This window comes from Tachysurus vachellii, chromosome 5 (genome assembly GCF_030014155.1).
Source record: "Tachysurus vachellii isolate PV-2020 chromosome 5, HZAU_Pvac_v1, whole genome shotgun sequence".
NCBI classification, from domain to species: domain Eukaryota; kingdom Metazoa; phylum Chordata; class Actinopteri; order Siluriformes; family Bagridae; genus Tachysurus; species Tachysurus vachellii.
This window is the reverse complement of record NC_083464.1, coordinates 25,885,223-25,956,826: the sequence shown is the minus strand read 5'-3', so window position 1 is coordinate 25,956,826 and position 71,604 is coordinate 25,885,223. Positions and strand designations below refer to the sequence as shown.

The window sequence follows — 71,604 nt, the reverse complement described above, 5'->3', positions numbered from 1 at the left end:
ACACACACACACACATATGCCTGATGATTCAGCTTCAGCTGGAGGTTTGTGGTAGGCGCTCTCTCACGATTGTCCTGGCAACAGAGAGACTACTGTGTTTCTATGATTCTGGTGTTTGTTGTTGTCATGACAACACAAATTTATCACTGCATAAAAGTAGTATAAGGCAAGAGGAAGTGAGATTGAACAGAGTGAAAGAGCATGTGTGTTTTTATGCAATAAAACATTGGGCATAGGAACAGAGAAAAAAAAAAGCAAGATGGTTGTTTGCATGTAAAGGAGAGTGTGAAACACAATGGGAAACAAACTGAATGCAGAAGAGACTAAGGATGAAAACCTGAATTACCTGTTAAACTGTGGGTTTGACAAAAAATAAAATGTGCATAGCAAAGAGTTAGTTTAAAGAGAAAAGTTAGTGGGAAAGGAGGAGGATGTATCCTCATTTAACCTAGCTCAACCCACTCACCCACCATTTCCTCCCCAGCACTCCCTGTTCCTTACATAACATAGGAATGAATCACTGGATCAGAATTTGACTCTAATTTGTGGCACAACTGAGCTTTGTGTAAGCTTGCACGGAGTGGAAAGACACTGTGTCTTGTGTCTTATGTGGAGATTCAAATGACTGCACAAATTAATTATTTTTTTGTTTACATTTAAATATTTACAGAAAAACTGTACATCTCTGATAGCATGTTTGGCTCAGTTTACACTTCCTGAAACAGTCCTAGTATTTGCATGCTTGATACAGCCAAGAGCGTCTTCTTAATCCCGGTCTGTCAGCTATAAGACTCGGATCTCGTAGGGGCACGTCTTCACAGCGATAAGCCAACTTGAAGCAACTTAATTTGTACCTACATTGATGATATATGATTATGAATATTTTAAACTTCTCTCTTTTTGCATGTGAATTTAGAATTAAAGCTATAATCCTTATTTATCTAAGTATTTGTGTATTCTATATATGTGCGTTCTCACATCGCCATATAACAGGATTTCCCCTCAACCACAGCTTATCACATGTCCTGATCACTTGTGGCTCCTCTCACCCTGATTTAGCAGCCATGTGTGAGTCTAGTTTATAAGAACCTCAGTGTCAAACCTTTGTTATGTCCAGGTTTGATCATAGTCTGTCTTTTACCTTGTATCTCTAGTTCAGTTTTATTGTTCTTTTTAGAGTGTTTTTTGTTTGGACTCTTTGTTTGCACTGTTCACAAATAAACCTGCACCTGCATTCACATGACAGATAGATTACACCATTTCTATGTTCATGCACACAAGTACACTCCATACGTGCACTTTGTTGGTGTACAAAGGCTAACATTCATTCATCGCTTTCATTTCATTCATCAGTGGTAATTAACAGTTTGCTAGCTTTCCTCCAGACCTGGAGACAACATCTGACCAAAGCCAAGGCTGACGGAACCAAAGCTGCAAGTTCTTGGGTGGAGAATAGTGGTGGTTGTTACAGCTTGGTTGTAGACAGCTTGGAAGGGGGATAGTCCAGTGGCAGCAGACAGGAGTGGGTTATGGGCATGCATGGCCCATACCAGGTTTGATTTCCATAAAGTGGTGGCTCAAGGTCTCGGTTTAGCATTTCGTTTTGGCTGTTGGACTGAGGGTGGCATCCGTACAACAGGATGATGGAGGCTCCCAAGAGCTGGCAGAACTCCATAAAACAAGTATATCTACTAATAGCGTATTCATGCCAGCAACACAGAATTACATCATCTGTTTATAAAGAGGGACGGCCTTTAATCCCTTGGGTTTGTGCCAAAAATCCCTGACTGATAGAAAGCCAATGTTACGCAATTGAGAATAGTTAGTCATCAAAGTGCTAAAAAAAATTTTATTCACTTTCAAATTCACCTGAAAATTGCATAAATTGCATAATCTTTATACAACTCATTAGTTATCATCAAATCTAGTCATTTTGATGTGGGTAAGGCTGGGAAAGATAAGGATATTGTAATATTTATACTTAAGCCTATCCCTGTCTGAGTTTTCTCCACAACCAGAGCACCATAGTGTATATCAACTCTGTAGCCCACCATTGTGAAGGCTATTGTTAAGGTGTAGAATTCCAAGCTTGATTATGTTTACCCGTATTGTTATCAATTATCTGCCTGTTTCTATGTACCTGTCTTTTGGATATCCACAGTAACCTGTTGTCAGTATACAAACTCATTGCTGGTTTTTGTTATGTTTATTTGTTAGGCTGAATTTTACATGAGTAATTGTTTGCTTAAGCCAAACAGAACCAAAATTTTACATTTGAAAGTCAGATTTGCTTTTTACTCGTTCATGTAGATTGAAAACCTGTGCCAAGCAAATTCCTGCCACAGCTCATTTGCATGAAGTCACAACTACAAAAATCCAGAAAGGTCAATTGCACAGATAACCGGGGACATGAAAATAATAATGAAAGCAAAGGTATAGGTGGAGGTTATTTTGACTTACTTCTATGCCAATAAAAATGTAGTGCAGTGTATCACTTGAATCAGTCAAAATTTAAAGACATAATACAATGACATAGACCTCAAGCACAGATGAAAAAAAAATGAGATGAAAAAAAAAACACAAAATGAAAACAGTGGAGAAGAGAGCACATCTCACAGGGAGATGATAGAAAAAACATGGGTTTAGAAAAAGATCAGATTTATAAGCCAGCTATTCCTGACATGCACTGAGGTATCTGCTTTGGCTTTGAGTAGGCAGACCTTACTCTCCTCTGTTTATGTGATGACATTGCTTTTGTTTCATGGTAGAAATCAATTTGTCTTGATTTATGGATTAGTTTTAATTTTCTTTCTCCTTTATATCACATGCTATTTGTGTTCACATAAGCTGGACATGTTGTATCTCTCTCTCTCTCTCTCTCTCTCTCTCTCTCTCTCTCTCTCTCTCTCTTTTAATTAGTTGGGCAAGTAGCCCAACAAATGTTATACTACTGTGTGAAATTGTAACAGGTCTACATGGCTATCTATCATCATCCTTTTATTAACTTTAGAAAACTAAATGCATAGAACTTGATTGTCGACATGTCATTATTAATCCTGAGAGCAAGCCCATACCTGCCAGGAGCAAATCCATTATGAAGACGTTGTGTGTGTACAGGTAACAAGGTTTGCTCTTCGTATTTGAGTAAGGCACGGCTAGGCCGCCTTGCTGTATGATGGCTATTTTAGACATGAGTTTGTGAATTTTCTTTGTTAATGTCTTTGTCTAGATCAAATGGTCTCCAAAACCATTCTGACCATTTTGGGTCAAAGAGCTAACCTCCAGACTTTCAGTTCACTGGCGGTGAGTATAGGATTCAATTATTAGCCATAGAAAAGCATAGTTCTGTGGCTTACTGGAATATTTTCATATAATATAAGCATTTGAGCATCTGTTCATGTTCTCAGAATAGCAGAGAGATCAAGTAAAGTAAAATAACAGGGAATGCAATAAGGAAAATGACTTACACAAAAAGGTTAAGGCCTCGTTTGTGCATGTGAACTGCAAGCAGTTATGTACACACCTTCGACCACACCTTTAGAAATCACAAGAGCCGTGTAAATGGAAACATTATAGATAAATTTGCATATTATCCAAAATATTACATTTGCTTCATTCTTTTTCCCTTTTTTTTCTTTGCACTTAGTAGTGTTTAATGGCATATGTGAAAGTAGACACTCAGGGATTTAAGATTGTCTAGTTTAAAAGTATTCCTCTTTTACTTATCCTACTAGGGGTAATACATGCTCAGAAAAGTTCAATTAAAAAGGATCTTTAACGTAAATGGTGATATTAAACCTATTTGCTCTCTGAATAAAGCATCTTTAACCATCTTCTTATGCATGGTTAACCAACCACTTAAAGTCCGTGTAAGGTTGTGCCAAAACAGGTAAAAACCATCAAAAACCAAAAGTGTACTGAATACCTTTATATCACACATAAAGTAATTCATTTGTTTACAATGACTGAAATGTCTTATAATGTGTGACAGGTAAACTGCTTTCATGCTCCTCTCTAAAGTATAGGATGCAACTACTAGAAATGCTAGAAAATGCAATGTTCAGGTCCATGGAAAGGTGATATTTGTATACGGCCCAGAAAAGCCATTTTAGTTTGCATATACCTGCTCAAACAGAGCTACATTTATGTTAAGGATTCATTCTCAAGCGGGAGCCTTTGAGGTATTAGGTATACAAAGCTATTGTGTGTAACACTGCAGTGCACAACCCCAAATCCAGAGAGAGCATTGCTCAAGAGGGCCAGGTTAGGTAAGACAACAAATGACTCATCTATTCATTGTGAGCAGACTACCCTTCTTTGAAGGCAGAAACTCACCAAGCAAAGGATTAACAACTAAACCTTTTACCCTTCATAACACAATGAAGCAAGAGAAAAGAAGACATCTGGTCATGAATGTTTGGAAACATCTCTTCAGAAGCCACTAAATGCAAAGAATGCAAACAATCAAGTGCAGGGGCTGGACTCTTACTGAACAGAAATATAGCCAGGTCTTTAAGTAATTAAACAATGACACAATATTTCATTGTTTTGCCTCTGTACCCCACCACAATGGATTTGAAATGAAGCAAGACTTTCAGCATTAATGCAAGGGGTTTATTAAAAAAAATGCATTACAGCGTCACAGTTAAGATGCACATGCAAGTGTACAGTATTTTATTTAACATATATGAACAAGGTCATGAACGTATTCACACACACATAAACCTTCCCTGCATGAAATATTTGCATATATACTCACTATATGCAAATACATGGTAGTGCTAATGCTTTATGCATTTTATCAATAGTCCTGAAATATACACTGGATGGCGTATATCATTTAATGGCGTATATAGTAACCAACAATTTTTAATAGAAAAACAAATAAAACTTTTATAGGGAAGGAAAAATAAACTATAAATGCACACGCTCTAGAGTGAGCAAAATGACAATGGCATGAGTCACACAGGAAAATCCCTCATTACTACTGTTGCTATAGTAACCTTCCTCTAGTGCCCTGTCCTGTTGTGTTGTATGGGTGGAGTATGATGTCAGTATAGTAAGAAAAGGGTGTCAAAACATTGACAGAAAAAAGAGTGAATTTGAATATATGAAATGTTTTGGATACTATCTGGAATATACAAATAAATGCTTAACATGAGCATAAAAAAGGCAAAGACTTTCCAGGCCTGTTCAGCAGGTTTAATTACAGTGGCTGTATATTATTGTTTAGAGTTCTCAGGGGAGAAAATGACAGTGAGTAGGTTTGACACTGTAAATTTAAAAGTTGTACCAGCTCCGATTGTCTTTCGTGTCATGAAGATATTGGATCTTCACTGAGATAAGGCCAACCATGTGAGGATCTTGAGACATCTAGAGATGTACCAGCTCCAGATGGACTCTGCTTTATGACATATTTGGACATTCTAAGAGTATATGCCAACTACATGTGGTCTTTTAGGACAACAACCTACTCATCAATACAACATTTGTCAGAATGTATATTTATAATCACACTCTCCAGTGTCACCCAAATGAGGATGTGTTCCTCTTTCAGTCTGGTTCCTCTCAAGGTTTCTTCCTTTACCATGTAATGGAGTTTGTCCACGCAACACTTGCCTCAGTCACCTCAGGCTTGCTCATTGAGGATAAATACAAACATGTTTAAATATAAGTCTAATATTAATCTTACTTTTTTGTATTATATTAATCTTTATATTAACTTTTTGTTTTAGGTTTATGTTCTGTAAAGCTGCTTTGAGACAACGTCCATTGTTAAAAGCGCTATACAAATACATTTGAATTTGAATTTGTTTTCATAGTTGTGTCTGAATTTTAGTATTTAAACATTATGCAGTTAAATGTTTTTCCCGGTCTCTCTCATCTGGAATTCAGAGCTGCTCAGTTGACCCATTGTCAGACCACATACTCACAAATTTTCTTTCTTTTCTAGCATTGTCCTCAGACACCTCCAACAATGCCTTCTCCAGATAAGACATAACGGAATGAAAACAGAATTAAAGTAAAACACAATATTAAGCAGAAACACTTTCACTAGTGCTCTCATTGTTGCATGCTATTGCTATGTAATGGCTTTAATAGATATTCTGCTTGTAGCTTGATATAATGATTTTAATTTGTATATGGTTGTGATTGTTCCAGCTTGTGTGGGTAGTTAATTTGTGTGGGTGGAAAATTTCTGAATGCAATTTTTCTCTATTGTTGCCAATTTAGATTAACAGCTTTTGAAAAGCATGATTGCTCATGTTAGTTATTTAACAGACAGCCTATTGAGTATATATTTTATAGCTTACTGTGAACCACTGGACTAAAGTTGACTTTCTGGCTCTTTTAAACCTTTTGTTTAGCTGAAAACAAGTTTATATTTGCATATAAGAAAGAGGTTAACACCCACTTAATTTATTTACTTGATACTATGAAATGAAAGCATTCATCCTCTTGACAAATATGAAACAAGGTTAAAGTTAAATTCTTGTGAGCACCCAGTAAGAACACTGTGTGAGTCAAATAAACACTAATCCAAAATGAATCATTTTGATTTTTATCTAATTTAAGCAGCAAAGTGAACAAAGAAGTTCTTTAATGAGAAAACGCCCCATTAACACAGTCTTTTGCTGACATCTGGTGCATCTGGTGACATTACTTAGACTTATTTATTACATAATAATCAAAGACATTAAAGATGGGCTACTGCATGAAGAACAACTAGACTGCAACAAGACCAGTTTCTGTTCCTTTGTGCAAAGAGGAACTGGAGCACTGCCAGAGCCTTACAAAATGACTTCCAGCAGGCTATAAGTGTGCATGTTTTTACCAAACTATCAGAACAGACTCCATGAGGGTGGCAAGAGTGAATGACATCCTCTGGTGCAGCGGTGTCCAATCTTATCCACAAAGGGTTGGTGTGGGTGCAGGTTTTCATTCCAACCAAGCAGAAGCCACACCTGATTCCACCTGTTTAATCAGTTGTTCTTGGCTTTTAGTAGACTCTGGTGTGGCTTCTGCTTGGTTGGAAAGAAAACCTGCACCCACACCGGCCCTTTCCGGATAACACCAGATTGGACACTGCTGCTCTAGTGGGACCTGTGCTCACATCCTAGTACTGGGCACCTCGATTAGTGATTGCCATAGAACACAAGAATTAGCAGGCACCCAGTTCTCTTCCGATGAGAGCAGGTTCCACTGAGGACATGTGACAGACATACATGTTCTACCCAGTGGTACTATTTCTGCTGTGAGGTACCAAAATGAAATCTTCAGAGCCATTGTCAGATCTTACAGTGCAGTGGGCCTTGTGTTTCTCCTGGTTAATGACAATACCTGCCGTGTAACAAAACATTACAAAAAGAGCAGTAGAAAAAGCATCACATTGTCTATACCGACTTGCATTTTTCCCATAGTACATCCTAGGGCCATCTCTAGTGACATGCCTGCACTTGACTATCCACATGATGTAAAAGTACCATTATTCATTCACCAGGTCAGCATAGGTACACTATGACTATGCAGCCCCTTATGCTGTAAACTGTGATGCACTGTGTGTTCAGCAGTGTTGGGCAGTAATGCGTTACCGTAACACAGTTACTTTTGACAGTAACTAATACTCTAACGCATTACTTTTTAAATAAAGTAACTCCGTTACCGTTACCATATGGTGCGGTTGTCCGTTACTTTTTAAATTAATTCATTTTGGCTGAAATGTAGCCTACAGACTAACCTGTTTACAGCAGCGACGCATTGTAGGATTGGTGGATACCAACCACTGTAAACACGAAGAAGACGCCTCAGTGTGGGCTTGTTTCCGTTTATTCAAGTATGTGCGGCAGTAATGGCGAGTCAAGGCAAGAGCAAGACAAGTTTCTCAAAGTGGAAATATGCTCATTATTTCACTTTAGTTGAGCATGAAGACAAAAAAAATTTTAGTCAAATGTAAGCTGTGTCTTTCTGGTTCAAAGGTCCTATCTACTGCGATAAACAGCAACTCCAATCTGGAGGTAGAAACTACATGCCTCGACGAAGCTAGAAGCTAACCCAGTGTCAGTGGACACACTCGAAGGGAGTCAAGCCCCTCCAGCCAAACAACAGCGACTAGATTTTAACCGGACTTTTAGCCAGGGACAGATCAACAAACAGTTCAATTCAATTCAATTCAAGTTTATTTGTATAGCACTTTTTACAATTGACATTGTCTCAAAGCAGCTTTACAGAACCCAATGGTACTATTAAAGATTAATAGAATGCAAAATTCAAGATTAATATTAGATAGATGAGCAAGTCTGAGGTGACTCAGGCAGCAGTGGCAAGGAAAAACTCCCTTAGGCGGTAAAGGAAGAATCCTTGAGAGGAACCAGACTCAAGGGGGAACCCATCCTCATATGGGTGACACTGGGGGGTGTGATTATAAAAATACAGTGAAACAGATGTTGTATAGATGCAAAAAACCACATGGAGTTCACATCTCCTTTTTAGTATCGCAGAGTCTGACTGGAGCTGGTAGATCTCTAGGTGCCTCAGGATTCTCAGAGTCCTCAGAGAGTCAGAGTCAGAGTCAGAGTCATCTCAGTGAAGGTCCAAAATCTTCATCGCACGGAAGACGATCGGAGCTGGTACAATTTCTATTTCTAGAGGTCATGAATGCATGAACTAGCTTTTCTGCATCAGATACAGATAGGATGTTTCTCAGCCCGGCAATATTTCTAAGGTGGAAGAAAGCTGTTTTTGTAGCGTGGGCGATATTATTTTCAAAAGACAAGTTGCTGTCTAATATAACACCCAGGTCTTTCACTGTCGAGCTACTGGTAGCAGTACATCCCTCTAAATGTAGGTTGAATTGTGAGAATTTCTGTGTACTGGTTTTTGGACTGATAAGTAGTATTTCTGTCTTATCAGAGTTTAATAACAGAAAATTACAGCACATCCAATATTTTATCTCTCTAAGGCATTGAGTTAATTTGGACAATTTAGTTATTTCATCTGGTTTTGATGAGATGTATAACTGTGTGTCGTCAGCATAGCAATGGAAATTAATCCTCCATCCATCCATCCATCTTCTACCGCTTATCCAGTGCCGGGTCGCAGGGGCAGCAGTCTGAGCAGGGACACCCAGACTTCCCTCTCCTCAGACACTTCCTCCAGCTCCTCCGGGGGAATACCGAGGCAGTATAATACTGGACATAGTCCGTGCAGCGTGTCCTAGATCTTCCCCGGGGCCTCCGCCCGGTTGGACATGCCCAGAACACCTCCCCAGGGAGGCGTCCAGAAGGCATCAAGAATAGATGCCCGAGCCACCTCAGCTGACTCCTCTCGATGTGGAGGAGCAGCGGCTCTACTCTGAGCTCCTCCCGAGTGACCGAGCTCCTCACCCTATCTCTAAGGGAGCGCCCAGCCACCCTGCGGAGGAAACTCATTTCGGCCGCCTGTATCCGGGATCTTGTCCTTTCAGTCATGACCCAAAGCTCATGACCATAGGTGAGGGTAGGAACGTAGATCGACTGGTAAATAGAGAGCTTCGTCTTGCGGCTCAGCTCTTTCTTCACCACAACAGACCGGTATATCGACCGCATCACTGCAGAAGATACACCGATCCGCCTGTCGATCTCCCGCTCCATCCTTCCCTCACTCGTGAACAACACCCCAAGATACTTAAACTCCTCCACTTGAGGCAGGAGCTTTCCACCAACCTGAAGGGAACAAGCCACCCTTTTCCGGCTGAGAACCATGGCCTCGGACTTGGAAGTGCTGATTCTCATCCCTGCCGCTTCACACTCGGCTGCAAACCGTCCCAGTGCATGCTGAAGGTCCTGATTTGAAGAAGCCAACAGGACAACATCATCTGCAAAAAGCAGAGACGAAATCCCGTGGTCCCCAAACCGGACTCCCTCCGGCCCCCGACTGCGCCTAGAAATCCTGTCCATATGAATAATGAATAATGAACAGGACCAGCGACAAAGGGCAGCCCTGCCGGAGTCCAACATGCACCAGGAACACTTCTGACTTACTGCCGGCAATGCGAACCAAACTCCTGCTCCGGTCATATAGGGACCGGACAACCCTTAGCAGAGGGCCCCCGGACCCCATACTCCCAGAGCAACCCCCACAGATCACCACGAGGGACACAGTCAAATGCCTACTCCCATGAACCCTCCAGCAACCTCGTGAGGGTATAGAGATGGTCCAGTGTTCCACGACCGGGACGAAACCTGCATTGTTCCTCCTGAATCCGAGGTTCGACTATCGGCTGAATTCTCCTCTCCAGTACCCTGGCATAGACTTTTCCGGGGAGGCTGAGGAGTGTGATCCCCCTGTAGTTGGAACACACCCTCCGGTTCCCCTTCTTAAACAGAGGGACCACCACCCCAGTCTGCCAGTCTAGAGGCACTGTCCCCAGCCGCCACGCGATGTTGCAGAGGCGTGTCAACCAAGACAGCCCCGCAACATCCAGAGACTTGAGGTACTCAGGGCGGATCTCATCCACCCCCAGTGCCTTGCCACTGAGGAGCTTCTCAACCACCTCAGTGAACTCAGCCTGTGGAATCGATGAGTCCTCAACTGAGCCCTCTGCCTCTGCTTCCTTAGTGGAAGACATGTTGGTGGGGTTGAGGAGATCCTCGAAGGATACTCCTTCCACCATCTGAGAATGTCCCCAGTTGAAGTCAGCAGATTCCCACTCTCACTGTAAACAGTGTGAGCAGGGCACTGCTTCCCCTTCCTGAGGCGCCGGACGGTTTGCCAGAATTTCTTCGAGGCCAACCGATAGTCCTTCTCCATGGCCTCACCGAACTCCTCCCAGACCCGATTTTATGCCTATGCAACCACCCGACTGCAACTGAAGCTCGCTTGGCCCTCCGGTACCTATCAGCTGCCTCCGGAGTCCCCCGAGCCAACCAGGCTTGATAGGACTCCTTCTTCAGCTTGACGGCATCCCTTACCACCATCGGGTTTGGGGATTGCCGCCACGACAGGCACGGGAGACCTTACGGCCGCGTCGACAATGGAGGTGGAGAACATGGTCCACTCAGACTCAATGTCTCCAACCTCTCTTGGGATCTGGTTGAAGCTCTGCCGGAGGTGGGAGTTGAAGATCTCTCTGACCGGAGACTCTGCCAAACGTTCCCAGCGGACCCTCACAGTACGTTTGGGTCTGCCAAGTCTGTCCAACTTCCTCCCCGGCCATCGGATCCAACTCACCACCAGGTGGTGATCAGTTGACAGCTCCGCCCCTCTCTTTACCCAAGTGTCCAAGACATACGGCTGGAGGTCAGATGAAACAACCACAAAGTCGATCATCGACCTCCGACCTAGGGTGTCCTGATGCCATGTGTACTGATGGACACCCTTATGCTTGAACATGGTGTTCGTTATGGACAAACTGTGACTAGCACAGAAGTCCAATAACAGAACACCACTCGGGTTCAGGTCGGGGAGGCCGTTCCTCCCAATCACACCCCTCCGGGTGTCACTGTCGCTGCCCACGTGGGCGTTGAAGTCCCCCAGTAGAACGACGGAGTCCCCGGTTGGAGCACTTTCCAGCACCCCTCCCAGAGACGCCAAGAAAGTCGGGTACTCTACAGGCGCAGGGAAACGACCCTCTCGTTCACCAGGGTGAACTCCAACACATGGCTGCTGAGCTGGGGGGCTATGAGCAAGCCCACACCAGCCCACCACCTCTCACCGCGGGCAACTCCAGAGTAGTAGAGAGCCCAGCCTCTCTCAAGGAGTTGGGTTCCAGAGCCCAAGCTGTGCGTGGAGTCGGTATATCTAGATATCTGGATATCTAGTCGGTATCGCTCGACCTCCCGCACCAGCTCAGGCTCCTTCCCCCTCAGCGAGGTGACATTCCATGTCCCTAGAGCCAGATTCCGTGTCCGGGGATTGGGTCGCCGAGGCTCCCGCCTTCGACTGCCACCCAATCCACATTGCACCAGCCCCTTACGGTTTCTCTCGCAGATGGTGGGCCCACAGGAGATCGGCCCCACGTCGCTCCTTCGGGCTGAGCCCGGCCGGGCCCCATGGAGTAAGACCCGGCCACCAGGCGCTCGCATGCGAGCCCCAACCCCGGGCCTGGCTCCAGGGTGGGGCCCCGGTTGCGCCATACCGGGCGACGTCACGGACCTTGCTTTATTTTTCTTCATAAAGGGCTTTTGAACCGCTCTTTGTCTGGCCCGTCACCCAGGACCTGTTTGCCTTGGGAGACCCTACCAGGGGCAAAAACCCCAGACAACATAGCTCCTAGGATCTTTCAGGCACGCAAACCCCTCCACCACAATAAGGTGCCGGTTCAAGGAGGGGCCATCGTTCAGACGGGTAGGATCTAAACCAACTTAAAGCCTGTCCATGAATACCTGTGTAATTTTGTAAGCAATCTAGAAGAATGTTGTGATCTATAGTGTCGAATGCAGCACTAAGGTCAAGTAGAACTAATAGTGACACACAGTCTTGGTCTGACGCTAAGAACAAGTCATTTGTAACTTTAACAAGTGCAGTTTCTGTGCTATGATGGGGCCTGAAACCTGACTGAAACTCATTCATTCATTCATTTTCTACTGCTTATCCGAGCTACCTCGGGTCACGGGGAGCCTGTGCCTATCTCAGGCGTCATTGGGCATCAAGGCAGAATACACCGTGGACGGAGTGCCAACCCATCACAGGGCACACAAACACACTCTCATTCACTCACGCAATCACACACTACGGACAATTTTCCAGAGATGCCAATCAACCTACCATGCATGTCTTTGGACAGGGGGAGGAAACCGGAGTACCCGGAGGAAACCCCCGAGGCACAGGGAGAACATGCAAACTCCACACACACAAGGCGGAGGCGGGAATCGAACCCCCAACCCTGGAGGTGTGAGGCGAACGTGCTAACCACAAACCACCATGCCCCCCTGACTGAAACTCTTCAAAGATATTGTTCTCCTGTAAGAAGGAGCTCAGTTGAACAGACACAACCTTTTCTAGTATTTTAGACATAAATGGAAGGTGTGAAATAGGTCTGTAATTTGATAGTTCATTAGGAACTAAATTAGATTTCTTAATGAGTGGCTTAATAACTGTCAACTTGAAAGATTTAGGGACGTAACCTAAAGATAGCGAGGAGTTAATAATATTAAGAAGAGGCTCGCCAGCTTTATGTAACATTTCTTTCAGTAGTTTAGTTGGGATAGGGTCTAGTGAACAATTTGTTGACTTAGCTGTAGTAACAAGCTTATCTAGCTCTTCCTGTCCTTTACTTGTAAAGCACTGTAGTTGTGAATGTAGCACTTTAGGTGAGACTGGGTCACACGGTGCTCTCGCATGTTGAACATCACCTATTTTGTTCCTGATGCTTTTAATTTTATCAGTAAAGAATTTCATAAATTCCTCACTACTGAACTGTGATGGAATAGTGTGTTCACATTTCTGGATTTTTGTTAATCTAGCCACTGTGCTAAATAAAAACCTGGGATTGTTCTGGTTATTTTCTATGAGTTTGCTCAGGTGCTCAGCCCTAGCAGCTTTTAGAGCCTGTCTATAGCTGGACATACTGTTCTTATACGTAATTCTAAAAACCTCTAATTTAGTTTTTCTCCACTTTCGCTCGAGGTTACGGGTTTCTCTCTTGAGGGTGTGAGTATGACTATTATACCACGGTGCAGGTGTTTTGTCTCTAACCTTCTGTAATCTGATTGGGGCAACAGTGTCTAATGTGCTAGTGGATATAGCGCCTATTCTGTTATTCATTAGATCTAGATCATTTGTGTTTAAGGGTACAGTAAGAAGTCCAGACAAATCAGGCAGGTTATTTGTGAATCTGTCTATAGTGGTTGGAATAATAGTTCTACCAAGTCGATAACGTGGTGAGACACAGTTAGTCTGTTCTATAGGTAGTGTGTACATTATGAGGTAATGGTCTGTGGTCACTTTGAGGTATGATACAGTATCTACTGTATATCAGTGACATCTATTCTGTGTGATATTATTAAATCTAGTGTGTGATTAAGACGATGAGTTGCTCTAGTGGTGTTTTGTTTAAGCCCAAATGAGTTTAATAGGTCCATAAATGTGAGTCCTAAAGCATCGTTTGTATCGTCAACGTGAATGTTAACGTCTCCTACAATTAATGCTTTATCAAAGTTAACTAATAGGTCCGAAAGAAAATCTGCGAATTCTCTAAGAAAATCAGTGTAGGGCCCTGGAGGTCTATACATGGTCGCTATAGCAAAAGACATCATGGATTTTTTTGTGTGCATGTGCAAGAGTGTAACATTAAGAACAAGCACTTCAAAATAATTAAATCTATACTGTGTTCTCTGGGTAACAGTAAGGGAATCACTAAAGATAGTGGCAACACCACCTCCACGACCAGTCTGACGAGGCTCATGCTTATAGATATATCCTGATGGTGTAGACTCATTTAGACTGATGTATTCATTTGGTTTAATCCAAGTTTCAGTTTCAAGTTTAATCCAAGGCAGAGTGCAGTAAGGCTATTTTCTGAGATGATATCATTTACAATCTGTCAGCGAACGCGGGATAAAAACGGACCCAAATGCAGGACAGCTTAACAGAAACGGGATTTAATAAATAAAAAACACAAAACAGGACAAGGGCAACAGCAGACATGAAGACAAGAACAGAAGACAATAGGATTCCGCGCTGCACGAGGCAACGAGGCTCAATTAAATAATACAAATAATCATTAAACATAAGGGACAGGTGTGCAGAGGCGGGGCAGAAAAGACAAGGGCGGGGCAGACACGTGAACATGAAACATAAACAAAAGGCACATGGCCAAAGTCCAGGCAGAGTCCTGACACAATCAGTTTATTTGTAGGCAAGTTTATTTATATTGTAGGCAAGTTTATTTGTATAGCACATTTCATACACAGACGTCATTCAAAGTGCTTTACATAGAAATTAGAAAACAGTTTATAAGGGTTAGGGTGAAGTAACTAGTAACTGTAACTAGTTACTATTTCTTAGTAACTAGCACAACACTGGTGTTCAGACACCTGTCATAGCCAGCATTAACTCTTTTCAGCAATTTGTGCTATAGTAGCTTTTCTTTGGAATCAGATCAAATGGGTTTTTCCTTTAATCCTCAATCACATCAGTGAATGTAACTGCATCTCTTTTACTGGTTGTAATTCTTTGGACCACCTTTGGTAGGTACCAACTACTGACCTCACAAGACTTGCTATTTTGAAGATGCTCTGATGCAGTTGTCTCGCCTTCACAATTCGGCTCCTATCAGAGTCACTCAGATCTTTCTCCCAACTTCTGCCGCCTAATATATTCCACCCCTTGACAAATGCCACTGTTGTAACGAGATAATCAGTGCTATTTACTTCAGCTATCAATGATTTTAATGTTATAACTGATAACTGGTGTATATTACCAATTAAATAAGTGTGCACCCCTTCACCCCTGCTGTTAAGATTTAGATTCAAATTCTTAATTATAAATAATGTTTATGCAGTGGAACATCCAAAAGAAATTATCCAGAAATGACACAGAGAACAGTAATAAATGCTTAGTATCTTTTTATTCATATACAAGTACAATAGGTAGTGTATTTCTCTGTGCAAAGCCAGGAGTTACAAACATACAGTACTGTCATGATCAAGAAAATTGTAATCACAAATCAAATATAACATTTTTTTTTTTTCCATCGACTGTGAATCCATACAGTAGAGTTCAGTGTTTGCCTTTTCCTTTCTCCTTGCCGTACTTCTTAATGAAGTAGCCATTGGAAAGTTTAGCAATACACTGGCTAAACTCTTTGAAGGACACCTGGCCATCACGGTTTTTATCTATTCCTTCCAGGGCTTCTTTGACAGCTTCTTGGTCCACTTTATCCTGCAAAAGATGGGAGGGATATGATAGTGTAAATGTTTATGCTTATCATATATCACTATCTCAGCTTCATACAAACTGTGTACACATCTTTGCATAGAACCATTTGATGAAGCCAAAACAATGAAGCACACATATATATTTTTAATGGAATTATTTGTAAAGGATTGTTTTATTGGGATAGTTTGCAAAGAATGCACTGAGAAATGTTATGCACAAAGATTTGACACATAAATATTACTGTCAGATTTCTCTGTCTCTCTCACCCGAAACTCAGCGCTGCTCAGTTGAGTCTTTATCAGAGTACTGAGCTCTGCATTATTCAGCTTCCTTTTGTCATCATCAGTTCCAGCACACTCCTCAAACACCTCCACTATAGATGTAATGGCTTTTTCCAGTTTAGACATGACTGAGAGAGAGAGAGAGAGAGAGAGAGAGAGAGAGAGAGAGAGAGAGAGAGAGAGAGAGATGATTAGATGTTCACAAACTTAACTGTATTATGATGAAGCTCTCCAGAGAATAAATTATACCATTGCATGCACACACACATACACACACACACACACACAACAACAACTAAAGATAAAGATACACTTAAATTATTTTTAGTTATATATGTAAACTAAAGAGCTATATCAATTCTTTCAGCTTTGATGGAAATGCTAAACCCAGTACTACTTATTTAATATTAAAGAAGCTTACCTGTATGTTTGCTGACCCTGCAGGTATCTCAGCTGAAGATTGATTGAAGAGTGCTGTTGAATTTATTGCCGTTCTTCCAGCTGTGATTCATGCTTGGAAGATGTCTGATTGGTTATTCACAGACAAACATTTCCGCCCATAATCATTCTCAACACAGTTAACTGAAGGATAAAATGTTAATGCCTTAGGTGTAATTCAGGCTTTTCAACATCAAATGAATGGATGAATGATATGATATTTCCAAGTGTGCTTTGTTAAGGAATTAAAAATAAAACTATTATATAATATAATATAATTTATTTAATATAATTGCAATTTTTTTCCCATCACTTCTTACCCGAAGACAGAAATATCACTTTTTTGTCTTTGCATGTAAGCCGTTTATAATTTATAAAATTTTACTCTAATCTAAACAGGAAATGATGCAACTGTAAAATTAAACACCCATTAGAATAAAACTGCTATGTGCACACTGAAATCTACCACTAACTTTAATATCCCCCTGGATAGACTGGATCCCTGAATCCCTGTGTATGATAAATGGTTCAAAAAAATGATGATGGCTGGATGGATGAATATATAAAGTTCTGAATGTGAAGGTTGTCTTTTTCACCAGATAAGTACACCCATTACTCCCATTTATACATTTAGCAATAAATACTAGTGCTACCCCTACACTGAATTATATGGCTAAATTTTAGAACAAAAATATTTGATTTCATTATTTGAAAAAAAAAAATGGTGCTGTCATGTTTTCCTCATGGAGAACATCCAATGATGGGGGTATTTGAGGGGTATTTGACCCATACCACCTTATCTAAAACTAAATAAATACATAAAATGGCTATGTATTTCATCCTTTTGTTTTGCTTCACCTACTTATTTGCATATAGAGAAGGGTGCGGTGTCAGGTATTTGCTCAGGACACACCCTTGACTCATATTTGACATATTTGACCTATTTGAGGGGTATTTGACTGTTCTGACCCATACCACCTTATCTAAAACTAAATAAATACATAAAATGGCTATGTATTTCATCCTTTTGTTTTGTTTCACCTACTTATTTGCATATAGAGAAGGGTGTAGTGTCATGTATTCGCTCAGTACACACCCTTGACTCATCATAAACAAAATACAATCTGTTAACACCCGGCAGTTTTGCATGAATGATCACATACAAATATTACATCCTCATGATGCATGTTCAACATCATCTTTGTGTCTTATTTAAATTTTTCTTATTTAAGTAAACCAAGAATACTATATTAACGTCTTACAATAGATTTGCAATAAAATGGAAGAGAACATATAAGACAAAAAAGGAGATTAAGAGGAATGTATTATTCAAGGTATTAAAACTTGTCTGAACCGGCTGCTCTCTCTGTCTAATAGTGTTTTGCTCTGACACTATTATTAACTCCTCAGTACCCTTGTTTGCACAGTCCACATGCACCGTGTCATTTGTGCAAAACAAGAGCATTTTATTAGCCCTAAGAGTAAAACTCTTCCAATGCCTTACAATCCATAAACAATACTTAATGTCATATCAAACAAACATTTCAAATTAATATTTGAATAAAATATGACTGCCAGATGTAGGCCATTTATTTACGATGGGAACTCACCGCTGTTTTCATTGTCGGAGTGTACATTCCCCCCAGCACTAAAGTTAAAGAGGCACTATATGTGAGCTATATGGGGCTATTAGCGATCTGCAGAATGTTCACCCCGACGGACTGTTTATTATCGCCGGAGATTTCAGTCATGCAAATCTCAGATCAGTGCTCCCTAAAGTCCATCAGTATGTGGTCTTTGCTACAGGAGGGGCAAACATGCTGGATTTTGTTTACACAAACATCCCCGGCACGTATCAAGCATCTCTGTTATGCTAATTAAACTATACAGACCACTCGTCTAAACCGTTCCTGAAGCAGTTTAAAACCTGGCCAGAAGGATCCACCTCTGCTCTTCAGGACTGTTTTGAATATACTGACTGGAACATCTTCAGGGAGGCTGCAACTAAAGGTGATTCCATCAACCTGGAGGAGTACACTGCATCAGTGACCAGCTACATCGGCAATTGCATTGATGACGCGTCTGTCTCAAAGACCATCGCCACACAATCCAACCAGAAGCTGTGGATGACTGCAAAGGTGCGTGCGCTGCTGACGTCTAGAGACTCCACCTTCAAAGCAGGGGACAAGGTGGCCTTAAGAACAGTAAGGGCAAAACTGACCTGAGCCTTAAGAGAGGCAAAGCGTGCATATGGTCAGAGAATCCACAGCCACTTCCTGGACAGCGGAGATACACGGTGCATGTGGTAGGGCATACAGGAAATCACGAACTACAGGACAACTTCACCTGCCTGTGATAGTGACGCCTCCCTACCAGATGCAGTGAACGACTTTTACACTTGGTTCGAGGCACAGAACAAAGTAGCTCTAAGTAGAGTTAACCCACGGACATCAGCTGGACCAGACAACATACCTGGTAGAGTGCTCAAGGAATGTGCAGAACAACTAGCAGATGTCTTCACTGACATCTGCAACATTTACCTGAGCACTCTTGTTTCCAAGTGCCTCAAGTCAACCACTATGTTTCCCATGCCAAAGACGTCTACAATGTCCTACCTGAATGACTATCATCCTGCCCTCTGTAGAGATCATCAAGAGCACCAAATTCCTTGGTGTTCATTTGGTGTAGAACCTCACCTGGTCAATCAGCACCAGCTCCATCAGCCCAGTTGCGAACATGGTCTGCAATCCTGACCATGTTCTATAAAGGGACCATTGAGAGCATCCTAAGCAGCTGCATCACTGTCTGGTTTGGGAACTGCACCGTCTCGGATTGCAAGTCCCTGCAGCAGATAGAACGGACAGCTGAGAAGATCATCGGAATCTCTCTTCCCTCCATCATAAACATTCATATCACATGCTGCATCAGCAAAGCATTGTGGATGGCCCCACACACCCCTCACACACAATCTTCACTGTTCTGCAATCTGGAAAAAGGTACTGTAGCATTTGGGCCCTCACAACCAGACTGTGCAATAGTTTCTTCCCCTAATAGTCCCTCTTTGGATATGGTGTGGCCCAGGAAAGAGTGAGGTCTGGTTGAACTTTTGGTTGTTCAGTTTAAGTCCTCCATTATTTGGGGCATGCAACATCCTCCATAAGTTGACATCATGATTCTGCTGGTGGGTGTCATCATTGATGTATGCCAGTACTTCTGGTGGACCTGTTAATATGGTTGTCATCGTTTTTTAAAAAGGCTGCTAGAGCTGAAACGAGGCCAAATGGGACTCGGCAGAAAGGGAAAAGGCCATCATAAGTATCATAAGTGACGGCAATCTAGATGTAGTAGCATCTGGTGATAGGCAGAAGCTAATTCAATGGTTTGGTTATCTAAAATCAACACACATGAGAGGCTTTCCTCCGTCCTTTTTCAGGGTTACAACTATGGGAAAGATCCATGGAAATGTTTTTCTCCTGTAGTTGTCTGAGCTCAGTCAGAACCTGCTGCACAAAGAATGAAAGCCTCCTCAGATTATGCTGAACTAGAATGGCATCTGGTTTGACCTGTATTTTGTGCACAAACCCTTTGGCACTCCTAATCTTCTGTACATGGATCTCGGGTGCAGCCTGTGATGTTGTGCTTGGTACCATAGGTGACATCTGCACAAAAGGAGACTTGTTTAGTTTAGTTTAGTTTAGTTAGATACAGTGCCATGCATACACCCAGATTCACTGTATGCTCAACAAGTGTTCATGTAGGAAAGATGGTCTCTTAAATGTTCTCTGGAATAATATATAAATAAATGATGAGCCTAAACCTACTATTAACCTAAACCTACTATCAAGACAATGTCCATTTGCAGCCACTTGTCCTGTATAGATGATTTTATCCTGCACTGCATCACTCAGTTAAAGCACTGTCAGTTCATTTATCAGCACTTTACATACATTCTTTTGACCAGATTGACCAAACATAAGGTGAGGCAAAAAAATGCTTCACCTTACCACATGTGTGGCAAAAGTAGCTCTAAGTAGAGTTAACCCACGGACATCAGCTGGACCAGACAACATACCTGGTAGAGTGCTCAAGGAATGTGCAGAACAACTAGCAGATGTCTTCACTGACATCTGCAACATTTACCTGAGCACTCTTGTTTCCAAGTGCCTCAAGTCAACCACTATCTTTCCCATGCCAAAGACGTCTACAATGTCCTACCTGAATGACTATCATCCTGCCCTCTGTAGAGATCATCAAGAGCACCAAATTCCTTGGTGTTCATTTGGTGTAGAACCTCACCTGGTCAATCAGCACCAGCTCCATCAGCCCAGTTGCGAACATGGTCTGCAATCCTGACCATGTTCTATAAAGGGACCATTGAGAGCATCCTAAGCAGCTGCATCACTGTCTGGTTTGGGAACTGCACCGTCTCGGATTGCAAGTCCCTGCACTGCATCACTCAGTTAAAGCACTGGCAAGTGGAATTTTTGACCATTCCTGTAGAAGTGCATTTGTGAGGTCAGCCGCTGATGTTTTACAGTCTCAGCTCTAATTAATTTATCCAGGCCCAGTTAAGTTCACCCACACCAAGCTCGCTCATCCATGTCTTTATGAACCTTGCTTTGTGCACTGGTGCGCAGTCATGTTGGAACAGCAAGCAGCCAACCTCATACTTTTCCCACAAAGTTGGGAGCATGAAATTGTCCAAAATGTCTTGGTATGCTGAAGCATTAAGAGTTCTTTTAATTGGAACTAAGGGGCCAAGCCCAAGGCATGAATGGTGCAGTAAAGGCACAGAAATGGCCATGCTTATTGATAAAATGTTGTATCTTAGATTAGAAACAAGTAAAGCATGGCCAGAGAGACCTTCTTTCAGTTTACTTCAGTTTTATTCTTCTTCCCCTAGCATACTGTACTTGCACGTAACATTTTTGTCTTGTAGCACCCACTGGTAGTCTCTCACTGCAACAACACAACACCAACCAAATTGTAGTATGGAACTCTGTCACCCTAAAAAGTCCTAGCTTTAATATGTCAGCCCAAAACTGTGTAACCAACTCCAAACAAATAAACTAACATTGTATTTGTTTGAAATGTGTCCCTAGCAAAATTCTCAGGAACACAGTTCCTTTAAAATAGAAAAATGCCAAATAATGGTATCATTGTATTTAGTATTTAGTCAAAAACTATAGCATGGGATGCAACAGTCAGTAGGTTGATTGTTTCATAATAAGCTGAACAATAAAGAAAGTCATGTAAATAATGGAAAAAATGTTCAGGCTTGTATGGAAAGGTAATATTTGTGTAATGACAAACAGGACAAGGCGGTGGCCACCAGGAAGTCACACTGCCTGAGTGGAGCCTTTGGGCTTTTTGTAACAGTAAGAAACAGTAGGTGTAGAACTTAACAATGAGAAAACATCAGAATGCAGAACGTACAAACGTAATTATATTAACTCTTTATTACTCTCTAAGTTGCATATTTGTTCTTTATCTATTTAGCTTCTGAAACTCCATTTTCTAATCAGGGTTTGTTTTAATGCATCACATCAGTCATTGTATCAGGCAACATGTGTGTCTGCTGTAGAAAATAGGACACTCCTATAAAGACTATTTGTCAATTTGGAAATTTAATAAAACAAAAACAAACATTTCTTAAAAATGTCAGTGGGCTGATTTGAGATAAGTGCCAAGGTGTCTAAATTCATAAATAATTAACATTCATAAACATTTATTATTTTAAGAAGTAACATGTTAACATGAAAAACAGCATTTTATTTCTGTACACACACACACACACACACACACACACACACACACACATATTTGCAGTAACGCACATATAATGTACGTCGCTCTGGATAAGGGCGTCTGCCAAATGCTGACGCTAAATGTAAATGTAAATGTAAATAATAAATATATAAGATAAATAAATCTATTACATGAGAATGAAATACAAATCCTTTTAAGCTTTCACAGACCCCGATTATTTTGCACTGATGAAACAGTTATCTTTTCATTCCATAAAGATGGAGTGAGTTTTTTGAAAAGTATATGGTGTTTCAAAAGTCTCCAACCATTAGGGAGTTATTCAACATCTGGTGTTATTCACGTAAATGTATAAAACTATAAATTGTAATTCTATTTGTACAGAGACTCTGGGGTCATACTGTACTGTATATGAAGGATTTCAGTGGTGAACTTAATGCTTGCCCTTGCCATATTTGCAATAGGCCTGTGCTAGAATGGCCACAGATTGGCTAAAATCTTTGAAGTTCATCTGGCCATTGGTCCATTTTTTTGTCCAAGGCTTCACAAATGTCTTCTTGGTCTACTATACTCTGAGAGAGAGAGAGAGAGAGAGAGAGAGAGAGAGAGAGAGAGAGAGAGAGAGAGAGAGAGATTGGGATAAAGGGACAGACAAAGGGAAAGGGATGTAGAGGAATAAAAGAGTGCACAGACAGTAGACTATTATGTCAACTGATTTTTATGATCAGTAAAATATCAAAAGCATATTGCTTCATTTATTCTGTATTTTGAATACATTACTCTATAAAGAACTCACTTTCACTTTTTTTCTCAACATTTTACAGCTTCCAATTAGGATGTTATGCAAAGTGTTATGCAACTGTTATGCAAAATGTGCACTGTTTATATATAGCACCCATATATGTTAATAGATGAGATGATTGGCAATATTTCAGTATGTGGTTGACATGAGTCATAAAGTGACTCCTCGGTGTCAACCTAAAAATGATAAACTCCAGTCTATAAATCTGAAGAAGCAAAAATGGCAGAGCTTATGAGCTTATGAGTCATTTATTTAATTCAGTATGAAAAATAAATGCTTGTATATTGCCTGTGTATAGCATTAGTGTGGAGTGCTATACCCATATGGGCAAAGTCCAAAGATCATGGTGACACATAGCCATTGTGTCACTCTTACACAATATGTAAAGTTATTGATGTAGAGGGTGGACTCTTTCCATGTATAATAACCCAATGTATAATAATAAATGATTCTTTTAATACATGCTTCCCATTGTTAATAATAATAAAAAAAATGTTCAGAAAAATTTATTCCTTCATTCAGTAGGCTTTATACTAATCAGGGTCACGGTTTAGCATCCTGTCCTGAGTATGAAAAATGAATACACACAGAATGGGATGTCAGTCCATTTCTGGACTTCAAGCAAACTCACATTCACACATTGATTTCCCAAAGACAATTGGAGTCACCTATTTAACTGTGTGTAAAGGCTTTGATGGAGTATGTTTGAAATAATACTTATTTCATTTGTTTTTCTATTTCCTCACCTGGACTCCTCAATTGGCTCATTATCAGAGCACTGAGCTGTTACAGCATACTTTTCAAACATTTCCACTATAGACACAATTGCCTTCTCCGGTTTGGACATGGCTGAGAAAGAAAGAGAGAGAGAGAGAGAGAGAGAGAGAGAGAGAGAGAGAGAGAGAGAGAGAGAGATCTGAGTTTCTCAGTCTATCTCAGTCAATAGGCAGGAAATAGAGACCACACCTATATGTAGCTGAAGAGAAATATATATATATTTTTTTCTTCTTGCATACCTCAGATTCTGCTTTGTTCTCAGATGAAATGTTGCTGGAGAATGGTAATGAATGCTTCTAGCAGTGCTCTAAGATTATTCATTACTGGAAACTGTAGTCTTCTTCTTACCCCACCATGCCCAAACTTGCAACCCTACCCAAAAGAATAGGAATAATACTATTACTAATGATAAAAAGACAAAAACATTTAACACTGCTAAAGTCTTGTATATTTGTAGCAGAAAGATGTTCTTTTTTAATTAATGCATCTGGCTTTATGACCATTTATTTATTTTTCTGTCTCAGAAATACACTTTAAGGCTAAAGGTATATGTTGGTCCACATTTTGCTGCTATAACAGCCTTCACTCTCCTGGGAAGAGATTCCACAAGATTATGGAGATTGGCTCAGTAACACATCCATTAATAAGATTGGGTTATGATGATCAAAGATGAATGAAGTTCATAACTAAGTAACAGCCATTCCGATTCATCCTAGTGTGTTCAATATGCTCTGTGCATGCCACTCAAGTACTTCTACAGCAGCTATGTCACACATTTAATATAGATCACAGTAACGCAAAGCCTGATAGGTATTGCTGTCAAGGGTGAAGTCTTCCCACATACAGTATGTAAGTAATTCTCTTCAAAATGTTAAATGAACAGGTGTCATTTACGCCTGAGGATCACTTTCCAGATTTAGTTTCTTCTTTGATGTTATAACAGCGTTCTATTTTCTGAGAAAGCTTTTCACTAGATTTTGAAGCAAGGTAGTGGGGATTTGCCTGTTTAGTGTAAAATAAATGGGGAGGTCCTTTCTGTCTGCAAACGGCCATGCTTAACGATACATTATAAAAGACCACCTCTATAATGCTTTAGAGCTTTCAACTTTGAGGCAAAAGTGTAAGGAAGGCCTGAGGTTGTGATGGCCAGGTGTCCACATACCTTTCCACATTCCATATCTATGATGTCAACAGACAATAGGGAAAGTCAGGGCCCTGTCTATACCACTCAAGTTCTTCCACTCCATCCATGGCAAGCCATTTTATTAGACCTTGCTTTGCAAAAAGGCATTGTCTTACTTGAGGATTTGGGCTAGGCACCTTTAATACCAGTGAGTGGTAAACTTAATGCTTAATGCTGAAGCATATAAAGACTTTCTAGATGATTGCGTGCTTCCAACTTCGTGGCAACAGTTTGGAGAAGAAACACCAATGGCTTTGATTCTCAGGTTTTCACATACTCTCCGCTCTAATAGAAGATAAAATAATAAGCACAGAATAACTTAAAGTCAGCCATTTCCACTCATAAAAAGCACTACCTGAAGAAGCCAAACCATAAAAATTATCAAATGCACCCTTACCAGCGGCTATGTACTATGTAACATTCTTTAAACCAGCAGTTTATCTAACCCCAAATCGACCTTAAAACTCAAACTCCATCACAGCCCTTGTCTTGTCTTGTATCGGTCCTAGCCCTTGACTTATTATAGGGAAATATCAATGCTCTCATTTATCTCTAAGAAATGTTTGTAGCACACCAGCTAGAGTCATACTTGAAAATAATTTTAAGTACAATTATGTATACAGTTACATTTCAGTACAGTTATGTATACAGGTACGGTATACAATACAGTTCAGTAATTTTCAGTACAGTTATGAGGGCTAAATCCTGATTGAAAACATTTTTCAATCAGGATTTAGCACTCATAACTGTACTGAGACAGCACTGGTCAAAGTGGTAGATTAATTAACTCTAAATCAGGATTGTCTCTCTTTGCTTGTGTTGCTTTTGATAACTAATAATAATCTTCTAAATAAACTAGAACATCTTCTTGGATTTAATGGAACAGCTATTTATAATAGTTTGGATCTTATTTGATGGGTTATGATTAGCATCTTGATGCACATGAGGTATACAACAATGTAGGGTAATGTAGTTGAATGTAATTTCTGCATGATAGAAAGAACCATTGCATCGTCTCACACAACAGTATCTGAGCAAACTTTTGGTCTTTATGATCCCCATACCTGTTTTGATTAAAATTTGCAGGATGTTTATTAGTATCTAGAATAATAAAGATTACAGCAAGGGGCAAAGCTTTTTCTTTCAATGCTTCTAAGTTACAGCATTCTGTAGAACCAGTTAGCATTCAGGACTCAGACATAGTCTCAATATATAAATTTAGACTGAAATCAAGACTTTTGCTAATAACGTTTAGGCATGTAGATTTTTGGCAAGCTCTGATGTTTGGTTGTCGTTGCATTCACCACACACCCAAATGCAGTTGCTCTGATTTCTTAACAGTGGAACTGCTCCCATTGCACCATGGCACGCTCATGCCTGTGCTAACTTATGAAATCAAAAAGACAATAGCTGGTAATGAAGACTTAAAAGGGATCCCTTTTAAATTCCAGCATTTTTTTCCTTTTGTTGTGTCAGGGACTTGAGTCACCACTGTTTCTTCTGGCTTGTTCATTACAGCTCTAAATCTAAATCAATATCCGGATTTCTGCAAAGATTCTTTGTAAGAATATCCATAAAAATCAGGAAAACAGCATCTCTCAATGTGTGACTCTGCCTAGCTATGTCCTCCCATATTCACTGATAGCTTATTTATCTAGAGCTTATTTGAAACTGGTATAAAATACTCAGTGCTCTCAGTGCTCAGAGATGAGTGCAGCAAAGACTTTTGTCACATGGATCATGTTATTTGAAGTTATCTGAATACAGGTTCCCTCACATTTAATTTAAAATTGCCACGCACGCACCCTTATAACTGAGAAAATACAAAAGTCTTCAGTGTTCTGCATAAAAATGAATACAGGGCTTGGCCGATAATGTAACTGCTTACTATAGAAGCCAGATTAGCAAGCTTGTCATAACCCTTTTGTCAAGATGAGGAGCTGTTTGCCTACACAATTATGTCAAAACTGTTTAAGATCTTATCTCAAGAGTCAGCAGTCTGCAGAAGGCCGCAGAATGAGTCGACTTTATTTATCAGTTGATCATGGCAAGAAAATCTTAGGTGTGCTGCTTTAAGACTGAAATTTAATTCTGTAGACATGGCAGGACTGATTTTGGTGTTTTTATGCAAAAGAAATAACTTTAATAATCTTCCATATGTCTTTTGCTGACACCTGGCGGTCATTTGGGAAAGTCTCAAAATGATTTTAATAAAAATGATCAAGGTGGCCACTTTCCTCTCTTTGTTTATATAAGACATAATTAAAAAAATCTATTTGTCACACAAGATATCAATAGGATACCATAAAATAATATTAGATGATTTTAGTCTTTGATATTCTTTTATCATGGATATTCTGTGGTCAGTGTAGACAGACACACTGTGAGCACCATGACTGTTTTTTTTTGTAAACAAGGCCTAGGTTTATTCCCCGGTGTGAAAAATCAGTATGCAGCAGTTTTGTGTGTTTAAAGTGCTTGGCAACAGTGAAAAATCCATCAGGGTGTGCTGACAGTACGTTGCCCTTTAGAATTCATGTAGCACTTCTTTGTGAGAGCACCAGGGAAGCACCCCGACTATGAGCCTGGTGGTAAATTCTTTGTGCAGTAAAGTATTGCCAGCAGTTTACATTCAACTCCTCCAGCGAAGAACTATACCATGAAACCACAACATCATTTCTGCACCATTCATTGTTGGTGTAAACACACACAACACCACTGAGAGTCTTACTGCTCTCCAGTCAGCAGGTATCCAAACCAGCTAAATGGCTGCATCTAGAATGCTGTTGTTGAGCCGAGTTTCTGTAAAGATTAAAGCACAGCAGTCCATGAGTTTACACTGGGTAGTTAACAGTAGTGTTAGGAAGTTTGGTTTATTGTGAAACTTTTAACATGGGTGTGCATCAAAACTAGGGTGACCAGATTTGGGTGTGTGAAAAAGAGGACACTTCAGCGCGCGTGGGTGGGGCCTAACCGGTAGTAGGCGGGGATTGTTTTGAAATGGGCGGGGCTTTAACCGGTATGTTAAATATAATATAACCGGTCAGTCCTCCTCACGTGGGGCATATTTTTCAGAGGACTGAATCTTTCCCAACAGTCTACGATTACTCATTAAGTAAGAATTTTTGTTTTAATTCGTCAGTGAACTTACACTTGCGTTTCGGCATGGCTGAGGATGCCGGGTAGCCATGCGCTTTGCCAGCGGTAAACAAGGCGCTTGAGGTGACTGACCAATTAAATGTGTACAGAGAATACTATTGACCAATGACGGTAGCTCTACACCCTACACTTCCACTCAATGCAAAGCGAACTGTAGGGGGAGGGCGGGACTAGTATGTGAATGAAAGAGAGAGCAATGCAAATTCGCCGTAAACACGTTTGAGGCTAGAATAACAAAATCCCGGACGATTTAGAAATTCCGCCCGGACACATTTTTAGGTTTCAAAAAGAGGACATGTCCGGGCAAAAGAGGACGTCTGGTCACCCTAATCAAAACACCGGTAAACATCTCTATCATTGGCAACTATTTCTGACATAAACAATTCAAATGTAAAAAGAACTATGTATCCTCCAGGACTGTGGTATGCTGGTATTGGATAGTAGAGCTGGATGGATTGAGTTTAGTTTACAAATGTTAAGTAAAAGGTTGGTGATGATAGGCATGTTCACTGCTGTTTCCAATGGACATTCCTGGAACTGGTCTTAACAAATAACACGCACATGTTTTAAACATGAAGTGGCCATTGCATGCTACCATGTCACCCTCTTGTGGCCAAATATCAGACTGCAATTACTTTGGCCCTGCTTCCACACTGCAGCTCTCAGTAAAGACAGACGCTCTCCATATAACCACATTATTGCTTATGTGATATTGCTTAAATAATCAATAGCTAGAATTTACCTTGCTAGCTAGGTATAGGAATGATTCAGGAATCATTCAAATATCTAACAAACCAACAAAAAGAATTCAAAGCCACACCTGATAAAAACTTGGTTCACTCTGTTGATTACTTTCAAAAATAAAGAAACTTACAAAACACAGGCTTTTCTGTATTTTTTCCCTTTACTTCACGTGCTTGCGCAACTCATTGATATCACATACAGAAATCTCGTTTCAACCATACATAACATATTAATACAACACCTAGCTTTAAATGATTCTTTTCTTACTCCAGCATACTGTACATTTTACTGAAGAGCATTTGAACTCTAGGATGAACAGCAGATAGAAAGTGGAACAATACGTGATACGTGTTTTGCTAGTGATGAAATTCACTGGATACTAAATAGAAATGCAAACATAATGCATTGGATCCATGCTTAGATGTAGCATACAGTCAGTTGCTTGATGGGGGGGAAAGAGACCTTCAAGTTTTTAAAGGTCGAAATAAAATAGGGTTAGGGTTAAATTTTACTTTTGTATTTTTTAGTGCAATTATTCAATTTAATTATGGCAATATAATACTTGGGTATATACAGTACAAGGCACAATTACTCAAGTAGTTTGCTTGCTTAGCAACAGCTAAGGTTTAAAAGCACAAAAAATGCATTTGAGACACACACTATGCTGGTAGTTAGAAAATAAGGACATGACTTTACAGGTTATTTAAGTGCTATATACAGTTTCACACCCAATATTAGCTCTACTTCCTTAGCAACCACTTTCTTTGTACAGATAACAGACACTCCCTCCTGTATATATTGTCTGAAGAGTGGAAGGAAGGAATAGCAAAAAAAAAAAAAAAAGTAAAAGTAAGTAACCTGTAAATGAAAGCAACACATTTTGCATGTTAGTTAATTTACTGGCTAAGTGTTCAAGAAAAGAAATCACCTGCAGTAGATTTGAAAAAGTTTTGCATTGTAAATCCAAACATAGCAGCCAAAGTAGCACTTCCTTATTTTATACTCATGTCTTACTTGTTGCTTACTTGTTACTCGAGTGCCACGAGTTTGGTTTAGTAAGTAAATCTTGTATGCTACTATGATTCTTAACCAAATTCCTAAACATTTAGTGGTATTTGATACAGGAGTCATATTTGTGCATGTTGTCTAAATGACTGACAGTTAACCAGCAGAACTAAGAGTGTAGGTAACTGAGCAGAACATAGATCTAGATAAAAAAAAAAAACATAGATAAGAACATAGATTAAAAAAAAAAAAAAAAACTAACTATACTGGAAAAAAGATTGTGAAATGAAGAACTTACATCAGACTGTGTGATGGTCCCAGCCTTTGTTAAAGTAAAAAAAAAATAAACTTGCATCCTGTTTCGATGAGTCATGTCTCCAGGAACAATCTGGATACAACTGACAAATGAACAACTAAAAAAACAATTGTCCTACTTATATGGTGCTCTGGAATAAAGTATCTGTTCTTGATATATTCTCAATCCGGGTAAATATTTTTAATAAAAAAAATAGTATAAAGTATTTTTTAGACTTTGATATGCCTGCTTAAAATCTATTATGAGTTGGTTTATGTTATTGAATGCATTGCATTGAATAATGTTACATCAAACTCACTACCCAAAATAAAAAGGCTAACAAAAATATACACTACAATGAGATATAAAAAGTCTACACACCCATATTTAAATGGTTTGTGTTGTAAAAAAAGAAACCGAGATAAATCATGTCAGAATATTTTTTACCATTAATGTGAAATTAAATCTATGCCTTCAAATATAAAAAAATGAAGCAGCACAGTGACATCACCAAGAGCATGACGTCCCACCAAAATTTATAAAAGGACAAGGCAAAAACTTACCAGGGAGGATGCCAAGAGGCCTACAGCAAAAAAAAAAAAAAAAAAGAGCTACAGTACGTGATATTTTTTCACTTTCTTCAAAGCTGCTATATTAAAAAGGGTGTGTAGATGGTTTATTCATTCATTTTCTACCGCTTATCAGAACTACCTTGGGTCACGGGGAGCCTGTGCCTATCTCAGGCGTCAGCGGGCATCAAGGCAGGATACACCCTGGACGGAGTGCCAACCCATCGCAGGGCACACACACACTCATATTCACTCACGCAATCACACACTACGGACAATTTTCCAGAGATGCCAATCAACCTACCATGCATGTCTTTGGACCGGGGAGGAAACCGGAGTACCCGGAGGAAACCCCCGAGGCACGGGGAGAACATGCAAACTCCACACACACACAAGGTGGAGGCGGGAATCGAACCCCAACCCTGGAGGTGTGAGACGAACGTGCTAACCACTAAGCCACCGTGCCCCCCTAGATGGTTTATATGCAATGTATTTACAATTATAAACATGGACCCAAAAAACACACGTGGTTTGCAATTTCATTTATTAAAGCTTGTTTATACAATAACAGTCAGTAGAAAATCATCGCCAGCTCTCTCTCTTTACTTCTTTCCTTTAAGGTGCAGCTGGTAACACTGTTCACAGGCAATGGACAGACCAACCACAAGGGACACAAACTCTTCAAAGCTCACCTCTCCATCCCCATTGGCGTCCAGATCTTTCATAATCTTGTCAACGGTGGCAGGGTCTTTTTGAGACTGCAGAAGGAGAAAAAGATTTGATGCAAAATAAGAGAATAAAATAAGTTTAGGAGACCAAGCAAAAGTTGTCTATTAGATTAGATTAGATTCAACTTTATTGTCATTGTGCAGGGTACATGTACAGAGCCAATGAAATGCAGTCTATGGTACCTTAAGGAAGTTGGTGAGCTCTGACTCCATGAGCGTCCTGAGCTCTTTGCGGCTCAGTGTATTGGTATTGCCCTCCTTTCCAGCATATCGGTGAAAAACTGTGATCAGCGTTTCCATAGCTCTCTCCAGATCAGACGGCATGGTAACTAACTGCAGAGACAAGATAAGTAACACTTTTACAACATCCACCCATCCTCTCACCACCTTTCTCTCTCACCCACCTACCTGACTTGACCCTACTTGTCCTTTCACTCTATGTGAAGTTCGAGAGAAACCAAGGCTTTACTTTCTCTTCAAGTAACTGTCTCTAAATTCCATTCTCTCTTTGTCTCCAATAGTGACGTAATTTCTGTGTTAACCACCTCCCCATCTCCTCCATACTCCTTAACAAATTCATTGGGTCTGGCAATCTTGTGTCTGCTGGCACTCTCAAACTAATATTTCTTGCAACCTCCATGACTGTCACACTTCCTTGCTTGCACAAAGACTGAAAAGTATGTTGCTGTTTTTTTAGCCACAGTAATGCTAAAAATGTTTTTTAAAAAGAAAGGCCAACGTGCTACACTACACAGTGAAACAAAAAACACTACATTATTGTAACTGTGCATGTTTTCAAGCTTTTGCCTTGTGAGATGTGTCAGGGACAAGATCTGTTTGATGTAATTTGTGTATCTGTGGCAGCCCAAACAGTTAAAAAAAAAAAAAAGGAATGGAAATGGCCAATCTGGCAACCATCCCTCCATTGAGCTCAGTAGTGGAAAAGTACACATCGACCTTCTAGATCTAATAGATCTACTGATTCATAAAATGTAAAATCGATCTGAGGCAAAATAGAGCAGAACTGAATTAAAAGAGGTCATGAAAAACAAACCTTATGGTGTGTAGCACATACAATATATTCAGTATGTTTCCATTTAATTTATTTGCATAACACATTTAAGTTGACAAAAGTAAACTTTCTGCTCAGCAACTTAACTCTAAACTATGGCTCTTGGGTATGAAAAGAAGAAGAAGAAGACCAAGTTATAAGCACAACACAGAACACAATGTATCATCCATACATTTATTAGTTAAGTAAGTTACAGTGCTTAAGTGCTTTGCCTATATGCATTATTCTCTATGCATTATTCTCTATGCTTTGCCTATATGCATTATTCTCTATGCATTATTCTCTATGCTTTGCTATATGCATTATTCTCTGTGCTTTGCCTATATGCATTATTCTCTGTGCTTTGCTATATGCATTATTCTCCAGCCCTGTCTGACGTAGTAAATATATATAGGGGGAAATGAGACAAGCCAGATAACAATTCACTAAAACCTCTCCATAAAATGATATTATATTTAAATGATATATTCTTCATATAATTAGAAACTTACCTTTTTTGTGGTTTAACAGAGGAAATTTGAAACAGAGACTTTTGTCTGTAGAAGCAGGAAAAACCTGCACATTCCTCGCACTTGGTATTTTATATGCCGACTCCACCCGAGCTGGGTGTGGGCGTGCACGAGCCACATTAACCGTTTCTGCACGGAGCCACTTAAAAGATTCGACTCTTTTGAACTAAGGGTTTAAGTGAATCAAACTTTGTGGAGTTCACGTGATTCACCGCTAAGGGTGTCGTCCAGTTTATACGACTGTTTTTCACCAGACTTGTAAGCCATCTTGTAAATCATAAGTGCATCATCTGGATACTTAAAGTTTGCTTCTTCTTGTTGGAATTTTCACTGTGAACACACTATTGACTAAACTACATCATGTTGCAGAATAGTGCAGGTGATTTGGGATGAACCTTTTGTCTATTGGCTATAAGATCAAAGGCTAAGCAGCATTAAATACACAATAAAAAATTAAATCTCTAACACGAATATCGTGATAGTCTGTGTATGACAACAGCTAAAAAAATACAAGAGTAAAATGTTAGCTCAAATATTAGTGTCACTAAGTGATGTTTAGACACCAGACTACCTCCCATTAGTACTACCGCCCATCATCTAAACCTCTCAAAGCCTGTAACTTCAAAAACATTCACCTGTCCTGTGCGGCACCGCAATCCAAAAAGTTACGATAGTGGTCAATGTTTCATGCAAGCAGTTAATCATCTGGTTAAATTTAAGCTTAAATTTATAAATCCCTAAAAATCCAGATTAATGTGACCAAGTACCAGCTGCCAAACCACAGGCCGAACGTCTTCCTCTTTGGTTAACACAGGTGGGCCATGTGAAAAGAAAATATATATATATGTCTAATGTTATTGTATATAAGTATAAATGTTGAAATGTTCTTAAAATAGTTTAAAAGGGTTAATGCTTAAAAAAAATAATAATCTAAATAAAATATTGTCTATACAGTAAGTGCAAAGCAGCAGGAATCATGTTGAATATCTTTATATACTGTAATGTTGCTTTATAACCCATATAATGGGTTTGTAGAACTTTACCCTTTCTCCCCTCCTCTCCTTCCCAAATCAGTGAGTCATAGCCTCCAGCACTGCCCTTAACCCACAGCCTTGTGTGTGTTTGTGAGAGAGAGAGAGAGAGAGAGAGAGAGAGAGAGAGAGAGAACGAGAACGAGAACGAACTGTAGTCGTCTTTATAATGTTATTTTGAAGGGATGGGCTGCTTTTGGCTACATACCACACAGACTGACTCAGATCTTCAGATCCTTTGTAAAGCAGTTCAGTGAATGCTGTGTTAATTTGGGATGAAAAACACTGAATGCTTGGGCAAAATCACCCAAGTTGAATGTGTTGTAATGTGCTTTTAGGTCCAGGGGAATTTATGTGAACACATTGCAGTGATTCAGCACTGAGGACTTTTTAGGCTGTTCAGGCTTACTCATGCTGCATCAGTAGCTCCTAACTATTGAATTTTGCAATCACTTTTTCTGAGTTCTTGTGTCTTACATTGTTTCAAACAAATATACTTTAACAAAAAAAAAAAGAAGGAATTTCAACTAATCAGCATGCATTTATCATTTTTATCAATAAAAAAATATAAAATATATTTTAAAGTTACATTTTGAATCCAGGTCTCATAAAGTAAAAGGAAACTGTCATGTCCACACCCAGTGTCCCACTTTTAAGTGAATGTTAGTCTTGGCTGTGAACAATGATTCAGATTAAGGTCAATTGCTTGCACTTGTCAGCCAGTCTTTTGTCACAAAAAACCTACTAATTAAAGCAAACTGCTAGAGAAGGGTAAACAGAAGAGAGGTACAAAATACGAATCAACGCTTGTGTCAGCCTGTGAGAATCACCACTCCTTAACACTTGCCGTTTGCCTTGGGCATGTTTAGTGGTATTAGAGATCATGAGTTTGCATGTGCATGCTGTTCAGCTCTATATAATAAGAATTATTTATATATATATACTTCTTAATGAACATGTTAGGAAATTAATTTGCCAGTGATAGCTAATCGCTGATTTTTCATTATTGTGGTATGATTCTGCATTTCAAACTAGAAAATGAATAAAAAGGTGGTGGAAAGAGCAAGAAATCCTAAACCCCCAATACTCGGATGTAAGGCAGCAGCAAATCAGACCATTTTATGTAGCATAGGATTCATCATGAGTCCTGTCCATGATCAAAGGAAGGAGGCAGACATAGGAACTACTACAGCCGAGACTCTCACATAGGTGTCTGCAATCAAACTTGTGTATAACATGAGCATGTACACTAGGTGGCAGTGATGCGTGGACCATACTACAATTCACACTGTCCCTAGTTATTTTTTTGTGTCCTTAGTGTGTCCAAAAATCTGTTTTGTTTCCTTAGTGTCTCCCCAGGAATATTGTGGTGTCCTTAGGCTGTCCCCAGATCTACTTTTGTTTCTTTAGGCTGTTCCCAGGTATTGTTTTGTGTCTTTAGTGTGTCTCCATGTCTGTTATTGTGTTCTTAGGTGTCCCTAGGTCTCTTTTTTGTGTTTTTAAGGATCGGCTTTGAGTCCTTCTTGTTTGCTATGGTAATGGACAGGTTGACAGATGATGTCAGACAGAAATCACCATGGACAATGATGTTTGTGAGAGTAGGGAGCAGGTGGAGGAACACCCGGAAAGGTGGAGGTCTGCTTTTGAAAGAAGCAGTGTATGAACTGTGCATGTGTATGAACAAGGGGGAGTAGAACAGTAAGGTTACAAGCTGCTGAGGCCAAGAAGGCACAGGAGTTTAAGGATTTGGGGTCAACCATCCAGTGTGACGGGGAGTATGGAAAAAAGGTGAAGAGGCGAGTATAGGCGGGTTGGAGTGGGTGGAGAAAAGTGTCAGGAATGTTGTGTGACAGAAGAGTCAGCAAGAATCAAAGGAAATGTGTAAAAGACAGTAGTGAGACCAGTTATGCTGTAGGGGTTAGAGACTGTAGCAGTGAGGAAAAGACAAGAGGCAGAGATGGAGGTAGCAGAGATGAGGATGTTGAGGTTCTCTTTAGGAGTGACGAGGATGGACAGGATTAGGAACGAGCACATCAGAGGGACAGCTCAGGTTGGCTGTTTGGGGGACGAGGTCAGAGAGGATAGATTGAGAGGGTTTGGACAGAGATGGTTATATTGGTAGAAGGATGTTGGAGATGGAGCTGCCAGGTAAGAGGTCAAGAGGAAGGCTAAAGAGGAGATATATGTCCAAGACTGTTTTTGCGTAATTATGGTATCTCCGATTTTGTTTTTGTGTACTTAGTGTGTCCTCAGGTCTGTTTTTTGTTTCAATAGGCTGTTTCCAGGTCTGTTTTTTGTTTCAATAGGCTGTTTCCAGGTCTGTTTTTTGTTTAATTTAGTCCTTAAGGTATCCACAGATCTATTTTTGTCTACTGATGGTGTCCCCATGTATTCTTTTGTCTCATTAGGGTGACCCTAGGGTTTGTTTTTGTATTGTAAGGGTTTCCCCAGATCCCCAGTTTATTTCCCATTAGGCTTCCAGGTATTTATTTGTGTTATTAATATCTTTCCAAGTCTGTTTTTGTTTCCTTAAAGTGTCCCCAGGTTTGCATCCATAAGTAGGGGAAATTAACACTTTTTAGCAACCATAAACTATGTGATTGCTATTCATCACATAGTTATGTTTCCTCTTAAAGTCAATTATAACCTTGCACCATCTTCCTAATCCAACTATTCTTTAGTCTAAGTGTTTATTTCCATTTCCGAACATGGAGACTTTTGGAACATGCTATAATATTTAGGGTGAATGATATTAATGTTGGTCTTCTAAGATTGTAATATTATACTATATCTAATACCATAGGAGATGACTGTTTTTATACAGATATAAATTTTCTAAGCTTTAAATGCTTTCAGTCAGTGAGTTGACATTTTCCCCCATCAAACATGGAGTCGTATGTTTACACTTTGCTCTACATTAGAATTTGAAAGACATGGCTAACTGCAAAGGTAAAATAAACTCTCACTAACAAATAAGCCTGGTTATTTGCAGTGCATCATTTAAATGTGTGCGTGAAGGAGGCGGTCAATCTGAGGAACCGTATTAGTGCACATGCTCCTTAACAGACTGGTATGTTTCTTAAGCTCACTTGCCAAACCTACCAAGCACCCCCAAAAATTTGCACAAATCAGGTGCATGGCTTATTTCAATGTCATAACATCATATTTGCAGTCATGCAATGAGTTTGCTGATTTCTGCTGATGAGTTTGTCTCATTTGCAATGAGTGTGTTGATCACGTTCATTCTCCCACTGAATTTAAAAACAAACAAACAAACAAACAATCGAATAAGCACCTTTTTTTAAGGCTTTTAAATGTTTTAATAGCAAATCCTTTAACAAAAATACCTGATAAGTGAAATCAATTTACACAGCTATGACTGGAAATACATGAGAAATCTTTGCAGAGTCGATCAGTAATCAATACAGGAAGGTTTACTGCAATGTGTGAACAAATGTAACACAATGCTGAGACAGAAATACATACACAAACAATATGCATTATTTTTAGGGATATTGACAATCTTTGTGACTCCTGATTGGGGATTTATATGGTCTGTGGAATGCAGAGGAATCATAAAATGGGCCAAATTTCTGACAAAATATTACTGCATTATAACAAATAATCAGTGTTGCTGTGACGATGGGGAAGGTTCAGTCAGTTCTTCCTCTTGCCCTTGCCACTGGTTTTGGCAGGAGTTGCTACAGGCGCGGCCACCTGGTAAAGAGCCGCCGACACTTTGTTGATGTAGTACAAAGCGAAGAGCGAGAAGATCAAGCTGTGAAAGGAAGTTGAGGAGTAAACTATTAGATGTCTGACTGACATGTTGACTCAAGGTGTAAGGTATCTGTCTAACTCGACCAGTAAAAGTGTCAAGTGCGATACGTAGTAAACAATACATTATGGACTCTATGCACATCTTTATTATTATATTATGAAATGTAGAATGATTCACATTAGTGTAGATGATTAAACATGATCAAAATGTTAATAATTACTTTCATTCATATTATTATTATAATGTGTATTAAAAAGGAGACAAGCAATTAAATATATCTGCTTTGTCTAATACAACTGAAGTAAGAGACACTAAATCTATGTATAATAAATTGATTAGTCAGATAATAATAATCAAATCTGTAAACCAAATAAAACTAACTTTAAAAAACAGAGAAATTTTCTTTTTAAGAAAATCAGTGTTGGAACACAAAAACAACAGTAGGACATTGTGTCTACGTGTCCATCTAGCTACTGTTATCTAGCATAGATTTCATTACTTACCAAGTGGTGACACACACACGATGCACCAAGCCAGATGCAAACAGGGACAGACACAGGCACAGAAAAACTGGAGGGAGGGAGGGAGGGAGGGAGGGAGGGAGGGAGGGGGAGAGAGGGGGGGGGATTAAAATGATTCATTTTCATACAAGTCCAGTCACTAATTTTGTAACACATGAAATAAACTTCTGTTAATAAACCTGCATATTTATAAGTCACATAACATCATTATGGCATGACTGACTCCCACTCACTCTCTGGAAAGATCTTCGCCTGGAAACCTTTACCGAAGACAAGATTCTCCAGATTGTTAAAGGCCTGGGGAGAGGAAGAGTTCAGGAAAAAAATGACTTGGTCATTTTCAGTATGTTTTCTACTTTAAAATACCACAAAGGTCAAGACTAAACATATTGTAGATCCCAAGCTTGTAATAAAGGATCTACATGGATTACATGAGCACAGGTCTCAGCACTTCCATAAAGGATTCCATAAAGAAAATTCTTCACACTGTACTTTACTGTTACTACATGTAACTCACTGGCATGTTAAATATATCACTTTCATTATGTTGTTTGCGCACATTCTGAACCGTACAATTACACATCAAGCTACTACATTACATTCTATACTTCTAATTCCTAATAATTACTATTCAGTCTGTTTTTAACAGTCTAAGAGGACTAGGCAAGATTTTTATTTCCCTCCAGTTGAATACAATAGAGAACTATGTATGTGACAAATAAAATTCTTGAATCTACCTGTGAGATTCCTGAGCGACTACAGCAACACAGAATGTTAGAATGTTCAATGAATTCTTAGGGACCGATTAGTGAAATATTCACAAGAAAACATAAATTCAGGCATTTATTTTATTACTCTTTTATGATTCCTTTCATTATGACTCCTGGACACACTAAAAGGGTAAAGGCCATTGTTTAAATGCTTGTTTTCACATGAGTGTCTCTCTGGCATTCTCCCAATCTTCTGGCCTTAAATACTGCCTTACTACTTGCATATGTGTTACAAGGAAACGATGTTAGACAACAAAAATGGTACAAGCTGAAACAGAAACAGCTATGTTAGGATACAGTGAGGGAGCAGATGAAGAGTAATGAGCCCAGGAAACCTCCCAGGATGGTGAGCCACTCAGATGAGGCCAGCTGCCTGCTGAACATCTGCATGCCAGCAAAGACCAGTACGGACAGCAGACTGGACAGGACCAGAGACGTCCCTGTGTTCACCGCTGAGAGAGAGAGAGAGAGCGAGAGAGAGATTACAATTTTCACAGTTACTATAAGCAGGTTTATAATAAGCATTAATCAGTAGATGTTTATAAAATGAAAAAAATATATATTTTTTTTCATTTAATACTGCACAAGAGTCTTTTAGCTGTTCTCTATCAGTTCCCCATTGATAAAAATTTTATTAGTTTTGGACCAATTGCAAGCAGTGTTGTGATCATGTCCGAGTACTGTACTGCTGTTTTCAGTAATTCTACCAAAAAGTGTCTGGCTTGTGGAACACGCATTTACGAGCTTCATTGCTAAAATGCAGTACATTTTTATTGTAAGTAGAAGTTGAATGGAATTTCTATTATGTTGTATTGTATGTAGTATTTTCACTGCTAACAGAAAGCTTCAAATTCTTTTGTATGAAAAAATAAAAAACAACAAAAAAAAGCAGCTCATACTTCACATAGGCTTTCGAGCGCCATGTTAATGCTGCGTTGCATCACATCACCAACTCCAAAAAAGAGACATAAGTACAAATAGTCTTCACAGTTCATCTCAGATGTATTGAACAGGTTTTCCATCCCTGGTCCTGGACATTTTAGTTGTATTTTTTTTACCTGCTTCAAAGCACATCAGTTAATTAACAGCCATTTTTGGGGTTTAGAGCAGAGAAACTAAATCAGGGGGACTCAGGACCAGAGATTGGAAGTGGAAAGCTGTGGTTTTATACCTGAAAACCTGGTGCATGGAAGCACAGAGGAAAATATTCAGTACACATATGAAATCTTAATATCTATCCCAAAACGTTAGTGATCCCAAACAGTGAACCGTAGCTGTCTTGTTTTCATTAAAATGTTGTATGTAGTGGGAAACGTCTTTTATTATTATTATTATTATTATTATTTCATTTTGCAAAACAGAACAAAGAAAAAGATAAACATGGACATGTGCAAACAGGCATAGGAAGGTTTTTTGCTTTTTTTTTTTTTTTTTTTTTTTTTGCTATTTCTAAGCTTAAGGGATGAAATTAGATAGTAAAATAAATAATAAGAATAAAGTAAAATAATGGGGGGGGGGACACAAAAAGGACTTAGACAATTTTTGCTTTTGGATAAAGAATTTTGCAAATATTATAAAACATGTCCAAGAAAAACCTTTTGGAATTACATAAGGACAAAACAACGAACCTCAGGGCTGAAAACACGAGAACTAAATAAACTTAAAATCTATTAGTTTCTTCCACAAGGCCACAATATGAACAAGTGTCATTAAAGTCAGAATATTTAAGAAACCGAGGATTTGTGGGCGGAAACATTTAAACAAACAAAATAGCAGTGCTAATAAGAGGCCACGTCAGTGTCCGTCGCTCAATAGGTTCCGACTGGAAACAAGAATCGCAGTTTCCACTAACTTGTTTCTTTTCACAAAAATCAAACCTTATATTTATTTATTTATTTATTTATTTTAAAACTGGATTTGTGTTTCAAACGTGTACACAGTGCTAAAGCATTCAAAGGTGTATTGCAGATCTGTATAACCTAAGAAGACGCAAATTTATGACTGGTGATGAATGCAAATGCAACCCATATCCGGGCAAATGTATTTACTGAATAAATAATATTACAATACGTTATAACAACAAATGCACATTCATTTAAAGGTTAATATTATTACATTTATATATGCAAATGCACAGAAACAGCGCGCGTGACACTAATAGCATCACTGATACTGTCCATTAAGCTGCAGTCTAGTCTAGTAGTAGTAAAGTAGCTGGTTTATTTCCATTAATATGTTTAAAACCTAATTTATATCTCGTTTTTGACTACCTAAAGGTATAAACACATACCCATTCTGTTCTCCGAATAAGCAGGACTGTAAAATAAATGAACAGAGAGCTCAGTGTACGGATACAACACTTTGGTGAGCTTCTAGGTCGGCAGAGAGTGACGTCACACAACCGTCACCACTAAGGCTGTGTTCCAAATGAGTGCCACAGGGTACATAGAAGTGCACTATATAGAGCGTATCCGCTTTTTTTGCAAATCCTTCGGCGAGTGAACTTAATTATGAAGTAAGATTGGATTTGGGAGTTAACCAGAGAACGCCCCTTTCTTTATTCTTCTACTTTAATAATGACAGACTGCATTTGCAGTGTTTATCGCCACACAGTGGACTAAAGGATAACTGGAGGATACAGAGTCAAAATGTTTTTAAAACTGTAAATAATAATAATAATAATAATAATAATAATAATAATAATAATAATAATAATAATAATAATAATAATAAAATAAATAATAATAATAATTAAACAAACAAACAAACAATAATAATAATAATAATAAAATAAATAATAATAATAATTAAACAAACAAACAATAATAATAATAATAATAATAATAATAATAATAATAATAATAATAAAAACCTACCTTCTGCTGGTTTGCTGTGAGCACTACCTGCATCTTGATCCAAAACTGTACAGTAACATGGAGTCAAACACACAATACTCATGCCCAAAAAAATATTTGTCATCACTCTTTCCAGCACCACCGGTCATTCAGTACCGAACAGTGAATTAGTGATATAGTTAATACTATAATAAATTCTAAAGATATGATTGTATCAGTAGTGTATGACAGCTGTTACCTTGATTATTGCCTTAGAAATCTGTCTACTTCTGGATTTGCAGTATACTATAAACTTAATTGGATTCATTTGCATTTCACATTCACCTTGTGCATGATGCAGTTCCTTCATCAGCAAAGTGACTCTGTTTTTTAATAAATAATTTAAGAATGTAAGTGAGTGTGTTAATGTTGTTTGATTCTAATTTTGTCTGCATGTTGTTTTAATGAAGGATGTTTAATAGCAACAGGAAGTGCTATCAATGCTTAGAGAATGCTTAGCATTCTCCTTACCAAAGTCCACTTTAAAGCTTGAGTACATATATGATAAACTACAAAACATAATAATAATAATAATAATAATAATAATTTACAAAAATCCTAGTATATATTTACAATTTGGGCTCATGACACATGCAGGTACTGGACTGCTAGTGATGCGACAGTTGACACAGGCTTCACAAAAAAAGTAAAAAACCAATTAAATTTAAAAAAAAAATAAAAAATCTTGTAGTAAAACTGTACTGGAGTTTGAATTGTTTTGTAAATGTCTGTGAAATCTGATGCTTATATTTATCCTTATTTAATATTAATATTATTAAATAAGGATAAATAACTATAATAATTATAAAATAATTATAATATTAGTAACCAGCCTTATTTGATAATAATAATAGTGTTAAATAAAGATACATAATTATAAGAATTATAAAATAATAATATTATTATTATTAACCATCCTTATTTAACAATAAGAATATTGTTAAATAAGGTTAAATAATAATACAAAAATTATATTATTATTATTATTATTATTATTATTAACAACCTTATTTTACAATAATAATGATAATAATAGTGTTAAATAAAGATAAATAATTTTAAGAATTATAAAAGAATGATATTATTATTAACCATCCTTTTTAATAATAATAATAATAATAATAATAATAATAATAATAATAATAATAATAATAGTGTTAAATAAGGATAAATAATTATAAGAATTATAATAATACATTTTAAATAAAGATATTATAATAATTCTAAAATAATAATAATAATAACAATAATAATAATAATAATAATAATAATAACAATAATAATAATTATTGTTATTATTATTATTATTAACCATCCTTATTTAATAATAATAATAATAATAATAATAATAATAATAATAATTTTACATAAGGATAAATAATTCTAAAATAATTCTATTATTATTATTAACCCTTATTGTATTTTTTAAATTCATATATATTTTTGGCTCGCGCAGCACGCATGCGCAGCACTCATGCTCCACACTCAGTGAACCCGTTTCATCATCGTAGACGTCTGTTTTGGATCTCCTTTAGATGTACATCTCTCTCTTTCTCCCTCTCTTCTTATCTCTGCCTTTCTACAGAAGGAGCATTAACACCGTTTAAATTGAACACCACCATAAAATGGATAGAGTGAAAGTGGACAGCGCGATTTAGTTCATTATTACATATGTAACAGGCTGTATGTTTATGTGTCATGGCAGCTCCTGGTTAAAGGCCAGCACCGTCTCTGTGCTTCACTCCTGCAGCATAAAAACCTTAAGTGGAATAAATTTCTGCACCTTGGCTTATTTTTAAACATGGCAGACGCAGAGCTCCAGACTTTTACCTCCATAATGGACGCGTTAGTGCGCATTAGCGTAAGTATATTCTCTGCTTTTATCTGCGTTATATCTGTTTTGGTTTATCAATGCTTGCTTTATGTGCTTGTTTTAATGTCATTCAGCTCGTGATTAATAACGTCAGAGAGAACAAACGACTACCTTACTAACAGGCCATGTCACGTGACTTCATGTCATCAATAGCTATATTTATTAGCAATATTCCTGAGAGGCGCGCGCGTGCGCGGCCGTTACTGTATGTTATTCACGCGCTTTGTAACGGAAATGCTTCTCGTTATAATCGTAACCTATGATACGACATAGCGTATCATAGGTTACTTTACGGATGATTTAGACAGAGCACGTAAACGGTAAATTGAGAATAATCAGAGCGGATAATTAAAACACAAAGCCGCGCGAGGGATGCTCGAGAGGCACATGTTGCCATGGTGACGGACTGTGCGACTGTGCGGTGAGGAGGAGGAGGGGGGGTCTGTGATTTTAAAAGTGAAAAGTAATAGTGATAACAATAATGAAGATCCGAAAAATAATAAACCTTTACAATTTTTTTATTTTTTATTTTTTTGCAAAAATACTGGAAGACAAAAAAAAATCCCTTTAGTTCTGATATTGTTCTTTACTGAGGATGAGAATCACTCAGACTTTCATATAGTGGTGTAATGGAGCAGCAATCAATCTGAAATCTGGTGAAGGAAGACAGTAAACTCCAAAAAAAGTCTGAAAATGACACTAATCTAAGAAGGCAGCACTCCCTTTTCCTGCTGCGTGACCTCAGTATTGTATCTGTCTGACTTCTTATATAAAATAAAACCCTATAATTCGTGAATAAGATAACTTCTCTTTAGATAAGACACGACGGACCCCTGTAAAGCCCATGTCTATTAGCTCCACATAGCGTGTGGATGTCCTGCCTGGACACGGGTCAGATCTGGGCTGAATCTAAGATTGCTTGCTTATTAATATCCCGTAGCACCAAATGCTGTTTAGTCACAGTATGACATTTTAAACTCCAGTCCCCAAAACATTCATGACTCATCTGTCTGCAATGATGACCAATGAAAAAAAAAAAGGATAGGGGTTTATACAGTGATAACATTTTAATAAGAGGATGCGAACACATCAGTATTCTAGGGTTGATGCTATGGGCCATATTCAAAATGTCAGTGCTTGTGAATCTGTTTAAAAAGCAACAACCCATGAACCTTTATATTTACGACGCATCCTTCACCATAAGGCCATTTTCTTATTTGTTATCGAACCTCAGTTGGAGAGTTCATGGGTTGTCTGTCTTTTCACATACAGATATTTAATTATCCTGTAGATGAAATTTTCGTAGATGTCATGGCTCATATTGTTGACTTATGATTTCATGAACGGTTCATCACATGCCTGCTTTGCAAAAACTCTGGGTGTCAGAGCTTCCTCAAAGCATCCTGAAATTAAATTAGTTTGAACTGTTGGCATCGACAGTCAGCATGTCTTTCAATTTCCCTCGGGTACTTTTTCTGTTCCTTTTTCTCTAGTAGCAAATCCCACTGATCTACCACACTTCACTGCAGCATCCCCTGTTACTCAGAGTGCCACCTGTAGTATTTATGTAGTATTTCTCATTGCGTCTGCACTCTTCTGTCTGCTACGTCAACACTGCTACATGCTGATACAAACATTAGGCCATGTGTCTGTTCTAACGATACAAATATGGGAAGAATTGATTTCAGGTCCTCAAGTAGGAATGGGGGAGAGAACAAACACTATGTAAAAGGGCTGTTTTATATGTGGCCTTTTCTGTTTCTACTTGGCAAGGAAACAAACTTATGGCCTGTGAGTCTGAAACTTAAGAAAGTAAAACTTGAATGAAAAAAGAATGAAAATTTTAAAAAATCATACAAACAAATCATACTTTTGTAGACACTGGTGATTTAAATTAATAACCTCTCTTTATCCCTGGGTCTGTCTCTCATTGTCTGTGTCTTCCTTGCCTGTCTGCCTTTCTGTCCGTCTCTCTCTGTCTCTGTCTGCCTGTCTATGCATCTGCCCCATCTCTCTCTCTCTCTCTCTCTCTCTCTCTCTCTCTCTCTCTCTCTCTCTCTCTCTCTCTCTCTCTCTCAGTCTAATATGAAGAGTATGGAGCGGGAGCTCCGCTGTCCTGTGTGTGACGAGATGGTGAAGCAGCCGATTGTGTTGCCGTGCCTGCACAGTGTGTGTGTGTTGTGTGCAGCGGAGGTGTTGGTGCAGAGAGGTTACCCTCCTCCTGAACTCCCGCCGGAGCCCAACACACCCACGTCTAGCCCCAGCACTCGCTCACCACGACACGCTCGCCGACCACCACCCAAAACCGACCGTCTTGAGCGTGTGCTCAAAACAGGTGTGTGTGTGTGTGTGTGTGTGTGTAACTACAGTTTGACTGAAATGACTTTATCACTGCCTTAGTTGATGCAGCTGTGTGTGTGTGTGTGTGTGTGTGTGTGTGTGTAAGAGAGAGATAGATTTTTTTTTTTTTTCCCCTCGTCCTTTGATAAATTATTAATAATCTCAAAAGGAGTATATTTTCTGGATTAGCATTATTCAGGTCTCTCTGAGAAAATGAATCATTCTTATTCTCTCTTGCTCTTGCTCTCTCTCTCTCTCTCTCTCTCTCTCTCTCTCTCTCTCTCTCTCTCTCTCTCTCTCTCCCTCTCTCTCTCTCTCTCTCTCCCTCTCTCAGTATGTGGCACCTATCCGGGCCGGAGACGGAAAGACATAATTCCACTGAACATGTTGTTTCCTTGTCCCACTTGTCACCGGGATGTGGAGTTGGGAGAAAGAGGCCTTGCTGACTGCCTACGCAATCTCACACTGGAGCGCATCATTGAAAGGTCAAACACACACACAAACACACGCACACATACACACACTTATGTGCGCACAACTGCTTTCACTCGCGCATATAAGACTAACATATTAATTACAAATGAATCAGAAGCTTTGAGATCAATGTGTATCTCTATTACAGGGTTCCCTTAAAAAGTCTTAAAAGCATTGAATTTATTAATTTGGAAATAATACCTTAAAAAGTCTTTAAAAAGTCTTGAATTTTGATGTCTGGGTCTTAAAAATTGTGCTGTATGTAACTTCTCCATATTGTAATTTACCTCAAAGTTTCTTTGTCAACCACGATTATTTTGATTAAATGACGTAGTGTAAAAGAGTGGCGGAACCAATCATTGAGAACACAACGCAGCCCCGGGTCACCGTACAAAATACTGCGAACACGCGATGCCTTCAGTAAAGGAAGATCACGCGCTACGACACCACAGCCATAGACTACAACATAACACAACAAACAAAGGGGAAGCGCGAGAAATCAATGAAAATCTCAGCATTCCACAGGAAAGGTTGACTGACGCACGCAGTTATATTTTTAAAGTTTGTTTTTACCTTAGCTAGCTACCAATTTCATTCTGAGGTTATGGGGAAATGTAAATTTAATGAAGCATGGCTGGATAAAAACTCTTTTCGTCATTGGTTAAAACCAGTGGACAACAACGTTTTTTAGGCCTTTTGCACCATATGCAAAAAAAAGGTTCAGCTAGGTACAATGGGAATGAAGGCATTAGAGTCTCATGCCAAGTCATCCAAGCACATTAACGCTCTCAATGGACAAAAACAAACTCCTTCCATCAGGGTCTGGCTAGGGATGCGGACAGGCTGGCTGAGGAGGCTGAAAGGAAGGCAGGAAGCAAGATGGCTGACCTGATCTCCAGGTCCAGCCTCTTGCGGAGAGGCCATAAGGAGAAGTTGACCGAACTGGCTGTCCTTGATAAAGACATTGCTGCCCTGAGTGAAGAGCTAAGGAGTTGACTGTGCTTCTTAATTTAATTTAATTTATTGTTGAGTTCTGATTTTTGATGTTTATTGTTCAGGGGTCTCTCAGTTCCCCATATTCCCAGCATGGAATAAGTAGCTAGCTCATGTTAAAAAACAACTTAACATTGTTCGGCAAACTTTCTTGTGGCCTACTGAAATGTTTTTATTTTTCACACTGCTTGGCTTATCTTTTACCCATTCCACATTTGAAAAATAAATGAACACAAGTTCAAGGATTTTGTTTTTCTTTGCTGGTAGGGACGTGAAATAGGTATTCATTTTTTATATAAATGGTCTTAAAAAGGTCTTAAAAAGACTTGAATTTAACTTAAAGAAACCTGTAGGAACCCTGTATTATAGTGTCAGTATGTTGCTAGTATAAAGCCGATATTTTTCCAAACTGTCACATTAATCAGATGCTTAATCAGATGTTGGTTAATTTAACAATATGGTTTCCATCCTTGTTATATGGCAGATTTTAAAATGCCATTTAATCCATCCTGTTATTCTGTATTGTCTTATTTATATACTGTACCAACATTTACTTCAGATGAATGTGGCAACACGATACTAAATCAATGGTACGAACCCCTGAGCTTTAGGATGTAGGATATTTTAGCACTTTTTTTTAATGTGTTGTTTCATCTGTCAAATTAATGAAGTAATGCTCTGTAATTGTGCCATGTGGTGCTCAGGACTGCATTCAGGAAATCAAATATTTTTTTGGTGTTAAAAAAGAAGCATGCACACACACAGACAGACAGAGCATATATATATATATATATATGTGTGTATATATATATATATATACTCACTCTCTCTGTCACTCAAATACACACACACAAACACACACTCAGGCTCACAGACACACACACAAACACACACACACACACACACAGAAATAATAATAATGATTATTTCCTGAAGGTGTTGGCATCTCAGCTGGTGTTAATTACACTGTACTGAACATTTCCCAGAAGCACATTGATTCTGCATAAAGGTCTTAAGCAGATAAACAAATTTCTCGACAGTGTTCTATTTCTTTTTGTTACTAGCAAGACATTCTTGAAAGAGCAGAATGCTAGAAACCAGTTTTAGAAACAAAGCAGAAAGTCTGAGCTTTAAAAAAGGGATCGATGGAGAATAAGAAAAATGCCCTCAGACAGACTTCTGGTGCTTCGCTCGCCTTTTCCTGGCAACTGCAGATTAAAGTCCACGTAGCTCTTCAATCCTTACTCTGACAAATGTGCCTGTCTTTATATGGGCCATAAAAGCTGCTACAGAAGGAAGATCAGAGACACATTTAATTAGAGTTAAGCATAGCAAAGGGAAGGAAAGAAGAAAAGAAAGAAAGAAGGAATTAAAATCAGAAGCCTTTAGCAGTGTGCTGATGTGGTGTTTTGTGCAGCTTTGATATGCTGAGCTGCTGTAGTGTGTGAAGATCTGCTGAGGTTGTTCCTTTGCCAAAGACTCCCGTGTTTCTACACACTTGTATTGCTCGTATTTAACCATTATTTGAACGTTCTTGACTTTTAAACATAAAAAGAAAAAAGAAAAGTAAAACACATATTCTGTTATTATTGAGCCGTTGTGGCCTAATGGTTAGAGAGTTTGACTCCTAACCCTAAGGTTGTGGGTTCAAGTCTCAGGCCGGAAATACCACGACTGAGGTGCCCTTGAGCAAGGCACTGAACCCCCCCAACTGCTCCCCGGGTGCCGCAGCATAAATGGCTGCCCACTGCTCCGGGTGTGTGTTCACGGTGTGTGTGTTCACTGCTGTGTGTGTGCACTTTGGATGGGTTAAATGCAGAGAACGAATTCTGAGTATGGGTCACCGTACTTAGCCGCATGTCACGTCACTTTCACTTTATAAGTTTTAGATCATGTATAAGAGCATTTACACAAGAAATGTTGTGTTTGTGAAAATGCTATTTGCTTGGAAAAAGGATGAGAAGCTGAATATATATATATATGTATTAGGAGACACACTCTTGGGAAGCTTGACTGATCTGCTTCATATACATGTGAGTACTGTATGAAGAAAATCAGGTCTGTTATATCTAAAATGTCTAATTGTGCATATGTGTGTATAGGTACAGACAAACAGTGAGTCTGGGCAGTTTGGCAGTGATGTGTCAGTTCTGCAAGCCACCTCAAACACTGGAGGCCACTAAAGGCTGCTCTGACTGCCGGGCCAATTTCTGTAACGAGTGTTTTAAGTTGTATCACCCCTGGGGTACGCCTCGCGCTCAACACGAACACGTTCTGCCCACACACAGTTTCAGACCCAAGGTAAGCTTGGTCATTGTCATGGAAGCACTGAACTACATTTCCCGTCAGCCCCAGCACATGTTCTTATCACTTGCACCTGTGACACATTTTCACCCTGATTAGCACCATTACATAACTGTTCGTTTAAATCCATCTAGGAAGTTCGTATTTACAAGTTGGGAAGTCGTAATTACGACTTATCTAGGTGTACAGTGTATGTTCTCTTAATTAAGTACTTTAAGTGTACTTTATCTTAATTATATATTAAAAAATAGCAAGTTTTTTACTCTGCTTCTAGAAAATGAAGAAGAAATAATGTGCACCAGGTGTGTTGCTTTTTTATGTTTTTAATCAATTTATGAAAAAACACTAAACTTTTATAGTTACACATTATATCATAATTGCGGAAAGCTTTTGTATTTTTTTATTGTAAAAGCTTGAATGTTAAGCAATTTGCATGTAATCTAATAAAACCGCACAAACAAATCATATAATAAAGTAAATAACTAAAATCAACTTCCGAGACAAATTTACCTTCAACTACAGACGTTATCTATTTATTCTACCGTGTTTTCTTACTGTTTTTGCCTCCAACTCACAAACTCCAAACTTCCTACATGAATTGAACGCACCATTAGTTTCTGTGTTTCAGTGTCTCATTTTTAAGAAGTAGTTGTTGTTTTTGTGTTTTTTGTCATGTGTACTATAGTCTTGCTCATACTCTACATGTTTTTGCCCTTGTATTTTCTGTTTAGTTTCATGCTTCTTGCGTTTAACAGATTCAGTTGTTGTTATGCATTTCATCCTTTAAGAATTTGCACGTTTGTGTCTGTCTCCTCAACAAGATCATTTTGATAATGTCTCCATGACTGTCTGAGACATAGATTTCAGTAGTTTTTAGGTCATAGGGTGTCTAATCTTATCTAAAAAACACCGGTGTGAATGCAGGTTTACGTTCCATCCATAGCAGAAGCCACACTTGAGTCTTGAAAACTAAGATCCACTGATTATTACTTCATGTGATCAAATTCAAACAGACTATTGCTATTCTTTACAAAGGATCATTTAAATTGATGTGGCATAGAATATTGCATAAGCATGCGATTTGGGACATGTCTTTTTATTCTACTTGTGTATACACTTTATAAAAAAACATGACCCTTTATATGCTTGGCGTATATTATTCTAATTTCTCTTGGCTAATGAGAGGATTACCAGGAATTATGATGTGTTGATAATGTTAGTAAAAGAGAACTGTAAATGTAGGATAAAAGGTTTAAACACTAAGATTTAAAAGTTTTAAAAGTGTTATTTATATTGCAAGTGTGCTGTAATAAACATTTTAAAATATAGTATCAAGCTGCATTACTATAAAGTCAAGACATTACATATTATTATTATTATTATTATTATTATTATTATTATTATTATTATTATTATTATTATTATTATATGCCATGTAGTTTGCCATAAATTTTTTGCCTGTCTCTGTCTTTCAGGTGCTGGTGTGTGTTGAGCACGAGCAGGAGCGGATGCAGTTTTACTGCCGCTCGTGTCAGCGGCTGTTGTGTCCGCTCTGTAAGCTGCGCCGTGTTCACAACGGGCACAAGGTCATGCCCATAGCACACGCCTACCAGACTCTGAAGGTACTCTCTTAATACCCCAAATACTTCAGTAATATATAAAGCAGTACCTGTCATTTGGATACATTAATAGGAACAAAAAACCCTTATTGATTTACTGCATTGTATTGCATAATCATATCAACTTGAAGCAGTTATGAATCAAGTTATATTTAATCACTGGCTGCTATAAATGGATCTTTTATCAAGTCACTAAGATGTGCCTTTTCCAGTTCAGCAGAGTTTTTAATTAATTTTTTTATGATTGTTGCAGAAAGATACGAGCGATTTTGCCTTAGCTTGTTTAGTTTTGTTTGGGATGTAACTTGCAGAGTTTTGTGAACAAGTACAAAAGATTTATGAGCCCTTGTTAAATACATTTCTGAAAACAGTGTCACAGTGTTCATTGTTCATGTTGTGGTTTAACAGGATAAAATTACTAAGCAGATGAACTACATTTTGGCCCATCAAGAGAGAGTGCAGGCCCAAATCACACAAGTGGAGAGTGCCATCGCTCAGACAGAGGTAAAGCTTCATCTACTGCACATTTTATTATCTGAATACAGGTCAGATTGTTCTTGTATTAAGTCCTTTGTAAACATGGAAAACTTTTTTTTTTTAAGTTACATTTACACGTTTATGTTCATACACAATTTCTGCAATTACAGATCAAGAGTTTCATTTAATGCTCACATCATTGTGATCTCAGTGACTTTGACTGGATTTTTAATGGATCTTAGTACCATATAGGCTTTACATTTTTCCAACATGGGGATTTTCATAGTTTTACAAGTTTAACCATCTCTAGATTTTATACAGAATGGCATAGAAAACAAAAAAATCCTGTGAGCGTCAGTTCCTCAAGTGGAAGTCAAGGAAAACCTTGTTGAGAAACGCCACAGTAACTCAATCAGTAAAACCACTGTAAGCAGCAAATCCTCTCAGATTGGACAGAATTTCTGAGCTTATTTTCAGTTGAGCATTTCAACACACACAGTGTGAAGAGAACTCATGAGATTCAGACATAACGGCTGTATAGACTTAAAAAACCGAAGGCATCAATTTGCTAGGGAACAGAAATAAATGCTGCCTAAATAAATAAATAAAATCGGAAATAAATGTTGTGACATTGCATAAGCTTGTAAAAAAAAAATGGATGCCACAGCGAATACATGCTGTAATCAAAGCAAAAGCCAGTCTCATAAAATATTAGTGTGTGTGTGTGTTTTTTTTTTTTTTTTTTTGGTCAGGCAGTAAATGATACATGAAGTGATTTTATTGCTCTCACATGATCTCCATTTTATATTTGCTCCTATACCTTATTCACACATTCTATTATGAGAACCTCTAAGCATGCCATAGGGTTTTGTGTCTGTTTTTAATTATATTAACAGCAAAAAAAAAACATCCATGCTTTTGTATCACCGAACCTGTTACCAGGGCTGTCAAGTATCATGCATTGAGAGTGACAGTCTCTCATTTCGGTCTTTTCTCACGCTCTCCCGCCACACACTGTATTTCTCACGCAGAAAAACTTTTTGACTATTTATCATATATTTAATAAGCCGCAGCGCCCAAAATGTATCAGTCCGCACCGCTGTCTCTATGGAACCGGGCAGGAATCAAGCACGTCTCCCCTGGAGTTCTTAGTCGAGCCTGACACTTATCAGCCAATCAAAAAAAAAAAGGCTACACAATAGCCAATCAGAAAATAGCACTATTGTATATGGGGGGGGATTTAACGCAACAACCAATAACATTCATTAGAGATGGTATTAATGGTCGGTTTGAACAAAACCTCAACACGAAACCGCTTGTCTCTGGATGGGACATTGTCCTCAATCATGACCCTAAAAATGGCTGGCCTTGAGCTGAACTGTGTTAAATGGGAGCAACATTACAAATGATAAAGGAGTCCAAAAAGGCAACAAACACTTAAAATAAACACCACCAGTCATAATCTCTCTCTCTCTCTCTCTCACACACACACTCACACACACACATTAACAAATGGAAATTGAAGAAATACGTTGTGTTTGGTTAAATTGTGGTCAGTGATCCTGGTGAAACACAGTTTTTTTTTGGGTTGGGGTGTTTGCTGGGGGTGTTGGAAATGTCACTCTTGCTTGTCTTCAAAACTTGAGAGCCCACTGTTACGCATGCTGTAGCTATAGTTAGATGCTCTCCATGTCAAACACATCATGTATTTGTGCGCCTGTGTGTCTAGGTGAATAGCGCTGTTGCTAAAGAGCAGCTGAATCAGTGTGTGAACAACATGCGTGAAGAGATGGCCGAACGGCAGAGTGTGCTGCTCAAAACTCTGGAGGAGACTCGCGCTCAAAGATCGGAAGCTCTAAACACACAGCTTTCAGAGAAGCAGAGCCTGATGGACAATGCGGGGCTCGTCATGTACACACAGGAGCTGCTGAAAGAAAACGACCAGCCGTGCTTTGTGCAGGCTGCCAGAGTCACACATAACCGGTGCGAGTGTGTTTGTGTGTGCAGTAATAGTCTATACTGTATATTTTTAGACTCTAAGAAACAGTATGAGGTGGAACAGTAGGGAACATTTTCACTGTGGTTATCACACAAACTAAAGAGTGTTAATTGGAATTTATTTATTTTTCTGTTCTTGTTTGTTCTGACCCTTTTTTTTAAAAAAAATCGCAACAGGCAATAACATTTTTGTGGTATTATTAAATATTACTCAAGTCACTCCTTATCACCGTCTACTATCATACTGGTATACTGCACTCTGTTGTGTTTTTGTTTATTATCCACCAAATTCCCAATGTTTATTCAGCTGTATTGATTTCTGTGCTTCTGTGTCTTCTCTGTGCCGTTCACAGGTTGGTTACAGCCATAGAGAACCTGCAGCGCTTTTCAATCTCGGCTGATCCCTCGTTCCGCCGTTTCCATGTGGACATCTCCCGAGAGCTCAAGCTAATCAGCAGCATGAATTTCATACAAGGTTGTTATCGGATCCACCAAACTAAATGCATTTTCACAACCAAGCTGTGATGCCTATTTATATTTTCAGTGTGCTGATTCATTGTCATGTGGTTGTTGTAATTTACTTAAATGTACTGATTCGGTATTTTGCTGCATTTTGATGATTGGCATTTGATCATTGTGGTATTCTAATTCATTATTATTACTTGTGCTGATTCAGGGTATTGATTTAGAGTGACAATTTAATGTGCTGCTCGGATGTTTAGCTATTTAATAGCATTCTAAAAAAAGCATTTCATATTTTCTGCTCTAGCTCCTCTGGCTCCTGTAATCGACACCCAAAAGACTCTGGCCTATGATCAGCTGTACCTGTGCTGGCGCCTCCCGCAGGACTCGGCTCCTGCCTGGCACTACTCCGTGGAGTTTCAGAGAAAAGATGGCAGAGATGGACCTTTATGGGGTGGGGTCAAATCAGAAGGCTCTGGAGGCCCCAACAGCCCATGGCAGCGCATGGACGAGGTGGGCGGGACTTGTGCAGTGATTGACAGACTGGAGATGGACAGCGTGTACGTGCTGAGAGTGAGAGGCTGCAACAAGGCAGGTTTTGGGGAGTACAGTGAGGAAGTTTATCTACATACACCTCCTGCACAAGGTAACATACAATATTAGTATCAACATGTTTTAAAAGTTTTTTTTGTTGCATACATTATATGTACATTCATAGGGATATTCATCATCCTAAATTCAGTTTGTTTATGACTTATTTTTGCACTTATTTTCCATACCTTCACTTTTTCATCCAACCTTTAAATGCTCTGTTTGCCTTCCTGCTTCATCAATGTCTTCCCCATCCGTCCAGCTTTTGTTCAAATCCTCCATTCCTCCCTCCCTCTCTCTCTCTCTCTCTCTCTCTCTCTCTCTCTCTCTCATGTAAATCAGGCTCTTTATCCACCCTCTCACATTTATCGTTTTCCATTTATTCTTATCTTTGCTTTATCTTCTCTTTGCTTCCATTGGCTTTTCTTCTTCTCCTGCTCTGACTTGTATTCCTGTTTGACCTGGAATATATCAGCTGCTTGACTGTCTCCAAATCCTAGTATATGTACAAGTTTCCTACTTTCCTCTTTACCCTACTCCTTGTTTCTTCCTTCTTTCTTGTCCTTCCTTTACCTTTCTACTTGCTGTACCTCCATTTTATTTCTGTCCTGCTTATGTTTGCCCTCCCTTTTCTCTGTTTGTATACGATCCCCACCTCTCTGTTCCCTACTACTCCCGTGGCTCTCTCTCTCTCTTTCTTTCTTTCTCTCTTTCTTTTTGCCTCTCAGTGCTGTCATTTTGTCTGGACTCTCGCTGGGGGCTCCATGCTGAGCGTGTGGCACTGGGTAAGGGGCAGACGTATGCCCGTAGCGTGCCTGGTCTGACTTTGCTGCAGTCTGCCGACCGCGCCCTCACTTCCTTCCATCTGACCACTGACCTCCTGGTGGCAGACGTGTCAATCACACAGGGCCGTCACTACTGGGCATGCTCAGTGGAGCCTGGTTCCTACTTAGTCAAGGTGAGCAGCCAACAGATTGGACAGCAGAGACTTTATTATTCAGAATATTTGAAAGAATTTTAGCGATTCATTGATTTATGTGTGCATTTGTCTGTGTGTGTGTGTGTGTGTGTGTGTGTAGGTTGGTGTTGGTCTAGAGACAAAGCTTCAAGAATGGTTTCACTTACCACAGGACATGGCAAGTCCACGGTAAAGCTGTTCACTTTTTAAAGCACCATATTTACATTTAAAGATGCAGAATTTTGTAATTAAAGTCGCCACACGTCACCATGAATGAGTATACTTCTTATTATAATAATAAACTTATTCCACAAGGCTGACTGTATTATTTTTTCTTTCTACCACAGTGCTGCTGAATTTTCAGTTGACTCAGAATGGTGATGATTGATTTTCTATAACAGCATTGCTTGGGTTATATTTGAGATGGCAAAGAACTGATGCCTATTCTAGTGGCATGGATAAAGGAGAAAATTTCAATAATTCGATTCAGTCCTATAACAGTTTGTATTAAAGTGATTTTTCTGTGTTTGTGTTTTGTTAAAAGCAGCTAAGTAATGGTTTCAAGTCCTCACACCAGCCCAATGATTCATTTCCTAAAACGTAATACTTTAAGTGTGATTCAGACAATCTGACACATCATTGTAAACTTTGGGATAACAGAATCCTGGGTTATCTTGTTTCACATTGCTCATATTACCTGGGGTTAACAATGAATCCTGGCTGTTCCTAATCTGATGTTTCACACTGTACATTCATAAACCCTTGCTTAACCTACATATTGTATTTTTGTGGCATCAACCAGCAGGATTGGATAAATACAGCATGTGGCCTCTTTAAATAACAACTTGTCCCACAAACTTTAAAATCAAAACTGGAAAAGAAAACTGACTGATACTTGGCCGATGTACTAGTACGAAATACTAGGTCTAAAATTTTAAAGCAATTGCAACTCTGCACTTGACCAGGCATTATCTTTCACAGCTTTATAAATGTTTTGTGTAGTTGACCAGGCGTTCGTCTGCCGTCAATATTTTATTTCCCTTAAATGCAACTACATTTACTGCATCTTTATCCAGTTTATCTCTTTTAATACAACTTTAATAACTTTAACTGAGGGTTAAAGGCCCTGCTCAGCTGACAGATTGATGGACTTTGGATTTAAGCTCGCCACCTTCTGATTTGTAGACCCTGTTTACACATCACACAGGTTTCTGTGACTGTAGATGTGTTATGATATGAAGCACCAATGCACTGTTCATTTTCTGATTGTGTGTCTGTTGCTAAGTATCTAGTTGTAACATTCTAACATCACATTGTTTCACACTGTACACATTTGCCATGCTAACTTTGATTCAGAGAAGTGTTTCATAACCCTGCTTCAAAATCACATAAGTTAAGTGTACATTACATACATAAAGAGTCCTAAATTGCTCATTTCAGTGATGCCCACCGAACGTTAAAGATGTTTGCTGTTGTGTGTTCTGTTAAGTAGCAAGTTAACAGTAAGCACATAATAATAAAAGCGTCACTGTTTTGAACTGCACTTGATTGAGAAGAGAAGAGAGTATGGAGAAGAGTATCTTTTCTTGGTCTCGTCATAATATGCTACTTCTGTCCCAGCCTGTATTTATAAATGAAACAGGTAACAGTTTCTGCCACACACACTGTATATACCTCAAGGATTAAACATTCTCTTGATCCCTTTTCTCTTTTATCAGATATGATCCTGACAGTGGGCATGACAGTGGAGCGGAGGATGCTCAGGACTGTCCGCCTCCATTCTGCTTCCTCACCATGGGCATGGGGAAGATTCTCATGCCCAAATCCGGGGCATCTAATGGCATGTGTGGCCCTCTCACAGCCCCCCTGCCCCCACGCCTCGGCGTGTGCCTGGACTTTGATAAAGGACATGTTACTTTCTACGATGCTCACTCTCTGCGAATGCTGTGGGATGGGATTGTCGATTGCTCCGCCCCTGTTTGCCCGGCCTTTTGCTTCATTGGTGGAGGCGCGCTGCAACTGCAAGAGATGATATCCAATCGCAGCACGGAGCAAGCCCCACCTAGAAGAGTCACCATTCAGTCTCATGCTACGAATCTGACTGAAAAACTGAAGCCATAAACAGTTCTACCGGAAACTCTTAAGCACCTTTAAAGTCACAATTTTTGTTCCATATTTCGAATTTACAGGCAGGGCTTTATATTAAGATTTGCTCCTGCATTATGCTTATAAAATGCAGCATGCAGATAATCATGATTTCTCGATGCAACCCTTTATGCTGTAAATAAAGTATGTTCAGTTTGGTGCATGAATAGTATAATTCGGCTATAGGCATACACGACGAATGATTTCGCATTTCGTTTGAAGGGAATAATGGTTTCTAAGCTATTTTTTACACGCTTAACCTGTGAAGCACCACGTTAATAGTTTGTACAGGCTTTGACTAATACTGGGTTGTTTGCTTTTTATAGGATTGTACTGTATATTTGCCACATTTCAGTCTTATTTGTTTAGATCAAATTTTGGTGTCATACTTAGGAGAGTCCCGTGTGTCTGTTTTGTGTGTAACACAGTAAGATCACTGCATAACTGTCCAAAACGCTGCCTCAGTCTGTCAACGTCCAATCACAACAACCCAAACCAGAAGAATCAAACATCCGTTCATGTTTGTAGAATGTCTGCATTTTAGCTGTAACGTAAATGTCAGATACATGATCCTGTGGCGTTATGGCTTTAGTCGTTAAGGCGATTTCTAAAAGTCATCCCTCAGATAATTATATTTTTAAGCACACACATCCTAAGTGTTTCTTTTCACAACAAAGCTCTTTACTGTGATTTGCCAGCAGACGTGACGAACGGAAAACAAACAATTAGAACAATTTGAATGTAACATATCACAATAGTATAGTCGTTATTACAGTGTATCACAAATGTCTCAGATAAATATAGAGTATACATAGTAGAATACAATTCATGACTAAATATGTATGATTATAACTGACACCGATTTTAGCGAAGCATGTTATAAAAACTTCAAATGAAAACGGATTTTAAAAACAGAGCGAAAAACATGTTTATGCTTAATATCCAAAATGATCCATATATCAGATCAATGTTTCTGCTGATGAATTTTTCAGCTCTGTTTAACTTTCAATTATATTCTACTCCATTTCTATAGTAGCAGCTCAGGACGTGTATGGCATTTGTTTTTCGAAAAGTGACTCGTTGTTGATATTTGATGTGTGTGCGCATTTTTGGAAGGAGTCTCCAGTGCCATTTTGTACCAGATATACAGCTGTAATTTTTTTTCTTCCCTGATGCAGGAAAATCTTCAGGACAGATTGCTTTGTGGTTTCTCTCTGACATTACAAGCTGCTTTTCCTTTTTTTTTTCTTTTCACATGAGACAAAAAAGTGAGAAGAGACTGGTGTTGAATTGACTGTTTTTAGCTGCTTTGGCAGGTTTGCAGAGATTAAATGACATTAAATATAACTATAAATTAATAAAAATGTATGAGGTGTTCTTGCAGTTGATGCAAATTGCTGCTTTAAAAGAGGAATGAAACCCATTAAGCAGGACATGCAGTTAGAGGAGAAGAGAAAAAGAATCTTCAAAAGAAACTTCAGGGTTACATACTGCAAATGTTTGTTTGTTTGTTTTTTGTCCTTTGTGTATTAATCTGGCAGTGGAAAATGAAATTCTGAAAAAATAAATCTAATTTGTCCCATTCACAACCATGTATGATATACTGATATTTCCACTGCCTGTGCCATAAAAGGTAGAACAAAATTAGTTAAATAAATAAACAATAAAGATAGAAATAGAATTATCTGTGTGGGGGCACTGTGGCTTAGTGGTTAGCACGTTCGCCTCACACCTCCAGGGTTGGGAGTTCGATTCCAGCCTCCGCCTTGTGTGTGTGGAGTTTGCATGTTGTGGAGTTTGCATGTTCTCCCCGTGTCTCGGGGGTTTCCTCCGGGTACTCTGGTTTCCTCCCCCGTCCAAAGACATGCATGGTAGGTTGATTGGCATCTCTGGAAAATTGTCCCTAGTGTGTGATTGTGTGAGTGAATGAAGAGTGTGTTTGTGTGCCCTGTGATGGGTTGGCACTCCGTCCAGGGTGTATCCTACCTTGATGCCCGATGACGCCTGAGATAGTTCGGATAAGCGGTAGAAGATGAGTGAGTGAGTGAGAATTATCTGTACAATCGAAGGAAAAATATAAAATATAAAAATACATGTAAAAATAAGAACGTTGGCAGAACACTGACTATTTTGAAGAAATTGCTGATGTTTGCAATTTGTGCAATATATAAATGATCATTAGTCCTATTAATGGCTAAAACAGTATAAAAGATACCCCCCACATTATTTAAAAAAAAAGCACTACATTCATTTAATTATCCATCTATTCATTTTCTGTACTGTTTATCCTTCCAGAGGAGGAAACCAGAGTATTGTAGGAAGCCGCGGAGGCCCATTGGAGAACATCAAACCAGCCAGTAATCTGGAGGCACTACAAAAAAAAACAAAAACACAAAAACAGGAATCCAAGGCTATCCATTTTCTCTACTGTTTATCCTTAAAGAATAAACCAGAGTGCTCGGAGAAAACCAAAGAAGCACAGGGAGAACGTGCAAATTTCACACACACACAACAGAGAAAGGAATCAAACCCTAAACACCACAATATATGCAATTTGTACAGTGCAAAAATCTAGCTGAGGTATCGGTGAGGTGCAGAAAAATCCTGAAATGTCCAATATGTTGTAATGAGGCTACAGAAAGTAGGATAATCAGAAACAGATTAAATGAAAACATTGTCTAACACTGTCTGAAAAGTACAAGCTGAAGACTACCGAAGCGCTCTGACAGGTTCTTCAGGATGCCTGGAGCAACCTATAATCTAGAATGGCTTTATATGTGACCAAGAATCTTCCATCAGGTCTAAGAAATTTGCTTGCATGGGAAATCTTTTGATTTTCTTTAGATTCAATTATATAATAAGGCACTGAATAGTTCGAATGACATGCTTACATTTTTGAATCTAAATTTTGAATTGAATTTTCAATATTTCCTCAGTAATATTGAATACTATGAATTCAATACTGCAATTGTTTATCTGATGCCATGAAAACATAGCAAGAATGCTAGAAGGAAGGTCGCTGTAATGATACATTCCAAAGTTACTTCTTTGTTCTTTCTGAATTCCTCGGCATCTCATGAGCACGTCCTCATACTTTTTTCTCCGCTGTGATTGGGTAGGAAATATCAGGGTTTGGCTATCTTTTCAAAAATACTAGGCAATTGTGTGTTCATTATGTTGTGTGTGTGAAGGTTACATTATTAATCCAAAATATGGCATGAAATACACAATCAGTGACCACTTCATTAGAAACACCTCCATATTCATGCAATCATCTACCCTTCCATCCATTTTCTGAGCTGTTTATATGACACAGGGATGCTTCCACCTCGAAGTCTATCTCAGGGAACTCGGGACACAAAAGGGGACATATAACTAATCACAGGCCACAATCACACACTAGAGATTTTTTTGGACAGGGAGAGGAAACCAGAGTATTGTAGGAAGCCCCCAAAGCCCATTGGAGAACATCAAACCAGCCAGTAATCTTGAGGCACTACAAAAAAAAACACAAAAACAGGAATCCAAGGCTATCCATTTTCTGTACTGTTTATCCTTAAAGAGTAAACCAGAGTGCTCGGAGAAAAGCTCTGAAGCACAGGGAGAACGTGCCACATGACAGAGAAAGGAATCAAACCCTAAACACTACAATACATGCAATTTGTGCAGTTCAAAAAACTAGCTGAGGTATCGGTGAGGTGCAGAAAAATCCTGAAATGTCCAATATGTTGTAATGAGGCTACAGAAAGTAGGATAATCAGAAACAGATCATGAAAACATTGTCTAACACTGTCTGAAAAAGAAAATATAAGCTGAAGACTACCGAAGCGCTCTGACAGGTTCTTCAGGATGACTGGAGCAACCTATAATCTAATATCTGTTGTTGCCTCAGATGCCTGATCTCATCTCTCTCAAGCTTCAACATGCCGGTGATGCTTTCCTGCTCATCACTGTTGTAAAGAGTGTTTTTTTTGTGTGTGACTATGGCCATTTCATCTCGACAAGGCACTTCTACACTGGATGCTTTTTGGAGATCTTCTCTATCTCTATAACTATATACTATGAGTGAATAAGTCACAGAGATCATAATTTTGATGTGAATAACATCTGACCATCTTTTCCTTGTTCCTTGTTCCAACTGTTGGAACTGTTCTACAAACACTACAAAGTATAATTTTGGTGAACTTTTTTATTCTTTTTCGTGCCTATCAGTGGGCTATTTTTTATTTTACTCAAACATTTAACCTCTTCATAACTTGAGGTAGAAGTGTGTCTTTATTATCTGTCTTTCATCATGTAGATATTGCTGTGTAACGTCTAACAACATTCCAAGAACAAAAGATGGAACGTGTATGGGAGAGAGAGAAAGAGAGAGAGAGAGAGACTCTGTACCTGCCCACATTACTCACACCTCATTTCTTTGTTCCTCCTTTTTTTTTTGTTTTTTACAAGGCATGTAAATAAAAAGTCACATTGCATTTCTCTTTCAGTTTACTCTTCTGATGTACCAAGAAAACCTAAGCACCAGAACATCTAACACAGGTATGGGTCTCATCTTTATCACAGTTCTTCTTATCCACGTTTTGTCTGATTAACATGTTTAATGGATCTGATTGTGTTTTTTAATGATCATATCTACATAAATGCAGATCTGCAGATGTACAAAGATATATTGTTAAATATATTGCTCCTTATTATTATTATTATTACTCTAGGATCAATGAAGTAAGTTAATAATGAGGTGATGTGAAGCAGTTGCTTGTGATTTAGGTTGAATGTGTGTGACATTGCTTTATAACATAATGAAGGACAAGCACACAGTGCAATACTGTCTTGGTGAAACAGACTGGATTAATTATTCTGAGAAAAAAGTCTGACAGTTCCATTGTTTTTACATTTACATGAATGTATTTGAAAAAGAAACTGATAGAAATGTTCATTCTAAGAAATAAAAGTACCCAGGTGTAAGGTTTCTTGTTGCTGGGGTAGAACCACAACGGGGGCATCTTATCATGTATATCTAAAAATAATTTAAGTTACCTTGTGATATAAACATCTGATGCCAACAGATATAAATATCTGATGCCATCACCATAGCAACATAGAAAAGTACAGTTTGCTCCTTTTATTTCTCAAAGTGTACAATGAGCCAGAATACAAAACCATGGTGTGAAATTGCTATGGGAGGGACAGAAAAACCAACAACAATATGTTTTACATTTCTTTCTGTTATTTAATTAAGTTCTCAAATGTACCTGAACAAAGACAAAGCTGTTAAATCCTCGACCTCAAAGTTCATGGCTTGTGCAGACTAACCAGTTCATCCGGTCACACAAACACTGATTACTCTCTCATACGTACATTGAATTTGTAGCTCTTCCCACTCATTATGGACAATGTGAGATCTCTGGCTAACAAAATGGAGGAGCTGACAGGGATAGTTACATGCCAGACAGAGTACAGAGAATGCATTACGGAGATATGGTTTCACAAGGACATACTGAATCAAAACCTCTCTGTCGAGGGCTTTCTGTCAGAAAAACGGTGTCTTCACCAGGTGAAATCCAGACCCAAATGCAGGGATGACATAAAAAGGGGATTTATTAAGAAAAACAGCAAAGACATAGAAAACACTAAGGAAGACAAAACAACTGAGACAAAACAGAAACAAGGAGAAAGATCAACACACAAGTCAGCCAACAACAACCGGAATAAATAATGGGAATAATCAGTGAGACACAAGGAACAAGTGTGCAGAGGTGGGAATGGATTAAGGATTGGGTGGGGAAACACACATGAGCACAAACCGAAAACACAGACACCCTGGTGTTCAGACATGACATAGTTCATGAACGTCATATCACAACTTCAGACCAAACATCCGAGTGCCCTCATCATCATCTCGGGCAACTTCAACCAGGTGAGGAGAGGACCCTCGTCTTAATGTATGCAAACCTGAAGAATGCATACAACTCCTGTTATATATCTCTGGTTAAGAGCAAGACTGTGGCCACCAGAACCGTGAGGAGATGGATGGATAAGACTTATGAGGAACTTCAGGCCTGCGTTGAGGTTACGGACTGGCAATAACAGACTACATCAACGTCTGCATTAACTGCACTGTACCACCAAGAACTATCCTCTGTTATCCCAACAACAAACCGTGGGTAACAAATGATATCAAGGCCATCCTGAATTATATTTATATTTACGGCTTTTGGCAGACTCCCTTATCCAGACCGACGTACAAAAGTGCTTTTAAGTCTCTATCGCTAAATACATTAACACTGGTTCACTAGGTTACAGACTTACTGTAGGATACCATTAACCTAAAACTGTTTAGGTTTTTTTTTAAACATTGCTAGTTCCAGTGTTCCAGGAAGAGGTAGGTCTTCACCCTTCGTTTGAAGATAGCCAGTGAATCAGAATACTTTATTAATCCCAATGGGGAAATTGGGTTTGTTACCGTAGTTGGAACTGTGACTCTATGATTTCCATTTGTATACTGAAATTTATGTTAGGTTTAAGTTTAGGTGTAGACATGGAGTTAATTAACTGGATTAATAATTGTCAGTGAAAGGATAGTAAAACAAAGGTGTGTGTGTGTTTGAGAGAGAGAGAGAGAGAGAGAGAGAGAGAGAGAGAGAGAGAGAGAGAGAGAGAGAGACAGAGTCTGAGTCGCTGTCCTGTTCCTCCTAATGATATAAAAGTATCTCAGTGTCTTCATGTGTTTGTGTCTTCCTCAGTGTTTGGCTGAGACTTTGCTGTAATGGCTCGCTTCATACTCTGGGTTGCAGCATTGAGCCTGGTTTGCCTCATGGCTGTGGTCACCTCGGACACCGGTTTGTTCCAACTTTAGCACTAGAAATCTTGTGCACCTTAAACATAACACCACAACCGTAAACAAATTTCAGTGGCTAATATACCCATAATTATCTACTTTACAGTGTCTCTAGAATGTTGAATGTTGCAGAGGAACTAACAAATCATATACTTAAATCAAATGTGTGTGTTAATCGAAGTTAGATTGGACACGGGTTTTGTTTATGTTTGTAATTTTGTACATCAAAAACTCTACATTCAAAACATTAAATGTCTTCTGAACATATGATATAGGCATTAGACTTTTATTCCAAGATAGGATCTCTCTCTCTCTCTCTCTCTCTCTCTCTCTCTCTCGCACACACACACAAACACACATACACTCCTACACTCTGACAAAATGCAGAAATGTTAGCTGAAAGTACAAGTAGAAACTATTATACTATTAAAAAACATTTATATTTCATTTAAAAAAAGATTCTAGGTGCTAATAATTGCCTCCCCTCATGTCTCTCATTCACAGCTCCACAGGTGACCCCTGATGAGAATATCTGTGCCCAGTACTTTGACGATGGCACCACTATGACTATTGGACGGGTCTTTGACATGATCGCAATCAGATTCAGGGATTATGTTCCGGTGTGTGTTTGCTTCCTGATAAAACTTTCTATCAACACACACAATTGTTTTATCAAGTGTTTATGCTTATCTTGTCAGCTGGCATGTTCACTGATACGGCACTTTGCTTTTTTTTTGACATATTTCTCAGTCACAAATTTGTACCAGTCACAACAGTGTATAGCTAAAGCACACAAGCTCCCTCTCTCTCTCTTTCTCTTCTCTCCCTCTAGGACTTCGCCAGTGAGCTGATATGGGAGTTCATGAGGTTTGCTGATAGTAACAGGGATAACCGTCTCAACCAAGCGGAATGTGAACAGCTCATCCAGTACATCAAGCAAAGGGCTCCAGCGAAGTAAAAATAAAAGTTACTAAATAAAAAAAGTTTTTTGTACTAAGTCGGCTTTATTTGCAATCAGCTTAAAGGTGTGTGATGTAAATGACTCTCTAACAATTACTGAGCAACTGATTTCTGAAGTGACTGAAGAAATCACATAGCAATAAAACTATTAAAAAGTGAAGACCTGAACTGTGTATACTGATGTAAAGATTTGCATTTGTATGGAAGCATTGTATGCACATATTTTGTGTATTTTTGAATTTCTCTCAATTTCTACTCTCTCACGCGCACACACACGCACACACACACACACACACACACAAAATGTTCTTACATAAATGTCTTTTTCTCCTAGTTACATAAAATATTCTCCTATTTACCACTTGACTCATCACCTACATATAATAATATAGCATTCTCTGTGTGAGAATTCTTATAAGGATATAATATGTTCCCTCAATGCATTAATGTTATAAGTAAACTCAATATATGATCATTGAGCTGTACACAAGAATAGAATTTTATATCTACATGTCTAGGAAATTTTTCTATCATGCCACATGGACACATAAACACAGACTAGAACCCAGGGAGTCAAAATCAGGACCAGGTTTAGAATAAAGCATAAAGTGTTGGCACATGGGGGGGGAAAAGCTGGTGGATTTTTCAACAGAGAGAAAAGCCACAGAACCTCATCAGTCATCTCCATCAGCACTTTAGCAAAAACACTTAGGACAATATACATTATTAACCTCTGCTGATTATTTCCTATGAAATATTAATGAACTGAAAGATCGGTGGGCCTGAAAAAGGAAACTTTGATGATGTTCTAAGCAAAAAAACAAGAACAAAACTTTCTATAACTTGTTCAGTGCTTGCAAGAAATACAACCTAATAAATACAGTGGCACCTATAAAAATACTCTGTAGTTGGTGGTGGAGGGTAAATTCTCCACATGCAGATTTCGAAGATGACCTCTAACCTCACCTGTTAGCTTAGCAACAGACAGCTTTCCCCTCAGGCTTCCTGCCAAACAGCTGAATGCGGGGTGCAAATGGCGGCGTCTTTTTTTCAGTCATGTCTAAATTATTTATAATAGTAGGTTTTCCTGCCCAGAGAAAAAACTCTCCAGCTCACTTTTACTCTAAAGGTCAGTAGCTGATTCACTGTAAACAAACCTTTTACGCAAAACATACTGTATATGATTCATTCATTCATCTTCTACCGCTTATCCGAACTACCTCGGGTCACGGGGAGCCTGTGCCTATCTCAGGCGTCATCGGGCATCAAGGCAGGATACACCCTGGACGGAGTGCCAACCCATCGCAGGGCACACACACACTCTCATTCACTCACACAATCACACACTACGGACAATTTTCCAGAGATGCCAATCAACCTACCATGCATGTCTTTGGACCGGGGGAGGAAACCGGAGTACCCGGAGGAAACCCCCGAGGCACGGGGAGAACATGCAAACTCCACACACACAAGGCGGAGGCGGGAATCGAACCCCCAACCCTGGAGGTGTGAGGCGAACGTGCTAACCACTAAGCCACCGTGCCCCCCTACTGTATATGATGATACACAAATACAAACAAAGCCTCAGTTTCCATTTAGTCTCATTCAGTTTTATTGCTAAAGCACTTTTAACAATAGACATTGTTACAAATCAGCTTTATGGGACTATAAAAGAATCAGATTTAAATTTGTAAAGTTTGAAATTTTATTTTACATTTTAAAAGAACTACAAGTTTTTATTTGTTTATAAGTAAAACGTTATACATTTAACATTTAATGTTGTGAAACCTGTTATCCCCTCAAAAGCATATTTTCTCCTCTCTTGAACCTAACAAACACTAATAAAAACACAACTCGGTGGCACACTTATGAAGAACGCTTCCCCACTGCACCACCAGAGGGCACTGTCTCCTGAATATTCCTCTGCGATAGCTGAATTCCTGTTCACCTGCTATTCAAAAGCACAAAAATACAAAAAGTCTTTACAAAAGTAAAGAATATGCAATAAATATACAAAATATGCAAAAAATATACAAAAGTCTTTCCAATATTGTAGTCCAGTTGCCAATATTTTGTACTGTTATTCCTGTGTTTCTCTGTCTTTGTACTACTTTTCCTAGAAATATTGATTATTTGTTGCACTTATGGATTGTGGAATATGTGATTAAGCTTCTCGTTCATATTATCTACAGGCCATGTCCTTTACACTTGTCATGTTTCCAAACAATTAGAAATTCTTCTTTCATTAAGACTTTCCTATGGCAGAAAACTGTTACGCTCCCTAACCTGCTTCACTTTTGCTTTTATAAATAACAAGACATTTAAATCGGTTTATTATTAGTCTTGGATTACGTCTACTGTGTACCGTACAAGTCCCTGTGAACGAGATGTTACTGTGGAAATGATAATATATTCAAATGTAGGTGTTGATCCAAACCTGAGACTTGAAGTACTTGAGTCTGACACTCCAGTTAGAGCTGCTGTTAACAAACACTTTCAAACCAATCGAGAGTTGAGCATTTACATTAGAACAGATATGATGTTTTCTGGGCTACAATGGCTTATCGGTTAGCATGTTTTCCTCACACATCTGTGGTTGGGAGGTCAATTAGAGTATTTACATACTCTATATATATCATATATACAATGAAAGGGAAATATTAGTAGTAAAAATGCAAAGCAAAGAGAAAAAAAAACAATACAAGAGTCATAACATTACTTTAAATGGGAATAAACCATTGACACGCATTTCTATTTAAGATAAAGAACCTTATGGGGGGCACGGTGGCTAAGTGGTTAGCACGTTTTGCCTCACACCTCCAGGGTTGGGGGTTCGATTCCTGCCTCCGCCTTGTGTGTGTGGAGTTTCCTCCGGATACTCCGGTTTCCTCCCCCGGTCCAAAGACTTGCATGGTAGGTTGATTGGCATCTCTGGAAAATTGTCCGTAGTGTGTGATTGCGTGAGTGAATGAGAGTGTGTGTGTGCCCTGTGATGGGTTGGCACTCTGTCCAGGGTGTATCCTGCCTTGATGCCCTATGACTCCTGAGAGATATGACTCCTATGGCTCCCCGTGACCCGAGGTAGTTCGGATAAGCGGTAGAAAATGAATGAATGAATAATGAACCGTATATAGCAGGTAAACTGCAATGGCAAAGGAAAATGCAGGGGAGGGGAAGAAGTGTCCTGGATAGATGTGTCATTAGGTTGCATTTTTGTAATCTTATCAAGGAATGGGGGTTTGAATCGACTCAACACTGTGAGCATTGAATTTGCACATGTTTAAGCGGTTTCCATCCTCCTTGTACGCCGGTTTCCTCCCTCAGTCCAAAAATGTGTCGTAGGCTGACTAGCATCCCTAAATTGTCTGTAGTGTGAATGGGTGCATGATTGTGTGTGTGATTGTGCCTTGTGATTGGTTGGCAGTCCATCCATTTTGTCCTCTTCCTTGTGCCTCGAGTCCCCTGGGATAGATCTATGAGGATGTGTGAGGGTCTATGAGGATGTGTGTATGTGTTATGATGTGTATGGATGTGTGAAGATGTATGAGGATGTGTGTGAGGATCTGTGAGGATGTGTATAGATGTGTGTTCTTGTGTGTGAGGATCTGTGTGGGTGTGTGGATGTGTATAGCTGTGTGAGAATGTGTGTAGATGTGTGTGGGTGGGTGTGTACAATCCTTAAACAACAAAAAGACACCTAATCACCACTTTACCACTCACAGTCAAACAAAGTGCACTCAGAGTCACACAAAAGGCTCTTGTATACACCACTTTACCTTCTACATACACAACAAGTGGTCTCATATTCACCCGGACCAAACGAATGTTAGAAGTAAATTATTGTGTGTGAGTAAAAATAAAATATAATGAATTTAACATGAGCACATTCTGAATGTATATACTGTATGTGAGACACAGTTTAAAAACGTTGTCTAGCAGAGGCTAGTGTATGGCTGACACATCCAAGCAGCTGAACTAAAGGCGGCAGATGAGAACAAAATTATAAGGAAGCGACAGAAATAAACGTGGCAGGGAAAGAACCGATGGGACGGAAATCTGTGCGAACAAGAGAACAAGAGGAGAGAGAAATGAGATAGACATGCATTCCTCCTCCTCCTCCTCCTCCATTCCTACTTTTCTCTACCTCACTCTCATTTAAAAACAACAGCTGAAGAGCTCACAGGTGGCTTCAACTTAAGAAAAACAGAGTAATACCCCCCTTCAAATGCTGCCCCAAACCTTCTAACGTGTCCATCTAAACGAAATGCTAAGTTCTATTCCAAACCCTCTGGAGTTTAACCAATCAGCACTAAAATTTGGCTTACACACCAACATATCAAAAAGATATCTACACAAACATGAGAGCTTCATCAAGTCATCACCATAACTAAGAGTTTAAGTGTGTTAGACAGACAAATCTGAAACAGTCCAAGTCAAAATGATCTTAAAATACCACTAAAGGTTTCATCTTAAAGCATTAAAGTAATCGATGTGGAATAATGAATTGTAATGCAATTCTTATAAACCACTTCAAAAGCATAGAGGTATCTCGACACTGTTACCCTTATAAAGGATGCATGAGTGGCTCATACAAATTGTAAACGATTTTCTCCTGCTGTCTCTAATGTAGCTAACTTCTCCAATTCCTAGCTCTCTTTAATCACAGCTAGAAACCAGTTATCAGAATTGTTGTCACAATTATAAGAGATTTATTTAACAGGAGTAAATTCTGCCAAAGGGGGGTACGGTGGCTTGGTGGTTAGCACGTTCGCCTCACACCTCCAGGGTCGGGGTTCGATTCCCGCCTCCACCTTGTGTGTGTGGAGTTTGCATGTTCTCCCCGTGCCTCGGGGGTTTCCTCCAGGTACTCCGGTTTCCTCCCCCGGTCCAAAGACATGCATGGTAGGTTGATTGGCATCTCTGGAAAATTGTCCGTAGTGTGTGAGTGAATGAGAGTGTGTGTGTGTGCCCTGCGATGGGTTGGCACTCCGTCCAGGGTGTATCCTGACTTGATGCCCGATGACGCCTGAGATAGGCACAGGCTCCCCGTGACCCGAGGTAGTTCAGATAAGCGGTAGAAAATGAGTGAGTGAGTGCGAGAATTCTGCCAAAAGTATATACTCAACCACTTTAATAGGCACACCTGTACATCTGCTTATTTATGCACTTACCCAATTAGCCAAACATGTGGCAGAAGCACAATACATAAAATCATGCAAATAAGTTAGCTTAGGTTCTGTGGATTGGGTGCCTTGACACCCTGAAATAATTAGCATATAATACAGTATATGATTGGTTCATGTCAGGGCTTGGGGTTAGATTCCTGATTTCTACTCCTGCCCTGAATACATGACTTTATATGTTCTCCCTGGTCCAGTGGATTCCTCAG

At 39.0% G+C, this 71,604-nt stretch overlaps 5 protein-coding genes and 1 long non-coding RNA gene across 8 annotated transcripts; 2 read left to right on the top strand and 4 right to left on the bottom strand.

Moving 5' to 3' along the window:
- Nucleotides 1-15,528: 15,528 nt before the first annotated feature.
- On the bottom strand, nt 15,529-16,644 carry s100w (S100 calcium binding protein W). Its single transcript, XM_060869325.1, has 3 exons — nt 16,561-16,644; nt 16,125-16,267; nt 15,529-15,861 (listed from the first exon to the last, which is right to left on the bottom strand). Exons 2-3 carry the CDS (start codon nt 16,263-16,265, stop codon nt 15,700-15,702), a joined length of 303 nt encoding a protein of 100 aa, XP_060725308.1. The 5' UTR covers nt 16,266-16,267; nt 16,561-16,644; the 3' UTR covers nt 15,529-15,699.
- Nucleotides 16,645-22,123: 5,479 nt separating this feature from the next.
- LOC132846191 (uncharacterized) lies at nt 22,124-30,389 on the bottom strand. The gene is made up of 4 exons (XR_009648474.1): nt 30,312-30,389; nt 24,162-24,294; nt 23,892-23,994; nt 22,124-22,915 (listed from the first exon to the last, which is right to left on the bottom strand). It is a non-coding gene; the product is annotated as an uncharacterized LOC132846191 (long non-coding RNA).
- A 1,015-nt stretch (nt 30,390-31,404) lies between these two features.
- On the bottom strand, nt 31,405-33,309 carry s100a10b (S100 calcium binding protein A10b). The gene is made up of 3 exons (XM_060870797.1): nt 33,169-33,309; nt 31,789-31,938; nt 31,405-31,635 (listed from the first exon to the last, which is right to left on the bottom strand). Exons 2-3 carry the CDS (start codon nt 31,927-31,929, stop codon nt 31,480-31,482), a joined length of 297 nt encoding a protein of 98 aa, XP_060726780.1. The 5' UTR covers nt 31,930-31,938; nt 33,169-33,309; the 3' UTR covers nt 31,405-31,479.
- A 4,204-nt stretch (nt 33,310-37,513) lies between these two features.
- krtcap2 (keratinocyte associated protein 2) lies at nt 37,514-41,712 on the bottom strand. Its single transcript, XM_060870796.1, has 5 exons — nt 41,577-41,712; nt 39,584-39,738; nt 38,750-38,813; nt 38,499-38,565; nt 37,514-37,995 (listed from the first exon to the last, which is right to left on the bottom strand). Exons 1-5 carry the CDS (start codon nt 41,578-41,580, stop codon nt 37,875-37,877), a joined length of 411 nt encoding a protein of 136 aa, XP_060726779.1. The 5' UTR covers nt 41,581-41,712; the 3' UTR covers nt 37,514-37,874.
- A 1,958-nt stretch (nt 41,713-43,670) lies between these two features.
- On the top strand, nt 43,671-58,575 carry trim46a (tripartite motif containing 46a). 3 transcript variants are annotated; one of them, XM_060870792.1, is made up of 12 exons: nt 43,671-44,041; nt 46,133-46,388; nt 46,728-46,878; nt 49,963-50,161; nt 51,640-51,786; nt 52,192-52,287; nt 53,990-54,243; nt 54,612-54,733; nt 55,028-55,366; nt 56,040-56,269; nt 56,391-56,458; nt 57,988-58,575. In XM_060870792.1, the coding sequence occupies exons 1-12, from the start codon at nt 43,982-43,984 to the stop codon at nt 58,388-58,390; spliced, it is 2,325 nt and encodes a 774-aa protein (XP_060726775.1). In that variant the 5' UTR covers nt 43,671-43,981; the 3' UTR covers nt 58,391-58,575. The 3 variants fall into 3 exon arrangements, with proteins under 3 accessions (XP_060726775.1, XP_060726777.1, XP_060726778.1); XM_060870794.1 differs by lacking the exons at nt 56,040-56,269; nt 56,391-56,458; nt 57,988-58,575 and adding an exon at nt 55,574-55,932; XM_060870795.1 differs by lacking the exons at nt 56,040-56,269; nt 56,391-56,458; nt 57,988-58,575 and adding an exon at nt 55,654-55,906.
- A 4,225-nt stretch (nt 58,576-62,800) lies between these two features.
- Nucleotides 62,801-66,375, top strand: si:dkey-247k7.2 (uncharacterized protein LOC797677 homolog). The gene is made up of 4 exons (XM_060870791.1): nt 62,801-62,956; nt 65,161-65,256; nt 65,760-65,875; nt 66,088-66,375. The coding sequence occupies exons 2-4, from the start codon at nt 65,184-65,186 to the stop codon at nt 66,211-66,213; spliced, it is 315 nt and encodes a 104-aa protein (XP_060726774.1). The 5' UTR covers nt 62,801-62,956; nt 65,161-65,183; the 3' UTR covers nt 66,214-66,375.
- The last annotated feature ends 5,229 nt before the right edge of the window (nt 66,376-71,604 follow it).

Bases quoted from the DNA above. Each gene is read 5' to 3' on its own strand.
- s100w (XM_060869325.1), bottom strand. From the start codon at position 16,265: ATGTCTAAACTGGAAAAAGCCATTACATCTATAGTGGAGGTGTTTGAG. The intron at 15,862-16,124 runs GTGAGAGAGACA...CATCTTTTGCAG, and splicing joins TGAGCAGCGCTGAGTTTCGG to GATAAAGTGGACCAAGAAGC.
- s100a10b (XM_060870797.1), bottom strand. From the start codon at position 31,929: ATGCCGTCTGATCTGGAGAGAGCTATGGAAACGCTGATCACAGTTTTT. The intron at 31,636-31,788 runs GTACCATAGACT...CTCCTTCTGCAG, and splicing joins AGCTCACCAACTTCCTTAAG to TCTCAAAAAGACCCTGCCAC.
- krtcap2 (XM_060870796.1), bottom strand. The intron at 38,814-39,583 runs GTATCCTAACAT...TCCTCTCCCCAG, and splicing joins TCTTCATCTGCTCCCTCACT to GCCTTTAACAATCTGGAGAA. The intron at 38,566-38,749 runs GTGAGTGGGAGT...CCCTCCCTCCAG, and splicing joins GGCGAAGATCTTTCCAGAGA to TTTTTCTGTGCCTGTGTCTG.
- trim46a (XM_060870792.1), top strand. From the start codon at position 43,982: ATGGCAGACGCAGAGCTCCAGACTTTTACCTCCATAATGGACGCGTTA. The intron at 44,042-46,132 runs GTAAGTATATTC...TCTCTCTCTCAG, and splicing joins ACGCGTTAGTGCGCATTAGC to TCTAATATGAAGAGTATGGA. The intron at 55,367-56,039 runs GTAACATACAAT...TTTGCCTCTCAG, and splicing joins ACATACACCTCCTGCACAAG to TGCTGTCATTTTGTCTGGAC.
- si:dkey-247k7.2 (XM_060870791.1), top strand. From the start codon at position 65,184: ATGGCTCGCTTCATACTCTGGGTTGCAGCATTGAGCCTGGTTTGCCTC. The intron at 65,257-65,759 runs GTTTGTTCCAAC...TCTCATTCACAG, and splicing joins TGTGGTCACCTCGGACACCG to CTCCACAGGTGACCCCTGAT. The intron at 65,876-66,087 runs GTGTGTGTTTGC...CTCTCCCTCTAG, and splicing joins GATTCAGGGATTATGTTCCG to GACTTCGCCAGTGAGCTGAT.